The sequence below is a fragment of the Chiloscyllium punctatum genome, chromosome 47 (genome assembly GCF_047496795.1).
Source record: "Chiloscyllium punctatum isolate Juve2018m chromosome 47, sChiPun1.3, whole genome shotgun sequence".
Taxonomy (NCBI): domain Eukaryota; kingdom Metazoa; phylum Chordata; class Chondrichthyes; order Orectolobiformes; family Hemiscylliidae; genus Chiloscyllium; species Chiloscyllium punctatum.
This window is the reverse complement of record NC_092785.1, coordinates 25414200-25486288: the sequence shown is the minus strand read 5'-3', so window position 1 is coordinate 25486288 and position 72089 is coordinate 25414200. Positions and strand designations below refer to the sequence as shown.

General features: G+C 43.0%; 1 protein-coding gene across 3 annotated transcripts; it reads left to right on the top strand.

Annotated features, from left to right (window-relative positions):
- The first annotated feature begins 13256 nt into the window (after positions 1-13256).
- On the top strand, positions 13257-58749 carry LOC140468545 (NACHT, LRR and PYD domains-containing protein 3-like). 3 transcript variants are annotated; one of them, XM_072564632.1, is made up of 12 exons: positions 13257-13330; positions 26353-26466; positions 37538-37632; positions 43541-43707; positions 44803-44974; positions 45069-45134; positions 49478-51269; positions 53365-53451; positions 53668-53838; positions 54006-54176; positions 57316-57483; positions 57870-58749. In XM_072564632.1, the coding sequence occupies exons 3-12, from the start codon at positions 37569-37571 to the stop codon at positions 57892-57894; spliced, it is 2883 nt and encodes a 960-aa protein (XP_072420733.1). In that variant the 5' UTR covers positions 13257-13330; positions 26353-26466; positions 37538-37568; the 3' UTR covers positions 57895-58749. The 3 variants fall into 3 exon arrangements, with proteins under 3 accessions (XP_072420733.1, XP_072420732.1, XP_072420734.1); XM_072564631.1 differs by having other exon boundaries at positions 57595-58749; XM_072564633.1 differs by lacking the exons at positions 13257-13330; positions 26353-26466; positions 37538-37632; positions 43541-43707 and adding an exon at positions 44170-44325 and having other exon boundaries at positions 57595-58749.
- The last annotated feature ends 13340 nt before the right edge of the window (positions 58750-72089 follow it).

The window sequence follows — 72089 nt, the reverse complement described above, 5'->3', positions numbered from 1 at the left end:
GTTTTTCCATTACTTCAGAATAGTTGCTTCATACAACTAAGTAGTGTGTTCAGCTACTTCAGAGCCAGTTAACAATCCCTACATTGCTGTGTCTCTAGAATTCCCTGCAGAATATTCTGTGACAGGAATAAGTCTGGCTTTACCTTGCACTGTGTGCCAATGAATGCTGCGAGTCTTGAGTTTGGGCTAATAGGACCCCCATCTGGAACCGGGTTGTAGAGATCAGTGGGACTAACAGGGTTTCACAAGGCAGCTATCAGTGTCACTGATGGCCTAGTGGTATTATCGCTAGACTGTTAATCCAGAGATCCTGAATAATGTCCTGGCTATCTGGGTTTGAATGCCACAATGGCAGTTTTCAGTGTTTGAATTCAATAAAAATTTGGAATTAAGAGTCTTAACGGTCACCATGAAACATCATCATTTATACAGTCATTCAGTATGGAAACATCCTTTGGTCTAACTAGTCCATGACGGACATAATCCCAAACTTAACTAGTCCCCATCTGCCTGTTCCTGGCCCATGTCCCTCCAATTCATGTACCTAACCAAATGTCTTTTAAATGTTGTGTTTGTACCGACATCCACCACTTCATCAGGAAGTTCATTCCACACGCAAACCACCTTCTGGATAAAATAAATTATCATAAAGACCCATCTGGTTCCTTGATGTCCTTCCGGGAAGGGAACTGCTATCCTCACCTGGTATGGTCGACATATGGGCCCTGACCCACAGTAATGTGGTTGAATCTTGACTGCCATGTGGGTAATTAGGAATGGTCTAGCCAATGATGCCCACATAGTGTGGTGAATACAAAAATAATCTGTTCTGGAGAGTTCATCACAAATGATTTATTGACAGGGAAAGGAGGGAATGCTGTCCTGTTTAAAAAGGCATTGTTTTCCTCACTGCAATATTCTCTGTCTACCCCTTCTATTGATATATATTTATTCCAGGATCTGGGAACATCTGTCACCAGCATTGCTGAAAAAGAAGATCCAACATCTCACAAAGTGTTACAATGGACTCGGGTAGATTCACCAGCTGCTGTAACAAGAACCTGTAGCACAGACTGGAAAGAGGGAACGAGATGGGCAGTGCAGCAAGAGAGAAGTGAGAAACCACCTTTCATCTTCACTCTGGAAAAGGAGAACATAGTTCCGGAATTCAAGGAAAGGGACTGTGAGGAACTTGCAGAGATTGACCTAGGAGATGGGGTAGTGTTGGAGGTTGTGTCAGGCCTACAGACTGACAAATCCCCTGGACTGGATGAATTGCATCCCAGGTTGTGGGAGGCAAGGCAGGAAATTGCAGGGGTTCTGACACAAATTTTAAAATTCTGTCTAGTCATGGGGGAAGTATCAGAGGACTGGAGGATTGCTAATGTGGTTCCACTTTTCAAGAAGGCTGGTAGAGGGAAATCAGGAAATTACGCGCTGTTGTCAGTGATAGGAAACTATTGGAGAAAATTCTGAAGGACAGAACTAATATCCACTTGGAAAGGCAAGGGTTAATTTGGGATTGTCAGCATGGCTTTGACAGAGGGAGGTCATACCTAACAAATCTGCTAGAAGTTTTGGAAAATGTGATGGTGTGTGTGGATGAGGGAAGTTCAGTTGATGTGGTTTATCTGGATTTTAGCAAGGCTTTTGACTGAGTAAGAAGGTTAAAGCACACTGAATTGAGGGAAACCTGGTGAGATGCATCAGAAACTGGCTTAATAATAGGACACTAAAGGGTAGTGGGAGAAAACTGTTTGAGTGACTGGAGGCTGGTGTCCAGCGGTGTACCTCAAGGATTAGTATGGGGACCCTTACTGTCTTATTATATACATAAATGATTCAGATGAAATGTGGGGAAATGTTTCGCAAATTTGCAGACGACACAAAAATTGGTAGAGTGATTAATAGTGAAGAAAATGGTTGTAGGTTGCAGGAAGATATAGATGGGTTTGTCAGAGCAGTGGCAGATGGTAAGTGCAAGCTGATGCACTTTGGAAGAAACAACAAGGTAAGGGAGTATTTAATGAATGCCAAGACACTGATTAGCTTAAAGGAAGAGAGGGATCCTGGGATAATTATTCAGAGTTCCCTGAAATTGGCATTTCAAAATAACAACACTTGAGTTAGACATATTTGGGTTTGCCCTTCTTCTAGAGGGCACTTTCTGATTAAAGTGAATTGGAACACTTTTTTTTAAAAAGTTCATTCACAGGATGTGTGAGTTTCTAGCCTGGCCAGCATTTATTGCCCAGCCCTATTTTCCCAGAGGATAATTAATTGCTGTCGGTCGGTAGTCACATGCAGACAAACAAAGGTAAAGATGACAACGTTCCTTCCCTATTCCACATGATCTAACCTTGTTAGATGTGCATATGAATAGGAAGGATTTAGAGGGATAAGGGCCAGATGCTGGCAAATGGGACTAAATTAGTTTAGGGATATCTGGTCGGCATGGATGAGTTGGACCAGAGAGTCTGCTTCTGTGCTGCACATCTCTATGACTCTGACGTAAGCGAACCAGATGTGTTTATTTTTCCATGAGAATGGATTCATGGTGGTCATTAGTCTCTTTAATTCCAAGTTCTTTATTGAATTCAAATTCCAACATCTGCCACAAGTCCCCAGAGTATGAGTTTCTGGATTAATAGTTGAGCAATCATACCATGAGGTCATTGTCTCCCCGAACTGACATTTGGTCTGTACTCTGGAGGTTGGCCGTTTGGCTCAAATGTTCTTTGCATAACCTCTCATCTGTATTTCTGCAACCCTTCTGTTTGTTTAGCCAGCTTTCATCCATCTATCCATCTGACCAATTCATTTCAAAGTGAGGATCACATTCTAAATCTCTCTGGGGTAATGTGGTCACCAGTCAAACTCCTGGGTTGATTGGTGAGGGCTGGTCACTAGCACTGAACATCCAGGGAGCAGCTTGTGTTGGATTAAACTGTACACAATGTCAGACGCTTCACACCAGCATTCGGGATCAGTGCACATGAACTGAGGTTCTGTATCTCTCCGATTGCCAGAAACGTTAATACTGTCATGTTGCGGCCGTACAGGGCATTGGTTAGGCCGCTGTTGGAATGTTGCATGCAATTCTGGTCTCCCTCCTATCGGAGAGATGTTGTGAAACTTGAAAGGGTTCAGAAAAGATTTACAAGGATGTTGCCAGGGTTGGAGAGTCTGAGCTACAGGGAGAGGCTGAACATGCTGGGGCTGTTTTCCCTGGAGCGTCGGAGGCTGAGGGGTGACCTTATAGAGGTTTATAAAATTATGAGGGGCATGGAGAGGGTAAATAGACAAAGTCTTTTCCCTGGGGTGGGGGGAGTCCAGAACTAGAGGGGCATAGGTTTAGGGTGAGAGGGGAAAGATATAAAAGAGACCTAAGGGGCAACATTTTCAACCAGAGGGTGGTACGTGTATGGAATGAGCTGCCAGAGGATGTGGTGGAGGCTGGTACAATGACAACATTTAAGAGGCATTTGGATGGGGATATGGATAGGAAGGGTTTGGGGGGATATGGGCCGGGTGCTGGCAGGTGGGACTAGATTGGGTTGGGATATCTGGTTGGCATGGACAGGTTGGACCGAAGGGTCTGTTTCCATGCTGCACATCTCTATGAGTCTTAATCATCAAAACAATTACATATGAAGAGCAAACCCTCTGGGTTCTTCCAGAGCTCTCTCAGAACATTCTCAAAGTAAGGATACTGATCCAGTATCATATTCCTCAGGCTCACTCTACAGTTAATAGTGTTTAAATCCTGGAATTTAAAACCGAATCCAAATTGAAATTCTGGATATATTTTCTCTGTGGGCCAATCATAAACAATCATTTGCACCATTACTGTTTTACCAATCCCTGGGATTCCGCTCACTGCTGCTCCCAGAGTTGGATTTTCTGGAAGAAAAGCTGCTGGAGAATAATTGATCAGTTCGGATTTTTTCCAGTTCACGACCGAAATGTTTCTCTCTCTACTCTTCGCCGCTTCGGCCTTTTGCCATCAGCTCATATTCTACAAGTGTCTGATCTCGAACGTGTGGAAATAACTGTTAGCTGGAAAATCTTCACCTGCCCCTTTATGAGGATAGTGTTCACTCTCAGTGTTTCAGTTTGGACACGGTGTGTCTCCTTGTGTTTCTGCTGAACCCCTTCAATTTGAACAGATGGAAAGTAGTCCCCAATGTCGCTTATATTAACATCAAAGAAAACTAGAGTCTTAATTTGTTTTCACTTGTCAGTGAAAATTTGCATTTACTGCACAGATTCAGTATCGGCATATGTAGAAATTAAACCTCCGTTCATGTAAATTTCACTTGAAAGTGGAGGACGGTTGAGAAAACAATAAATTATTTTAGTTTTTTGTTATTACCAAATATGGAGATTTCTACAAAACTGATATATTAACCATTAGAGGGACATTATGATTAAATTGAAAAAGAATTACACTACAGTACAGTTCTCATTTCCACATAATAAGCACGAAACAGATATGGTTCAAACACATTGTAACAGAAGTGGTAAGTCATCTTCATCAAGAGTGTGATTAATGGACAGTACATAGAAAGTGGAGGGAAGTGGAGATTTTCATTTGGAAATGAAGATGGTCACCAAATTACCACTGATTTTCACTGCTTTTCACGGTCCTATTATTCATGGTCTAGTCCTTAATAGCCTTCTGCACCACTTACTATATAACCACACACCGATTTTCCAAGTATTGTTCCATTTGCCATTGCTCTGCAGAGCTGACCGATCTTTTGATACTCTCATCCAGTTTACACTCTCCTCCTCCCTACTGACCGCCTGATCAATTTTCACGTCACATGCAAACTTCTTGATCATATCACCGGCATTTGTTTGGAAAATCCTGAAAACGCAACATATATAGTGAAGATCTGAACCCTCCCTAAAGGATCTGACCCCCTTAGATTTTGCCTTGGGTTCATACACATTGTTCATAGGCAGACATGGAGCATGACCACTTGGTAATAACCAATGGAATAACATAATACATTTGTTCATACCATCTCGTCCTATCACGATTTCTTGTAAACAACCTGTTCTTAGAATCGTGTCTTGTGGATGGGGTTAAACCATTACTTCTGTATTTTTATCACGTTTGATCAGTCTGTGGAATCTTGTTTCTGTCTGCTTCAGTGCAATCTAATTTAGCATTTTGTGCAGTTCCTTTAGCCATTTTGTCCCAAATGCTCACATCCTCAATCCCCCCACTTTGATCGCACTGCAGCGATCTGGGGCAAGTCTATATCATAAGCTCATAAGCTTAGCAATTAAACACTTAACAATAGCAATACCAACAAACAGACAGAGGAGAGAATGATTCCGATATCCATTGCTAAATTAATAAGCCAATTGTACCAAGAGTCCAATCCCTAGTTTCCCAACTGGTCGCTTCAGTCATTCTGTCAAGAAACACCTGGATCTTGTCTTGTATCTGAGTAATATTGCCAGTGCGATCGGGAATGCACATAATGTATTTATCTTGGACAATCGGACAGACCCTGCCTTCCCACGCATATATACTCTAAGGCAAACCCAGATTCTGCAGATCTGATATTCTCAGTTAATCTGCTCCAGGGCCTCTTTGGTCTTATTTCCTAGAATGGTAAGGTGCAAATGAGGTAATTGCGGTTCTTTTGACTTATTAACCCTACCAATCCTCCCAAATTCAGGATACTCAGGATTACCCAGCATATTGAATGTCCTGTATTGCCACCCAGTCCCTTGGGATCCTTCCAATTGGAGCAAAAGTCGGCTGAGACCAACCGCTGCACCCTCCTCAGATAGAGGTTCCATCGACTTGTCCATTGGCCATGAAAAGGTACTGTTGTGGGAACAAGGGCTTCGATAGCAACCTTATGGGGAACATCTTTACCATCAAGGACAAGAAAATCGATCGCTTTAACTTGGCTGAACAAATAACAGCCTGATTTGGTAGATATGAGGGAGGGTTTGTTAAAATAGGTTACTGAAATGTTACAGCAGGGGTTCTGGTCAGGTCTACAGGAGTAAAGGGCCAACATTGTGTCATGTGAGCACCATAAAAAGTGGGCAAAGTGACTGTTGAGTGCTTGCACTGTATGGTGGACAATGGTCCTCAGAATTCTGTTGCCATTAGGCTCTCCCTTAGCTCTATTGCACACAGTCTTGGCAACAGTATCGGATTTTGAGAAGAGAAAAGACCTATAAATGTGCAATCTCCCCCAGCCAGTGGAATTCAAGCTGTTTGTATGCATGGGCAGGAGGTATCAGGCCCCTTTGTCTTACATGAGTGGGTGAGACAAGTCTCAAATAGGCAGGAGATGTTATGTGGAGCATGAACAATTCCACACCCATAACCGGTTTCATTAAAGCCATTCTCATATGACCCTGCAGTAGAGTCAAAAGACATCAGCAAACTTGTGGCAGGAGGGCCAACATGGTTTTGGAAAGTGATATTTCTCTTCGGAGGGTTGGCAGTCGGAAGTCTGATGAACAGACTGGGATCAGGGACTGGGAATGGGGCAAGTAAGTCACCTACTGATAGGAGTAACATCCTACTGACTCTGGGGTGAAGAGTGTCCTGTGGGCCTGTACAAATAATTTGTTAGGGGATTGAAGAGTTTCCCCTATTAGGCTTCTCTTTTCTTGAATAGACTTGTCCTGCAAAAAGGCATGATGCTCCCAGACTTCCTTAAAACATGTACCATAGTAATGGGATTAATAATTTCTATCCTCACTAGGCTTAGGTCTGTAGATAAAATCAAAAAGACAGGTTTGGTACCGACATGGTAATTTCCACTGATTTCTACTGTCCATATGGACCATATGGTCTTTCTGATGTAAGAGTCCATTGCAATAATCAATCTTAGTCAGGTTTCACATGTTGAAGGAATCTGGTCTGGTGCACTGGACGACATCTCCTCAACATAGGTGGTAGATAATCTCGGATCGTTCCGGATCACATCGATTTTTTTGTGGCTTTCCCATCAGGATGTCGTATGTGATCAAACAGGTCAGTAAGTAGGCAAATCCCCACATGTCTCTCCTCTTAGTTCAAGTATCTGCAATAAGAATAGCATTAAAACAACAGCAGAATTCAAAAACCCAAATGAACAGGATCTCAGCTTCCTAGGATTCCAGTATTCTCTCCTCCTCTTCCTCCTTTTGATTGATGTGGTCAATCAACTTACAATGGTGCAGGTGGACCCACGCCAAGTGAACAACCACTTTGGCCACCATAGGGGTGGTAAGTAAAACCTGGAAGGGGCCGTCCCAACGGGGTTGGAGACCTTTGCGAGTCCAGTTCTTGACAAGCACAAACGAACCAGGCTCCACCTGCGAGGAGACTGAGAGGGAGGAAACATCGCCATAGGCCGCACGCACGCGGAAATGAAAATCACGCATGACGTTAGACGGAGCGAGAACAGAAACAATCATCTCTTCGATCATGTGGTGGTGGAAATGGACTGAAGAGGGAACCCATTCATTCCAAGGAGTATGGACCGGGCAACTGTTAGAGAATCTCAGCTGGAGACAGTCGTGTTTTGCCCGCAGGCATGGATTGCATCTAGAATAAGGCCAAAGAGAGCAGCATAACCCAGGAGAGGACATCTCAGCCATTATTTTGGCAAGTTTAGTCTTAAGAGTCGAGTTAAAAACATTCAACAAGGCCGCTGCCCGAGGACGATACGCACAATGCAGTGCCAATGAATAGAAAGCTGGGAACAGAGTTCTTCATGAATATAACCCATAAATTACAGTCCATTGTCCAAGCTAATGCAAGCAGGTATACCAAAGCAGGGAATAATTTCCTGAAGCAAAATTTTCTCCACGGTCTCAGCAGTAGTGTTAGTAGGGTAGGCTTCGATCCACTTAGAAAAGACAACAATAACAAAAACATATTTATAACACTGGCATTTAATCAACTCAATGTAGTCCAGTTGGAGTATCTCAAAAGGGCTGCCAGGCAAAGGGTATATACCCTTGCCCACAGGGAACGCCTTTGCCAGGGTTTGCTCCAGACAGATCAAGTAACAGTCACTAACCCTCCTGCCTCAGGTGACTGACTGTGTGGAGTTTGCAAGTTCTCCCCGTGTCTGCGTGAGTTTCCTCTGGGTGCTCCAGTTTCCTTCCACAGTCCAAAGATATGCAGGTTAGGGTGAATTGGCCATCCTAAATTACCTGTAGTGTTAGGTAAGGGGTAGATGTAGGGGTATGGGTAGGTTGCGCTTCAGCGGGGCGGTGTGGACTTGTTGGGCCGAAGGGCCTGTTTCCACACCGAAAATAATCTAATCTAATCTAATCTAAAAACCCTCTGAGCCAACAAAAGTTGTTCACAAGTAAGTCACTGATCGCTCCAGTGCCACCATGAGTTGCACAATGAACGCATTCGATCACCCATAGAACAAAATCATCAGACATATAAATTTGACTCACAGGAATAGTCCAGAGTTGAGCATCAGGGTCATGCACACAGCCCAACTCTGACCATAACAGCTTCTCAGTATCAGGGGCCTTCCTCTGAGGTTTAACAATATCTGGGATGGTTGGCATTAATTCATCTGAAATAGTTTGGTTTTTGTTAGAATTTGTAGGCTGCCTCATCATTCTGCCCACAATCGTAAGATCCCCTTTAGAGGTTGCTTTTGCTGCCACATCTGCCAAATGGTTGCCAATGTCAAACTCAACCTTCGCTATTACTATGGGCGGTACATTTAATAAATTTGTCAGCTGTAAGATTTGCTTGAGAACCTCTTGATCTGTCTTCCTTTTCCCTTGTTATTTTGTAACATTCTATTTTGGTCCCCCAAAAGTCTCCTAACTCATCCGCACTCTCAAAACTGCAAGACTACTATTCCAAAATTCATTGTTGAGTGAGCCACAATTTCTTCAGATCAAACTTTGGAAATTTAAAGCCATTATCCACTGTCAGGCTGTAGTTTTTATTTTGGTATTCGGTGGATTTTGAACTGAAACCCCAGCTTCACATTCTTTCTATCAGAGGTTGTTTAATTGCACCTCTGCATCTTTCTCAGTAATTTGTCACTGAAACTGCTGCACATTGTACTGTTGTCACTTCCAGACTTGACCTCAGCAGTGAGTACGAGTTGACTATCAACAGTATCCACGCTGAGTTATATTGTCTTTTGGTTTAAATGGAATTTGATGGGACCTTCCATGAAGAATAGCAATGCCTCAGCACCAAGGTCTGTGCAATCCAATCAGAAAGAATCTCAAGGAACATGCTGTCAGAGGAAGTGGTGGAGACAGGTACCATTCTGACACTTAGAAAGCACCTGGATGGATGCATGAATAGGAAAGGTTGTGAGGGATATGGGCCAAAAGCTGGCAAATGGGAAGAGATCAGTTTAGGATATCTAACCAGCATGGATGAGTTGGACCAATGGGTCTATTTCTATGCTGTATATCTCCAAGTCACAGAAACGCCTCTCCACCTTCTCCCTCTATCCTGCCTTTCATTCAATTTTGTATCCAATGTGCCGGTTTGCTTTGCATCCCATGGGCTTTTACTGGACCAGTCTTCAATGAGGAACAAACTAGGGAGAGAACACAAGGGGGCTGCTGGGAAAGAGCGAACTGATGTATTTGGGCAGCGGCTGAACCAGAGACAGTACACGTGTAGTCTCTCCCACCCGTCCTCCTCCTCTAACCAAAACAAATCTTGGATTTGGATTCTATAGCATGAACAAATCAAAAGCATCTCTTCCTTGTGTAAAATCAGATTTACATACATTTGAGGTACCCGGAGGGTCCGATGACTGAATGGACCCCCGTTTAACTCAGCACAAAGACCTCAGACAGTGGGTCTTTCTGCACTGCTCTTTGGCGGCAGCTGCCCCAAGCTTTCATGTGTCCCTCAGCACACAGTCCTGCACTTTGGAATGGGTTAGTCTGCAACACTCAGTCAAGGTCGACTCTTTGTTCTGGAATACCAACATAATTCGAGCCGACCAAAGAGCACCTTTCACTGAATTGATGGTTCTTCAGGTGCAGTTGATGTTTATCTCAGTGTGCATCCCAGGGAACGGTCTGTAAAGCACAGAATCCTGCGTCACGGAGCTGCTCGTGGCGGACTCTCTATAAAAACCTTTCTCCAGACCTCCTTTGCAATGGCACGTGCCACAAGGTTGTGGGTCGGCCTCAACCCTCCCACAGCTGCTTCGCAGGCAGCATGTGGTGGTGCATGCAGTCACTTTGTACAAGATGGATCGCCACAGGTAGTGCCCTATTTACCTCCAGTCAAGCAATGTCTTGGTATTTGTTGGAAAGTTCTGGTGATGAGGTATTCTGCCAAATGACATTGACAGTTTGCTCAGGGAACCGCGTGACAGGACTCACTGTCTTTTCCTGCAGGGTCTTGTGGATGCGATATGCTGACCACGTCCTGATGGACATATGGTCAAAGGTGTTTTTCTTTTCAAATTTCTACACAAACAACAGCTGATGTGGAATAGTCCAACTACTTGGAGCATTCAGTGGCAATGAGCCCAGTGCCATCTTGGCAATAGTGGGGACAGGTAGTACCTCAGTACATAGTGACACTTGGTATTTGCATACCGATACTAAGTGGCTATTAATTGGAGGGTGGTATTGAGTATGTTCTTCCCCCTCTTATCCAGAGTTTTGCACATGGGGTCCCTGTGGACCTGGTCCAACTTAGACCTTCAGTGAAAGTGGAAGATGGCTCAGAAGATTGCAATGATGCAGGTCGTGGGATGCGGCCAACCTGCGTTACCTACAACAACAGTGAGAGTACCTCGCACCTGATGACCCATTGAGAGGGACTGCTGCTCCCAAATGTCCAGTTTCTGTCTCTCCTTGCTGGTGTACTTCCCCCAAGAGTTTGTGCACGCCCCGGCCCCTCTGATCCACATTGCCAGCACCTCAGGTAATCTGTTCTGATGGTGAATGGGACAAAGATCAATCAATCCAGTTCCCAATGGACACGGCCTTGCTCTTGCCTTGATTTACCTTGACTCCTCAGGCCAGTTTGAACTGGTTGCAGATGCCCATGAGTCTGCGCACTGACAGCGGGATATGATGTTATGGAGTACGCCAGACCACTCAAAACATTCTTAAGCAGGCAACCCTTCCGTAACTTTGAAATTTGTTTCGGTAAGTGAACAGTGAAGGTTACCCGGAGTGAGGTAGCTAGGTTGACTACTAGATGTTAAAACAGACAGAAATGTATTCATTTTTAACTCTTCAAACGCCTGATTAGAAGTCAACACACACAAATACAGTATATAAACATGCACAACCACAAGCAATTCAGGCCATGGTACACCCACTACCGAACATCTCCGTATCTCATTCCAGTCTCAGTAATGCATGGGTAATCACATTTTCGCGACCTGCCATGTGCACAATTGTCAAATTGAATGGCTGCAACAGCAAGTTCCATCTAACCAGTCTGACATTATTGTCCTTAAATTTTTTCACAAATGTCAATGTTGTGATCAGTGTATATAACTGTCTCAGATGCATTGCTGGTAATATAAACACTGAACTGTTGTGATGCCAACACCAAGCTTAAAGTCTCTTTCTCCACCATTGAAAATTTCTGTTGATGAACATTCAACTTCCTGGAAAAACACCCGATGGGTTTTTTCTATTCCCTCATCATCCTCCTATTTTAAAATAATTCATAGAGATCTGTATCTCATCTTGAAGGTGTATAAAGCAACACACTGTTTTCAAACATTCTAACATAGCAAAGAAAAAGACCAATTGAAACAAGTGCCGATAAAGTGTTTAGAAAGAGTTAGTCAGCAACAAATGCTTGACCAAAGCATGCAAGTGAGAACGTTAGACATTATCCTATTTCCGAACAGAAGTGAAAAGGCCTTCAAAATGGGCCAAGAAACAGAGCGTCGACTTACTCGCTAAGCTGAACCAGTACACGTGAGCTGGAGAACACCCATAAAGTTGCTGCTCTATTTTAATAGGTGTTAATTATAATCCCAATAATGCGCCCTGTGTTACTGCACCGGACTATCTCCTGCTGTCTATTACATTAGAGATTCAAATGAACAAATTAATATTGTGATTTGAGTTTAAATTTTATAAGACCTGTTGAAACTTACAAACTGCTTTAGCAGAGATCAAATGAATGTAGCATAGTAGGGAGAAGGTGGTGGTGGTTGTGGTGCTTACCCTGACAGAATGCTTATTAGCTTTCTTCATGCACTGACGGGCATTCCTCCATCGCAGAGAGGTACCACTGATCCAGGTGCTGACTTCAGAGCAGTCTGGCAGATTTTGGTGCTGTGGCCTCTTTGGCCAGTCCCGAGGGAAAAGGATCTCTCTCCTCCAGCATGTTCCTGTCCACCAGGACCTCCAGGTCCCTGCTTTTAAAGTAAGATATAACTTCCCCTTGTCTGCCACAGGCAGCAGCTCTGGTCTGCGAGCACTTGACTGATGACAACAACAATCTTTTTAAATACGTTCCCGATGTCAAATATCCTGAAATTTCTTGGCGGTATCAAGTACATTTGGCTACAGCGAGTGGGAGAATTGAGGTAGCATTGGACAAGATGCATGCCTCAGGGTGTAGTAAGTAGTTAATGAAGCAGTTTTGGGATGAACACACTGGAAAACCTGCCTGATGGAGTAAGGCCCTCGATGAAGATGACACTTAGCCGTTTCTGGCGAGATTCACTCTGAGGATTTTAAGGTATCCACATTGTTCAGCAGAGTAAATGATTGGTGTGTTTACCTTTTGGGGGTGTTGAGACATCAGGTACTGATTGTGAGAACCAAAAAGCCCAAGCATCAGGGAACTGGTGGCGTGTTTCATGCAGTTTCAGATAGCAAGGTAAAAAAATACATTTCCACAATTGTTTTCAATTGAATTGACCATAAAACAGTATTTAAATAAATGTAAATAGCTTTGATCATAGTTGATTGAGTTGTTAAGCTGGGGGATGGGGTGGGGGTGGTGGTGGTTTATATCTATTTTAAAGTTGTAAAAAATGCAAAGTTGTCAGAGGATAAAGACATGATACAAATCTCAAATTGCAAGCAGAACAGAGAGCTGGAGAAGCACAGCAAGTCTGACAGCATTCTCACTGTTTTCTCGCTACAGATGCTGTCCGACTTGCTCAGTTTCTCCAGCAGTCTGTTTCTGTTTTAGATTTTCAGCATCAGCAGTGCGTTGTGTTTATTTTAGTTTCAAGTTACAAGGATCAGCTCCAATTACCAAACTCTGATTTGCTGGCTGAAAACCAAGGACAACTTCGGCTTGGTGACAGTGATTTTATGTCGATTGAAATTGGAAACGGAGAATCTGCATTACAAGGTAAGTTTCATATCATGTCCCAGCCTATATTCTGTATTTAACTTTAATCTTCCTTTTCAAGGCCATTTTTTCATGTTGGGGTTGTGTTGCATTGGCTGTTATAACCATTGCTTTATCGTACGGCAATGGCATTTGCTCAGAGTGCCCTCAGACAGTGTCTGGGCTGATCTTTTTCACAGGGAGGTAGCAAGATCAAACCACTCCGACTCTGTCTCCTACTTTTATTTTTAACGGGCATTTTGAGTGAGGTGAATCAGTGTGTTGTCCTGGACTACTGTGATGGAGATGGTATCTCATCCTCTGTGGTTATTTACCACAACACGTATCATGTGTCTTTTTGTGAAAGTTTTCAATTTTGAAATTGTTGAGAACAAGGTTCAGGAACTCTGACAGTTCTCAATCGGCAGGGTTTAACTCGTCCTACTCCTTGACACCTGAAATTCAGAAAACTCCCTTTAGAGTTTGGCTGAAACTCAATCATCAATTAATCGGTTTGCTCCAGATCAAAATACCTATCAATAATGTCGCAACAAATCAGGACATTATAAGGATATATTTTTCAGATTTTTATAGCTGAACTGAGTGAAGACTTATCAAGCCTGTTCAATTTGGTTTTACCAGGAATGGTGTCCTTTTTCTAAATAAAGACTTATTAAAGTCAAGGTTAATTTCATCAATGGGTGGAACTAAGATCAGACAAAGTAAACGACAAAGAGAGATCAGCTGAAATGATCAGACGCAGAACATATAGCAGAAAGTATGCAGTGATAGAAAATGCAATAGGATTGAAGTGATTATACCTTCTTAACCCTATCTGAGTCTCTCTGCATTTGGTTCTTTTTGCTTCCTATTGCGTCTTCTGTCTCAAATTCTCCTCTTTGTGGCTATAGCTGTCGATTATAGTGCCAGACATGAGCTAAAATGGTCAGTTCGACACTGGAAGATCTGATTCAACCTGCTCATGTTCACCACTATCACTCTGAACTTTTCGGAGGGATCGACCGTTTCTCATGGAGAGTGTTTAATCGTTGCTTCGTCTGAATTGAATTCTAATCAGCTTACAACAGAGGTCATGTGACTATGCAAGGCGCAAGTGTATAGTGTACTTACAAACACATTTCTCCAAACAACCCCCCCTTTTCACAAATAAAATGAAGAAAAAAGTGCTTGCGGTGTCATTCACAGGTACAACTAATCTAATGTATATGATCAATAAAGAAAATGATTCCTCATGTACAAAAACTGTACATTCATACCAGCCAGATCTACTTTCATCACAGAGTCATACAGTGAGGAAACAGACCTTCGGTCCAACAAACCCATGCTGACCAGTCCCAAACTAAACTAGTTCCACTTGCCTGAGCTTGGCCCATATCCCTACAAATGTTTCTTATTCATTTACTTATCCAAATGTCTTTTAAATGTTGTAACTGTACCTGCATCCACCACATCCCCTGGAAGTTCATTCCACATTACACTCTATGTAAAAAGATAGCCCCCATGTCTTTTTAAAATATTTCTTCCCCAAACTTAAAAATATACCCCCCGCGTCTTGAAATGTCCCACTCCAGGGGAAAGGCACTTACTGTTCACCTTATTTAAACCCTTCATGATTTTATAAACCTCTATAACATCATGCTGCGATCTCCTCGGCTCCAGTGAAAAAAAGTCCCAACCTAACCAACCTCTACCGCATAACTCAAGCCCTCCATTCCTGGCAGCATCCTAGTTAATCTCTTCTGAACCCTCGCCAGCTTAATAATATCTGTCTGATAACGGGGAGGCCAAAACTGGGCACCAGAAGAGGACTCATCAATGTCTTGTATGATGTTAACATAATATCCCAAATTCTATTTTCAAAAGTGCAAGCAACAAGGGCAAGCATGCTATATGTGGTGCAAACTTCAAAGGATTATTTACCCTGGGTCTCTCTGATCAATTCAACCCCGTTGAAGGTCCTCCTTCCAACTGTTTCACTCATGCCCTTATTTGTTTTACCAAAATGCAATCCTTATTGTTTCTCCAAATTAAGCTGTATCTGCTAATCTGCCAGCTCACTGAGTCCCTGCACATGCATTTCCTTCATAATTTTAAAATCCATTCAGGTTTTTAAAGGCATCCATGAGAGTTATTATTGATTAGTGTGAAAAATATTTCTTGTCCTGTGCCCCAATATCCCACGGCACGACCTTAGTAATAAGCTTGGGTACAGGTTCATATGAAGATGAAGACAAATTAGCCAAGAACCTTTTTCGATAGCTCATAGATCTAAAGTTTTTATATCTATTGGTCACTGCATCCCAGGATCTAAACAAAGATCTTTTGCTGATGATTTTTGTGCTTGGTTTCAGGCATTGATCATTGCACTTATTCTTGTTCAGCTTCAGCTTCTTCTACTCCTGTCATTGTATTAACTATTACCTCTGGGTTGAACAGTTGTACTGGATTCAAATCATGGTCTGCAAATGGCTTCTCTTCTCATATCTCCACATCCATGGACTAGGAGATCATTCACGAAACCTTCGACTCGTGAAAGATCACTGACTATTTCAGACTCTGTGTGTGATATCCCATTCACAAAGCCATGCTGATTGCTCTTGATCAAACCTTCTCTTTCCAAATACATGTTTCCCTTTGCTCTCTGAATCTTTTCAAGTAATTTATCCACCACAGATGTTAGATTTACTGGCCTGTAGTTCCCAGGTTTTTCTTTGCAGCCCTTCCTGAATAACACGCCATCTGCTACCCTCCAGTCTTCTGGGTCCTCACCCATGGATACAAATGATGCAAAAATATCAGCTAGGGTCCCCACAATTTCTTTAGAACCCCCAAACATGTTCTAGAGCAGAATCCATAATTCTGTTTAGATCGAAGATCCTGTTTAACCCAGTGTTGTTTATATATTGGACTGTTACTCAGTTAACATTACTGACTGTATCATATTTGATTATGGAGCTGCTAAAGCTGATAAAAGTCCAATGAGAGTTGCTGCTTGTGAAATGTAAGGATGCAGCACCAACCTTTTGGAAAGTCTAGGTGCAGGTTTGAGAATTTTGGTCCTTAATAGTGCAGAAATGTGACTTTTGAGTGGGGTAGCAGATTCATAGAAAGGTTTTAACTGTGTCTCTCACTCGCAGATTGGACACGATTTTACATGCCGTAACTGGATGTGGTCTTGGCAGAGTCAAATGTAAAGTGATCCAGGCGCACACCCCACCACCTTCTCATTCACTGCGACACACCCCATAATGCACTAGTATACACCCATTAAAATAAAGATCCCGTCTGCCATGTTTTAAACAAATGACTCAGGGGCAAATGGGATTGTTGCCAAGTCAATTGTTCTCTAACATACACTGTTGATCATCATAATGCAGTTTCTGGCAAGTTGTATTCATCCAGCCTTTTTTATGAATAATTTTTAAAGTGTGGGAGATAAGGGTTTATAATATTTGTGGGGCTGTCCTTCACATGCTAGGTTACCCTCTTGAAGATAGTAATTCTCTTTTCTCCTACTCTCCATAACCCACTTTCCTCACTTACGCCCTGATAATTTGAGTTGGTCCATACATTTTTTTTCCCATCACTCCATAAGCAAGAAAGGACAAAAGATGGGAATCTGTAAGGACGGAAAGTAGCCGGGGTAAAGAAAAGGGAGATAGGAATGCCTCAAACTCTCTCCTTGAAGCCAAAAAGGAAATTTTGAAGATAAAAATCAAAAGTGGGACATCTTCATTCAGAATGAAGTTGCAAAGGAAGCCCATGGGCCATATTGAGGTTCGCAAGTGGGAATGCGACATGAGAATTCCAAGATAAAATGCCAAGATCAAATTATAGCTCGGAAACTGGACGTAGGAGCTGCTATGAAAGCTTGGAGTTGAATAAAATAGATGAGAAGTATAAAGGGTGTTTGTCAAAATGCAACATTATCCTTTTTTCTTCCAACATGACTTCCCTCTAATCTTCTCCCTGGCTGCATGGGCTGCCTTGGTTAATGCGCTAATATTATGCATAGAACATTGGAGCGCAGGTTAGAATGAACGTTGCATACCACTGCAACCATAACTGCATTAATGTATCAAAAAGCTACTCAAAACTGGTATTCCTACCCGAGAATGCAGAGAAAACCAAAATGCCGAGAAACGATTGAGTGGAGAATATATCCCATTTCCAATGTGCTGAAAGCAAAATTAGAATGATTTGTTACGTGGAACAGTAGTGATAGAAGTTGTTAAGAAATTATCAGTGGATGGAATAGACTTACTCCTGGTTAATGATTAGGCGAGAGTGAAAGTTATAGTTTTAGCCTTGATCATGAAACATGACAAGGAACTCATAAGGGGCAGAACAGTTACAATAACAACTTGCACACAAGGGGGAATATGCAGAAGAATGGCAAAACAAAGTCCATCACCAAAGGTCACAGTAACTTCACAGGGAAACGTTAGAGTGGCCAAAGTTCTATTTAAAATGAGGATGATTCTAAATAGATGTTCACGGAGTCTTTGTTATTTGAGGGTCAGGAACCAGATCCAAAATTAAGTAAGTTAGCACAGACTGAAGCAAAGGCTATTAAAAGCTGGGTTTTATGAGAAAGTGAAGACTCCATCACAGACCTGTGGATCGAGAAAGGATGATTGTCTATCAGACAATAGAACTACCCAGATCTTGTAAGTATATATTGCAAGTGACAAATGAAATACCTATGGTTGGACATACAGAAAACTCAAGCCTCAAAAAAACAGGCATTTTACAAGGCCAAGATTTTATAAAGATATAGTGCAGCACTCTGTATGTTACCAAAACAGACCCTTCAGTCCAACTGATGCATGCTGAGCAAAGTTTCCCAAACTAAACCGGTCCCACGTGCCTGCATTTGGCCCTTATTTCTATAAAACTTTCCGATTCAGAAGGTATCAAAATGTCTTTTAAAGGTTATTACTGTATCTGCAATCTGCATCTAACACTTCCTCTGGCAGTTCATTCCTGACACAAAACTGTATGAAAAAGTTGCCTCTCAGGTCCCTTTTACATCTTTTTCATCTCACCTTGAACCTATGGCCCTGTAGTTTTGAATTCCCCCACCCTAGGGAAAAGACCTTTGCTATTCACTTTATCTGTGTTCCTCATATTTTTATAAACTGTGTAATGTCACATCTCAACATCCTCTGTTCCAGTGAAAAATGTCCCCCTAGCCTATTGAAGCTCTCCTTCTAACTCAAACCCTTCAGTCTGTGTTATGACATATACCCCATAATATAATCCATTTAAAAATGGTGTTTCATTTCCTTTGAGGGTGCTGGTGTGTAAGAAAACACAGGCAGAATGTTATAACAGTATGAACAATGTGGGCTATGGTGAGTTCAGTGGTAGAATTGTATGGGAGGGGAAGCAAAGGGGCTGGGAGATAAATGGGAGGGGGTGGGGCTGGGGGTTAGATAGCTAGGAATGAGGTAGGTACTTGGAAGTGTGGGGTGATGGTGAAAGGTCAGAGCAGAGTTTGGAGTGGATAAGCACAAAGAAAGATGGACAGGTAGGACAGTTCAAGAGACCCAGGACTTGCATGTCCTTGGCGGAGTTGGGGGTGTAGGGTAAGAGTGGGAGTTGAAGTGGTCGGCCACAGGGCAGTGGGGTTGTTCAGTGCAGGTGTCCTGGAGATGTTCTCTGAAACATTCCGCAAGCTGGTGTCCTGTAACTCCAACGTAGAGGAGACCACATCAAGAGCCACGGACTCAGTAGATGAGGTGTTTGGATGTACAGGAAAATCCCTCCCTGGTGTGGAAGGATCCTTTGGGGCCTTAAATGGAGGTGAAGAGGGAGGCGCGGGCATAGGTTTTACATCTCTTGTGGTGGCAAGGGAAGGTGCTGGGAATGGAGGGTGGGTTGGTGGGGGGAGGGTGGGGCGTGGACCAAATGAGGGATTTGCAGAGGGAATGGCCTTTGCAGATTGTTGAAAGAGCTAGAGAGGGAAATATATCTCTGCTGGTGGGGTCTGACTGTAGATGGCAGAAAAAGTAGAGGATAATGCATTATTTCCGGAGATTGGTTGGGCGGAAGGTAAGGACCAGGGGGGTTCTATCCTTGTTGTGGTTGGAGGTGTGGGGTTCAAGGGTGGAGGTGTGGGAAGTGGAGAAGATGCACTGGAGGGCATCGTTGACCACGTGGGAGGGGAAGTTGCGGTCCTCGAAGTAGGAGGCCATCTGAGATGTTCTGGAGTGGAATTCATCCTCGTGGGAGCAGATGTGGCTGAGGTGGAGGAAATGGGAGTAAGGGATAGCGTTTTTACAGGAGGTGGGATGGGAGTAAATGTCCCTGTTGAGTCAGTCGCCAGAAATGGAGGTGGAAAGGCCCAAGAAAGAGAGGGAGGTGACCGAGATGGACCAGGTCAACTTGAGGTCAGGGTGGAAGGTGTTTGTGAATTGTTCAACTGCCTCATGGGAGCACGAAGTGGTGCTGATATCGTCATCGATGTAATGGAGAAAAAGGCGAGGAATGGTGCTGGTGTAACTGCAGAAAATGGACTATTGCACATACCTGACATCGAGACAGGCATAGCTGGGGCCCACGTGGCTGTCCATGGTGACCCCTTTGTTCTGAAGGAAGTAGGAGGATTCGATGGAGAAATTATTGATGGTGAGGACCAGTTCAGCCAGTTGAATGAGTGCGTCGCTGGAAGAGTACTGGTTGGGTCAGCGGGAGGGGATGAAGTGAAGGGCTTGGAGGCCTTCGTCATGGCTGACAGGGGTGTACAGGGACTGCATGTCCATGGTGATGAGGCATTGGAGACCGAGAAGCAAAGTCATGGAAGAGGTGGAGGACATGGGTGGTGTCCCAAATGTATGTGGGGAGATATCCTGGAGCATGGCAGGGGGAATGGTGCCAAGATATGCAGTGACAAGTTCGGTGGGGTGGGAGCATGATGGGTCAATGGGGGAAGTCAGGGTTTTGAGGTTTGAGTAAGATACAGAAACGGGAGGTATGAGTTTCCCGGACTATGAGGTTGCAGGCTGTGGGTGGGAGATCCTCTGAGGTGATGTGGTTGTGGATAGTCTGGGAGATGATAGCTTTGTGATGGGCGATGAGGTCGTGATTGAGGGGGCAGTAGGAAGGGGTTGGTACCTGGTTTCAGCGGTGTAAAGGTCAATGTAACAAACTACAACTGCGCCCCCCCCTTGTCTGCCGATTTGATGGTGAGGTTGGGGTTGGAGTGGAGGGTTGCGTGTTGTGAGGGTGCGAGGTTGGATTGGGTGAGAGGGCTGGAGAAGTTGAGGTGATCAATGTCGCGGTGGCAGCTGGAGATAGAGAGTTCGAAGGCGGGTAACAGATTGGCACGGGGCATCCAAGTGGATAGGGTATGTTGGAGGCAGGCAAGGGGTCCCCAGAGGGTAGGTAGGAGTTCTGATGGAAAAAGTCAGGGCAGAGACAGCAGATGAAAATTTCGATGACATGATACGTGTTGAATTCGTTGATCTGGGAGTGAAGGGGGATGAAGGTCAGGCTTAAGTGAGGGGAAGGTGTGAGGTTTGGTAAAAACACATTAGAGCTGGGGGGCTAGGACCAGGAAGAACATCACCATGTTCCCCGCTTGGGGACCGTGCAGCCTTCAATATCGAGTTCAATCATTTTCGAACCTGAACACTTTCCTCTACGTCCGTAACCCACTCACAAACCTCAGGCATTGTCATGACACAAGCTGCTTTCAGCACAGCGAACTCACTTTCACCTCCGTGTTGGCCCCATTATCTGCTTCTCTTTCTCCCTGGCTCACCATTATAAATCTCTTTGTATACCTAGCTGCTGTTCTCTGTCTCTGAGCTGCATCTCCAACTACTGCAAACTCCTCTCCCCATCCCCTGTCTTCAGCATATATGACTACCTTCTTGCTACAATGAGTTCTTAGGAAGGGTGACTGGACATGCATTGTGAAGTCTGCTTTCTCGGTCTCTCTTGCTCCCTTTTTTTTCTCTCTCTCTCTCGCTAACGCACACAGACACAGACACACACACACACCCACACGCATGCACACGCACACACACACAGACACAGACACACACACAGACACACACACACACACACACAGACACACACGGGCCATGGAGTCAGTGCTCGTCGCTGCTGTGCCTCTTTCTCTCTCAGTCCTATTGCTCTGCCACTTATTTGTTTGGGACTCCCTCTTTCTGTTCTCTGTTGTGTGCATTTTATGCTCCCCACTGTCTGCACTGTCTTTTTGCCCTTGCTGACTTGCCACCTTTTACACTCCCTAGCAGCACGTTCTGTTCTTATCTTGCAGCCCTGCTGCTACTGGACATGTTCTACTCACAGTCTCTCTTCTTCTGCTCCTCTCTTATCCACCAGGTGGTTTCTGCTTATTGGCACACTATTTCAGTTGCTCTTCGCCTCCCCCCAATTCAGAATCTCCATCGTTTTTACATTCATTGCTGCTATATTCTGCCATTTGAGTTTGACGTTACAGCTTCAGGAAGCATTTGGGTAAATCTTAACTTGGTAGTTGATTTAGATTGCAGCCTCCATTTTAAAACAAGAGAATAAAATGTGTCTGCAATGGTAAGTCGGTTTGTGTGTTGGGGGAGGGGGGGGTGGGGAGGAGGGGTGGGGGTAGGGCGGGGGAGGGGGGAAGTGAAGAAAGCACATGGAATGCCTTACCTTCATTAGACCGGGTGTGGAGTATAGGAGCAGGGAAGTCATATTACAACCTTATTAAACATTGGTTAGGGTACAGATAGTATGGTGACGAGAACTGCAGTATTCTATGAGAAGGACACAATTGCACTGGAGTGGGGGCAGAGGAGATTTACCAGGATGTTCCATAAAATATAGGTGCAGAATGAGGCTATTCAGCCAATAGGTCTGGTCTGCCATTCAATCATGGCTCAGGCCCATCCTCCTGCCTTGTCCCCATAACCCTTGGTCACTTTACTAATCAAGAACTACCTATCTCTGTCTTAAATGCACTCAATGTCTTGGCCTCGATAGTCTTCTGCAGCCATGAGTTCCACACATTCATTACGCTCTGGTTAGAGAAACTCCTCCTCGTCTCTGTTCCAAAGGATCATCCCCAGCAACTCAGTAGAATGCTTTCGCCGGAGCTCATCTGCTTTGTCTATTTCTTTCTTTTTCTTTTCTCTTTGTATTTCTTTTCTTCTTCTTGGCGACATCCTGAACTCGGGGCCTCAGCACTGACCTGGCGAGGCAGCTTCCCAGCCCAGTATGGGTTTCTACCACAGCCTGTGGCGGTCTCTTGGCCCAGGGTGGGAGACTTTTGGCTTGACCCACGGTGGCCTCTCAGTCCAATGTCTCGCTGGCTCATGGTGGTCTCAATGAAATGCCCCTCATCATTCTAAATTACAGACCCAACTGCTTCTCGTATGATATACCCTTCATTGAATTCAATGTCATTTCAGATTGTAAACAAGAGTGATACAGTAGTTGATACATTTGCATCTATATTCACATTGACAAGGAAATGGATCAAAGAAACAGCTAATAATTATATGGAATAGTTATCGTAAATTTCAGTCAAATAGGCTAATCAAATTCAGCGTTAACTGTGCCCTTTGCTGTTTGATTACAGAGAACTTTGGTCCTCACTGTTTCTGTTATTTTATAGTCCAGTCATAAACAGGTTTTGTACTGTGATATAAAATCTGATTAATGACAAGGAGCTAATTTTTTTCACCCAGAATAGTTTCATTTTTGTTCCCCCTGTTGGCTCGTTTAAAACACAGATGGAAGAGCGAGTGGCTGACGGAGTATTTGTGTCATTCTTACTTTCCAGGGGTTCAATGTCACTGGAGACTAGTTCTTGAATGCATCACAAGATTATAGCACAAATGAGAGTCTGTGTAACTTAGATTAAACCTTTATCCAAAGATATCCAAGTTGCAAAAAGCCCAAAGGTCATGTTTATGATGAGGGCGTATGCGGAACACAGTTATTTCACTGGAAGCCTTGTTCCAGAATCAGGAGACACAGCATGAGGTAAGGACCTAGACTATGTTGAACAATATTAGAGACTTCGTTTTTTTTTGTGAACAGGGACAAACTCGTCTCTGTTAATTTGTATAGTTTGTCAGTACTATTATTAAGTTGTGGCATTCATAAAGTACCAGGCCACAAACGGTGTTTTGTCCAGAAATTAACTTCCGACAGGAACACTTGAAAAAATCCAACTACTAAGGCTAAAATGCTAAAATTATACTTTTGTAAATGATGTGTAAATATATGCACAAGTTATGACATTTTGAGGTGACAGCTAGTAGTACTATCACTGCACTGTTAACCCAGAGACCCATGTAAGGTTCTGGGGGCTTGGGTTCAGAACCTGCATGACAGATGGCCAAATTTGAATTGAACAATAATTTGAAATTAAGAGTCTGTTGAAACTATTGCTGATTGTTGGAAAAACTCATCTGGTTCATTCATGCCCGACAGGGAAGGAAATCTGCTGTCTTTACCTCGTCTGGCCTACATTTGACTCCAGGTCCACAGCAATGCAGTTGACTCTAACAACTGTTTGGGCAATTAGAGATTGGCATTAAATGCTGGCCTAATTAGCAATGCCGAAATCTCATGAATGAACTTAAAAAAAATATAATCACAGAATTAAGACCCTTGACTGTTTGTTTGGCATAATGTCTAATCATTATCACGATCCAAATTTTCCCATGAAGGTGGTAGATGACGGAAATATTTGTTAAAGTGGATTGGGAGTTCTCATAGGGAAAGTGTGTGTGCACACAAAGTGACCACACTCTGTTCAGTAATAGAGTCAGGAAGCTCAAGGTGTTCTGTACCACAGTATGTTGAATGCCATGCTTTGGCCACGAACCCCACTTCCCATTACTGAATTCTCTGTTTGAATTTCTGATCATGGAATATCAGCTAATATTCAGTACTGTTCACTGGAGCTACCTTGAATACACATTGTCGCATTTGCTCTTCTGTAAGCATGACATTGTGTTTTATTTTCACACTTTGCATTTATTTATTTCTTCACCTCACGTCTATTTCTTTCTCAAAACATTTCAAAACTGTGCCGTCTCTTTCTCGATTCATTTATGCAAGGAAAATGGTCCCGACTTCTCCAACCTTTCCACCTCACTGTCTCATCTGTCGAACCATTTCTGCAAACCTCTCTGACACTGTCTAACCCATCCCTATCCTTTGTGGTGCCCAGAACTGCACACAGTACTTCCCCTGATGTTTGACTAGTTTCTTATCTAAATGCAGTCTCCCTGCTGTTGTACTCAGTGCCTCTATTAACGAAGCCTAGATTCTTAATAACGTCTCTCTCTACCTTTCCTGCCACATTTATAGACCAAGGCTCATATTGGCCATGGTCTTTCTGCTCTTGTAAATATTTTTAGAATCATACCCTTTATTTTATATGGCCTCTCCACCTCCTTTGCATCAAACTGTATCATTCACATTAATTTCATCTGCTGTATATTTGCCCACTTCACCAATGTCTCATGGACCGAAATAGTTTTACACCGTCTTCCTCAAATTTCACAATTCCCCGAAGGTTTGTGCCATCTGCAGACTTTGAAATTATCCCGCGTTGTAAAATCTTGATCATTGAGAGACAATAGGAAAAGCAAGGACCAGAGTAGTGACCCCTTTTCAATTCCATTACAAACCTCCCTCCAGCTGAAAAGTACTCATTAACTATTGATATCCATTTTCCAACTCTCAAACATGCTCTCCTTTATCCCAATGCCAATCATTTTTTCCTAAGTCTTTCATAGCACTGTATTCCCTGCTTTTTGAAAGGCATGCCCACCACATTAACAGCCTTGACTTATCAGCCAACTCCAATGCACCAGGAGAGACTAGGACCCAAGGGGCACAGCCTCAGAGTGAAGGGACAGCCCTTTAGAACAAAGATGAGGAGGAATTTCTTCAGACAGAGAATGGTGAATCCATGGAACGTATTGCTGCGGAAAGCTGTGCAGGATAAAGCAATGAGAATATTTAACACAGGGATAGATAGGTGCTTGATTGGTGAGGGGTGAAATGTTCCAGGGCGAATGGGTTTGAGAAACATGGACTTTTGTGGAAATAGCAGAGAATAATTGCCTGGTGCCTGGTGAGGTGGAAGGAACCAAAGGAAACTATACCATTGTCTTGGAAGGAAGGACGCAATTGTTCAAAATAGAAAAATCAGATGCATGCAAAATGTGGACGAGTCAAATTTGATGTAAGAGGGAGGAAATTATGTCTCACCATTTACAGGATCTTTTTATAAGATCACGAGATAAAGGAGCAGAATTAGGCCATTCGGTCCATTGAGCCTGCTCTGCCACTTGCTAAGATCATGACTGATCTGATAATCCTTCAGTCCACCTGCCTTCTTTCCCCAATACATTTTGATTCCCTTACTGAGGAATCACCATGGAAAAACTGGCACTGTGTAAAGATGTTAAAGGCGTGGCTTGACTTTTGATGTTGGAGAATTGCGTTTCCATTCATGCAAATGGGTCAGGCTTCACATGAGCTGACCTGGAACCAGTCTCCTGGCAAGTTGAATAACTCGGGCTGTAAGCCGATTTAAACAAACGAGAAGGAGTAAAGGAGAAAGTGAGGACTGCAGGTGCTGGAGATCAGAGCTTAAAAATGTGTTGCTGGAAAAGCGCAGCAGGTCAGGCAGCATCCGAGGAGCAGGAGAATCGACGTTTCGGGCATGAGCCCTTCTTCAGGAATCCTGAAGGATTCTCCTGCTCCTCGGATGCTGCCTGACCTGCTGCGCTTTAGAAGGAGTAAGGGTTTGGGAGACGGAATCGCTGATTTTCAAAGTCAATGGTGGCGTTGAAGGGCGGCTCCTTAGGTAATGATATCAAGAGCGGAACAGGAAGGAAAAGCAAATAGGGCCTAAAGGGAAAAATGGTAGAAAAAGGCAGAAATCATGGCTGTTGACTTAAATGCTTGTAGTATTCAGAGAAAAGTATAAATGAATTAACAGGTCAAAAAATGTTCATGGATTTTGTTTTATTTGTTCACAGGATAAGGGTGTCACTGGCTAGGCCAGCATTGAATGCCTACCCCTAATTGTCCAGAGGACAGTTAAGAATCAACCATATTGCAGAGGGTCTGGAGTCACCCGAAGGCCAAACCAGGTAAGGATAGCAGTTTCCTTCCTAAAAGGATATTAGTGAACCTGATGGGTTTTACCTGACAATGGATTGGTGGTCATTGCTAGACTATTAATTCTCAATTTTTAAAAATTGGATTCAATTCCACTATCTGCGAGGGTGGGTTTTGAACCTGGTTCCCCTGAACGTTACCTGTGTTTCTGGATTAACAGTCCAGCAGTTGTGGAGGTATGGCCCCGACGAGATCAAAGCTGGCAACTAAAAGATATGTGAAAGGGCATGCAAGAAATGAAGGGTGGTGAGGCAGCTTTCATGGTATGGGATTAAATAAGTAAGATAGAAGAGATGGTTTTGGATCAAAAGATGTTGAACCTATATCCTTGGAGCTAAGAAATAATAAGTGTAATATGACACTGCTGGGAGCAATCTGTTCGATTCAATTACTTACAGTGTGGAAACAGACCCTTCAGCCCAACAAGTCCACACCCCTACATCGAAGGCTATGGGCAAGTTAACATAGCCAATTCACCTAATCTGCACATTTTTGGACTGTGGGAGAAACCCGCACAGACTCAGGGAGAATGTACAAGCTCCACCTGAGGCAGGAATTGAACCCGGGTCTCTGGTGCTGTGAGGTAGCAGTGTTAACCACTGTGCCACCATGCCACTAGGATCCTCTAGCAGTAATGTTTTTTAGAACAGAGCATAACATTAAATAATGTGGACATGTAAAAAGGCAATGCATTAATCAGAGGTGACTTTAATCTTTCCGTAAAATGGGAATGTCAAATTGGCAAAGAGTACAAATTCGTAGGGTATTCTGGGCAATTTCAGTGAACAATATGTTGTGGATCAACGCCAAGATATGTAGGAGCTAGTAATATGTAATAAGGCAGTTTTAATAAATGCTTCTAGAATGAAAGATTCTCTGGGGAACAGTGAGTATAATTTGGCAGAAGTTAGATTTCTGTTTGAGAGTAAGAAACTTGGATCAGAAACAAATACAGAGTCACAGTGATACACAGCCCCAAAACTGACCCTTTAACTCGTCTGCAATGACCAAATATCACAGGTAAATCTCGTCCCATTTGCCAGCACTTGGGCCATGTATCTTTAAACTGCTCCTATTCATATACCCATCCATATGCTTTCTAAATATTATAATTGTGCCAGCCTCCACCACTTCCTCTGGCAGCTCATTCCATACATACACAACTCTGTGCATCAAAGGTTATGCCTTAGGTCCCTTTTAAAGCTTGCCCCCTCACCCTAAACCTGCGTCCTCTAAGTTTGGACTCTGCCACCCCAGGAGGAAGACCTTGTCTATTTACCCTATCCATGTCCCTCATGATTTTACAAACTTCTGTAAAGTTACCTCTCAGCTCCAGAGAAAACAGCCCCAGCCTGTTCAGCCTCTCCCTGTAGCTCAAACCCTCCAACCCTGGCAACATCCTTGTAAATCTTTTCTGAACCCTTTCAAGTTTCACAACATCCTACATCAGTGAGGTCACACTTGCATGCAGCATTCCAACAGAGACCTAACCAAAGTCCTGTACAGCTGCAACATGAGCTCCAAACTCCTATCCTCAATGTGTTGACCAATAAAGGCAAGCATTCCAAACTACCTCTTCAATATTCTATCTACCTGTGAGTCTGCTTTCATGTGCTGAACTTAAATTATGATTTGGAGATGCCGGTGTTGGACTGGGGTGTACAAAGTTAAAAATCACTCAACACCAGGTTATAGTCCAGCAGGTTTAACTGGAAGCACACTAGCTTTCGGAGCGACGCTCCTTCATCGGGTGATAGTGGAGGGCTCGATCGTAACACAGATTTTATAGCAAATATTTACAGTGTGATGTAACTGAAATTATACATTGAGAAATTGATTGTCAGTTAAGCCTTTCATCTGTTAGAATACAGTGATAGTTTCACTTCTTTCATGTGTAAATCACAAAACCTTTTTTTTAAAAACGTTGCATTCTCGGGTTAGCTGTTAACAATGGTGATAGCTAGACAATATGGTGAAGGTGTTGGCCCCCTGTGTTCTCTGTCTATGCCGTAACGTTTAGATTGATTCTAATCTAAAAAGTGAGATAACAGAGTTTTACATAAGTTCATGCAGTTTTTGAGCTCAGAGTTCTACATGAATGCATGCAGTTTTTGAGCAAAGTACAATGTAACTCTGCAAGTACAAATTCACCCCACAAAATATATGTGTGCATGTGGGTCTTTGTCTGTCTGTGTGTGTGTGTGTCTGTCTGGGTTGGGGGTTGTGAGTGTGAGAAAGTGTATGTGTGTGTGTGTAGTGAGTGCAGAGTGTCTTAAGTCTGTGAGGGGGTGCATGTGTGAGTGTGGGAGTGTGTGTGTCTGTAAGGGTGTGTGTGGGTGTCTGTGTGCGCGTCTGTGTGTACCTGTGTCCGTGTGTATGCGAGAGTGTGTGTGTGTGTAGGAGGATCTGTGTATGTGTAGTGCAATGGTGATCACCTGTAATGTGACATGAACCCAAGGTCCCTGTTGAGGCCCTCCCTCTGGGTACCGAACTTAGCTATCAGCCTCTGCTCGGCCACTTTCCTCTGCTGCCTGTCCCGAAGTCCACCTTGGAGGATGGTCACCTGAAGGTCCGAGGCTGAATGTCCTGGAATACTGAAGTGTTCCCCAACTGGGAGGGAACCCTCCTGTCTGTTGATTGTTGTGCGGTGCCCATTCATCCGTTGTCGTAGCCTTTGCTCGGTTTCCCCAATGTACCATGCCTCCGGGCATCCTTCCTGCAACGTATAAGATAGACAACGTTGGCTGAGTCACATGAGTACCTGCCATGTACAAGGTGGGAGGTGTTCCCACACGTAATAGTGGTATCCATATCCATACTCTGACACGTCTTGCAGCGTCCACTGTGACAACGCTGTCACAGTGGACGCTGCAAGACGTGTCAGAGTATGGACAACCCTGTCATGGTGGACGCTGCAAGATGTGTCAGAGTATGGACAACCCTGTCATGGTGGACGCTGCAAGATGTGTCAGAGTATGGACAACCCTGTCATGGTGGACGCTGCAAGACCTGTCAGAGTATGGATATAGATACCACTATTACGTGTGGGAACACCTCCCACCTTGTACATGGCAGGTACTCATGTGACTCAGCCAACGTTGGCTATCTTATACGTTGCAGGAAGGATGCCCGGAGGCATGGTACATTGGGGAAACCGAGCAAAGGCTACGACAACGGATGAATGGGCACCGCAGAACAATCAACAGACAGGAGGGTTCCCTCCCAGTTGGGGAACACTTCAGTATTCCAGGACATTCAGCCTCGGACCTTCAGGTGACCATCCTCCAAGGTGGACTTCGGGACAGGCAGCAGAGAAAAGTGGCCGAGCAGAGGCTGATAGCTAAGTTCGGTACCCAGAGGGAGGGCCTCAGCCGGGACCTTGGGTTCATGTCACATTACAGGTGACCACCATTGCACTACACACACAGATACTCCTACACACACACTCTTTTGCATACACACGGGCACAGGTACACACAGACGTGCACAGACAGACAGACACACAGACAGACAAAGACCCACATGCACACATATATTTTGAGGTGAATTTGTACTTGCAGAGTTACATTGTACTTTGCTCAAAAACTGCATGCATTCATGTAGAACTCTGAGCTCAAAAACTGCATGAATTTATGTAAAACTCTGTTAACTCACTTTTTAGATTAGAATCAATCTAAACATTACGGCATAGACAGAGAACACAGGGGGCCAACACCTTCAACATATTGTCTAGCTATCACCAATGTTAACAGCTAACCCGAGAATGCAACTTTAAAAAAAAAGGTTTTGTGATTTACACATGAAAGAAGTGAAACTATCACTGTATTCTAACAGATGAAAGGCTTAACAGATAATCAATTTTTCAATGTATAATTTCAGTTACATCACACTGTAAATTTCTGCTATAAATTCTGTGTGTTACGATCGAGCCCTCCACTATCATCTGATGAAGGAGCGTCGCTCCGAAAGCTAGTGTGCTTCCAATTAAACCTGTTGGACCATAACCTGGTGTTGTGTGATTTTTAATTTTGAACTTAAATTAGATTACCTACTTGGGTAAACGTATTTGGAATGTTTTTGAAGTCAAAAATACGATTAAAAAAGTGATGATAATGAAGGAGAAAACTGATAAGTCAAACTAACAAGCAACATAAAAATAGAAATTAAAAAGTTCTTTAAATATCTCAGCAAAAGTAAAAGAGGAAACAGTGAAGATAGACAACTTATTGACAGGCGATGAAAAAATAATAAGGAATCTGAAAATAACAGAAGAGTTGCAAAAATACATTAAATCATGATAAAGGATACTAATAACATTCCAAAGATAGTAAATATTCAAAGAGCTGAAATGGTGGAGCATGGGGAAATAAACACTAAAATAAACAGAATGAAACAAATTGTTCCGAGTGCTGAAAATCTGAAAAACAATAACTATCGCTATTATTTTCAAATTTGCAGATGAAGAAAATATGAATGGTTAAGTAGTGTAAAAGTCTCAGAGAGATTGCAGGGGCTTATCGGCAGGTGAGGTCAGTGGGGTAAAATTTGGCGGATGGGACATATCTAGAAAAACATGCGTTTAAGCAATATGTATTTGAGCAGTTTGGCAGAGTTGAAGCTGTATATTATTTAAATGTGGAGACATTGCAGAAAACCACAGGATAGTGGGATTTTAAGGTCCTTGGACATCACTCTCAAAGGCTATGGTCCAGATTCAGCAAAGTAGGGGGTGCAAATGGACTCACTGTTGACCTTTTTTAACAAAAAGAATGGAGTATAAGAAAATAAACAGGAAGTCTTACATGAAACTACAAAACTGACTAGTCAGTTCAATCTGAGAATACACTGAACAGTTTGATCCTTTATCTCAGGACATTGTGTTGGCATTTAGGCAGTTTCTTCTTTTGATACTAAGTTGATTCCACATATAGAGGGGATTTCGTTCGTATATGAGGATATGTTGAGTAGGTTGAGTTGATTCTCATTGCAGCTTCGAAGAAATACAGGAAACCTTACTGACAATTTTAGGGGTCGTGACAGGGTAGATACAAAGAAGTTGTTTCCCACTGGGGGCGATTTGAAACCCAGAAGGCATTAACTCAAAATAAGAGGTTGCACATTTTAAGACTGACATGAGGAAGAATTTCCAGTTTTAGAGGATAGTGGGCGGCACGGTGGCACAGTGGTTAGCACTGCTGCCTCACAGCGCCTGAGACCCGGGTTCAATTCCCGCCTCAGGCGACTGACTGTGTGGAGTTTGCACGTTCTCCCCGTGTCTGCGTGGGTTTCCTCCGGGTGCTCCGGTTTCCTCCCACAGTCCAAAGATGTGCAGGCCAGGTGAATTGGCCATGCTAAATTGCCCGTAGTGTTAGGTAAGGGGTAAATGTAGATGTAGGGGTATGGGTGGGTTACGCTTCGGCGGGGCGGTGTGGACTTGTTGGGCCGAAGGGCCTGTTTCCACACTGTAAGTAATCTAATCTAATCTAATCTAATCTGAATGTGTGGGATTTCTTACCTTACCTACCTTGAGGAACAGTCAAGCTTCTGCAATTAAGAGTGTTCAAGTCTTGAGATAGGAACATTTTTAATCAGTAAGGAATCGAGGTTTTAGAAGGAAGCTGGAAATGGTGTTGATAATCATCAGATCTGCCATGATCTCATTGACTAGTGGAACAGACTTGATGGGCTGAATGAGTTATATGTCCCTCTACATCTTATGGTATTAAAACATTGTGATTCCTATGAGGGACGTGCACATTTGTGCATGAAATATGCTCACTTTGTCTTGCTTCATTATCATTATTTCCAACAGATCTCACATCTTCATAATTCTGCTTAATAATTCCATGTCAATGGGAGATATGAGGATTCCATTTATAATGTTGATTGCCTCAGATCTCTTGTATTCTATTTGTCAATTTCTTCTTCATTTGCCCAATCAATTTATTTGACCTCGACTTAACATGGAATAAAACACTACGCAAATTCAGCATCCAGTTGGTTGTTGGTTCATTATAACTTCTGCTTCCCTTGACTTTTGAGAGGTCCTGGATTTTGTTCCCTTATCCTTTGTTCCTGTTGGAAAAGCTTTAGCAGGTATCCTAAAGAGTTAATTCAGAACGGTCACCTATAGTTAGTTCAATTATTTAATTCCTGCTGATTTTTGGTTCAGTTTCACACTGGCTTGACCTCTCATACCAACAATGTTTGTTCAAACCAGCACCTTATGAAGCGGCTCTCTTAATAAACTGACAAAAATTGTCTACCTCAAATTGCAGAGACTTACTGTATTATCACAATGCCAGAGTCGTCAGTTGAGGATGCAAGTGATAAGGCTGTGCCGAGTTTTATTTTAACACATGCTGCATTAGTATTTAAGGGATTTATGTAAAGTATAAAAGTGATGTGTATACCCGCTACGTGTTTTTTAAAAATTATTTTTATTATTTGGACATATTGAATGTTTGATCAGTTGGTACATTCCTGGTCCAGTAGGTATGGTTAATCAAATGTTTGCTGTGACCCATCTACCACTTATGATTGTTGTCCTTTCCATACTGAGAGACACAGTCATCTGTTCAAAAGGACCGTATGGTTTAGCTTGGAAAGCCTTCTCTAATCTCACTAAGAATGAATCAACTGGTTCATAGGGATGTTGCATTTTTTGAGAAGAAATGAATGGTGTTTAGGGATCCTCCAGAGATTTATATATCCCAATATATTCAAGTGCCTTGTACAATTCAATCTCACCTTTCCATACCAATACCCAACAGACTTCTGACGAGCAGCACTTTTACCTGTTAGTGTTCTAAGAATGACCAAACTCGTGCCACACCAATTTTTTTTTGTAGACACACAAAAGCATACAGAGCTATGTTACAGGAAGAAGGATCTTTGACCTACTGAGTCTGCATCAGTCAAAAACAAGCAGCTAACTATTCAAATCTCATATTCTGCTCACATAGCCCAGTATGCATATACACTCGCAAATGATCAATTATATAAAAATCACAAATATTTTGTCAATGACTCACATTAATCAGTTCTATGATTGCCTCCCAGTGACTCCCTACCCATCCTGACCTTTTACTGTTTATCAATTAATGTACCCCCTCCCTATGTCATGCTGTTGTTGAGTTGAAAAGCTCCATTCACATAGTAACCCTTTTAATTCTTATCAATGACCTCCCCAAAGCTGAACTGTCATAGAGTCATAGAGATCTACGGTACGGAAACAGACCGTTCAGGCCAACTTGTCCATGCCGACCAGATAACTTAACCTAATCTAGTCCCATTTGCCAGCACCTGGCCCGACCTCTCAAAAGTCTTCCTATTCATATACCCATCAAGATGCCTTTTAAATGTTGTAATGGTACTAGCCTCCACCACTTCCTCTGGCAGCTCATTCCATACACGCACCACCCTCTGTGTGAAAAAGATGCCCCTTTTAAATTTTTCCCCTCTCATCCTAAACCTATGTCCTATAGTTCTGGACTCCCCCACTCTAGGAAAAAGGCCTTGTCTAATTATGTTAGCCATGCCTCTCATGATTTTATAAACCTCTGTCAGGTCATCCCTCAGCTCCAGGGAAAATAGCCCCAGCCTAGTCAGCCTCTCCCTATAATTCAAATCCTCAAAACCTAGCAATATCCTTGTAAATCTTCTCTGAACTCATTAAAGTTTCACAACATCCTTCCGATAAGAGGGAGACCAGAATTGCACAAAATATTCCAAAAGTGGCCTAACGAATGTACTGTACAGCTGCAAAATGACCTCTCAACTCAAATACTCAATGCTCTGACCAATGAAGGAAAGCGTACCAAACATCATCTTCACTATCCTATCTACCTGCAACTCTACTTTCAAGGAACTATAAACCTGCACTCCAAGGTCTCTTTGTTCAGCAACATTCCCCAGGATCTTACCATTAAGTGTATAAGTCCTGCTCTGATTTGCCTCTCCAAAATGCAGCACCTCACATTTATCTTAAATGAACTCCATCTGCTATCCCTAAGCTCATTGGCCCATCTGATCAATATCCTGTTGTACTCTGAGGTCACCTTCTTCGCTGTCCACTACACCTCCAATTTTAGTGTCTTCTGCAAACTTGTTTACTCTATCTCCTGCGAACACATCCAAATCATTTAAATAAATGACGAAAAGCAGTAGACCCAGCCCCGATCCTTGTGGCACACCACTGGTCACAGGCCTCCAATCTGAAAAGCAATCTTCTTTCACCACCTTCAAGCCAGTTCTGTATCCAAATGGCTAGTTCTCCCTGTATTCCGTGAGATCTAACCTTGCTAACCAATCTCCCATGGGGACCTTGTCAAACGCCTTACTGAAGTCCGTAGAGATCACATTCACTGTCCTGTCCTCATCAATCCTCTTTGTTATTTCTTCAAAAAATTCAAGCAAATTCGTGAGATATGTTTTCCCATGCAAAAAGCCATGTTGACTATCCCTAATCAGTCCTTGCCTTTCCAAATGCACGTAAATCCTGTCCCTCAGGATTCCCTCCAACAACTTGCCCACCACAGTTGTCAGGCTCACCGGTCTATAGATCCCTGGCTTTTCCTTACTGCCTTTCTTAAATAGTGGTGCCACGTTAGCCAGTTTTCTGACTATCGACAATACAAATATCCCAGTAAGAGACCCAGCAATCATTTCCCTAGCTTCCTCCAGAGTTCTAGGGTACACCTGATCAGGTCCTGGGGATTTAAGACATCCAGCACCACCACCTCTGTAAGGTGGACATTTTTCAAGATGTCACCATCTATTTACCCGCATCCTATATCTTCCATGTCCTTCTCCACAATAAACACTGATACAAAACACATTTTTAGTATCTCCCCCATTCCCTGTAGTTCCACACATCTGCCTTGCTGATTCTTGAGGGGCCATGTTATCTCCCTAGTTGCTCTTTTGTCCTTAGTATATTTATAAAATCCATTTGGATTCTCCTGAACCCTATTTGCCAAAGCTACCTCATGTCCCCGTTTTGCCCTCCTGATTTCTCTTCTAAGTATACTTCTACTGCCTTTATACTCTTCTAAGGATTCACTCGATCTCTGCTGTCTATACCTGACATATGCTTCCTCTCTCTTCTGAACTAAAACCTCAATTTCCCTAGTCATCCAGCATTCTCTCTACCGACCAGCCTTGCCTTTCACCCGAACAGGAATGTACTGTCTCTAGACTCGTGTTATCTCATTTTTGCAGACTTCCCATTTTCCAGCTGTCCCTTTACCTGCGAACATTTGCCCCCCCCCGTCAGCCTTTGAAAGTTCTTGCCTAATACCATCAAAATTGGCCTTTCTTCAATTTAGTACTTCAACTTTTAGATGTGGTCTATCCTTTTCCATCACTATTTTAAATCTAATAGAATCATGGATGCTGCCTCCAAAGTGCTCCCCCATTGATACCTCAGTCACCTGCACTTTTTTTCACCCAAAAGTTGGTCACGTTTTGCAGCTTCTCTAATAGGTGCATCCACATATTGAATCAGAAAATTTTCTTGTACACACTTAACAAATTCCACTCCATCTAAACCCTTAACACGACTGGCAGTTCTAGTCTATGTTTGGAAAGTTAAAATCCCTGACCAACATCGCACCATTATACTTAGAAATAACTGAGATCTCCTTACAATTTTTTTTTCTCTCAATTTCCCGCTGACTATTGGGAAGTCTATAATATAATCCCAATAAGGAAATCATCCCTTTGCTGTTTCTCAGTTCGACCCAAGCAATTCCCCTGAATGTGGTCCCAGGAATATCCGCCCGAAGTACAGCTGTAAGTCTATCCCTTAGCAACCCCAGTCCCCCTCCTCTCTTGCTCCCCTTTCCATCTTTCCTCCAGCATTTGTGGTCTGTAGCATTGACCTTCCAGTCCAGTCCATCCTGAGCCATTTCTCTGTGACTGCTGTGATATCCTAGTCCCATGTTCCTAACCAAGCCCTGAGTTATTTTGCCTTCCCTGTTAGGCCTCTTGCATTGATATCAATGCAGTTTAATTTATCAGTCCTCCTTGTTCTCTGCTTTGGTCGTGACTGTTTTGATTCGTTCCTTTCCCCATCTGTACCAGTATTTGCCTGGGTCCCCTCCATCACCGCCCCCCCCCCCCCCTCCCCCCGTACTAGTTTAAATCCTCCCAAGCAGCTCGAGCAAATGTCCCAGCCTGTATGTTAGTCCCCTTCAAATTCAGGTGCAATCCGTCCTTCTTGCAAGGTCACTTTTACCCAAGAGATTATTCTAATGATCCACAAATGTGAATCCTTCTCTCCTGCCCCAACTCCTCAGCCACCCATTCATCTGCTCTATCCTCGTGTTCTTTCCCCGACTTGGTCTTGACACCGGAAGGAATCCAGATATAACTACATTGAGGACTTCCTTTTCAAATTCCCGCCTAACTTTCTCTGTCAGTGGTTCTCAACGCAGACTACCTACATTGACTCCTGTAGTTTTTTCCTCCATGGCATCCATTCATATTTCCTTCAGAATATTCAATGTTTCAGAAGGAAAAGGAAGAATTTAGCTGTCCGATGGGAATGAATTGTACTAAACTCTTTCCTTATGAGAAATGTTATCCACCGGGCCCATTGTTGCGGTTTACTTCAGATGAATGGTGGTGGCTCAGTGGGTAGCATTGCTGCCTCACTGAGCTGGGGACCTGGGTTTGATCCTAGATTCAGGTGACCGTCTGTGTGGCGTTTGCATGTTCTCTCCGTGTTTGCGTGGGTTTCCTCCAGGTGATCCAGTTTTCTCCACAGTCCAAAGATGTGCAGGTTAAGTGGATTGGCCCTGGGTAATGCAGGATTAAAGGGATAGGGGGTGGGTCTGGGTCTGGGTGGGATGCTCTTTGGTGGGTGGTATGGACTTGATAAGCGGAATGGCCTTTTCCCACACTGTAGGGATTCTATGATTTATTCAATGGTTCACATCCCATAAATCGTTGTTCGATTGGTGTGGATAGGGAAATGGTTATCCTTCTTATTTTTTGTGGTTCAACTTAACAACCTTGTATCTCTAAAATTTATTTTAGGTCATCAAACCTAACAACATCCATAAAAGCAATGGCTGAAGGCTCAAATCTAAAAGAAAACACAGGATTTTCAGATAGAACAAGAGGAGTCACAGGTAGAGTTATGCAGATCAATTCAAAAATCAATTGAAAATTTCCACCAGCAGGCTACAGGTCAAATGTAGACCTCCAGAGAGTACAGATCTCAGCAGCAGTAAGTAGATTGTGTGCCCGGGTGTGTTTTGTTAAAAGATATAATTATTTCTTTGGATGTGAACATTACTGTCGAAGTCAGCATTTGTTGATCACTCCAAATTGCCCTTGAACTGAATATAGTTACACAGACACAAGGATCAATATCTTTATTTTGGTGCACGAGCAGAAATTGCTGGAAAAACTCAGCAGGTCTGGCAATATATATGGAGAGAAAAAAAATATTAACTGAAGAAGGGTCGATGGACCCAAAATGTTAACACTGCATTCTTTCCAGAGACGCTGTAAGATCTGCCGAGCTTTTCCAGCAATTTCAACTTTTGTTCCTGATTTCCAGCATCCAGAGTTGTTTGGTTTTGTGAATTTGTCGTTATGGTGTGTTTGGAGTCACATGTTGACTGTGACCCACTTTGGTCTATTTATCACAATTGAATATAGTTTCAAGGTGACCATTACTCACCCTGGCGTTCAGACTTCTTATCTTCATCCACACGAATTTCATGTTATCCAATCATTACTCACAAACGTACTAACTCCATATTGTACTAACAAGGCCCCACCACCACCAGTCTTCCCTTCTGAGGTGCTCTCTTGAAAAGTTACATACTCCAAATATTTAGTTTTAAGCTTCAATCTCGTTGTAACCATGTCTCTGTTTCACCGAGAAGATCATTTCTGTTAACTCTCTATGTTGTTAATTGATTTGCTTTCCTCTGAATATTCATGCATTTCAGTAATAAAGCACCATTAATTACATCTTTTTACCTTTTTGTTCCTTCTTCATACTGATTTGCTCTTGCTCTTTGTTCTTTGTTCCTTCCTTTCCCACTCAGTGCCCCAAAGCCAAAATAGTTGCCATCCCCAATTGCAAGCTCACATTTCCCCCTCTAATTCCTGATTCACCAGGGCACTGGTCCCAGCACAGTTCAGGTGAAGCCCATCCCACTGGAACAGCTCCCATCCACCATGAATTGAAACCATTCCTCCCACACCAAGATTTAAGCCAAACATTTGACTCCTTCACTTTATTTCTCCAATTGCCAATTTGCACATAGTCATCCTGAGATGATCACCTTGGAGGTTCTGTGCTCTGGGTTTAGTTGTTAACTTTTCGAATCTTTTATCACAACCCCCTTTGGAGTCCTATCAATGTTGTGAGTACCAATGTGTATGAGGACCACTGGATTCCTCCCATTCTAATCCAAAAGTCTATCCAGCTTCGAGGAGACATTCCTAACTCCAGGCAAGCGACAGAGCCGTTGGAACTCATGCTCCCAGAGTCGCAGTGTCTATTTCTCTAATTGTACTGTCCCCCATCATTTCAACGTTCCCATTTTGACTCCCAACATGAAAGACCCCTGTGTTTCAGTGTTATGGTCAGGTTGTTCATCATCCCTACAGTCCCCATTCTAATCCGCATATGTTTCAAACACTTCATTAGGGAATCTCATCTGTAGGGAATCTAATTAGTACAGTGTGGAAACAGGTCATTTGGCCACAACACACATTTGGCCACAACAGGTTCACACCACCCCTTAAAAAAGAGTAACCCACCCAGACACATTTCCCAACATTTACTCCTGACTAATGCACCCAACACTATGGGCGATTTAACGTGGCCAATTCACTGTGGGAGGCAACTGGAGCACCCGGAGGAAACCCACACAGACACTGGGAGAATGTGCCAAACTCTGCACAGACAGTTGCTTGAGAAGGGAATCAGACCCGGGTTCCTGGCACTGTGAGACAGCAGTGCTAACTCATTGAGCCGCCGTGCCACTCTACTGTTGGACAATTGTAGAGACTGATGCTTCTCAAGAGCATCTTAGTGAATCTCTATACTACCCTCACATACCCTGACACCCTTGCGTTAAGTTTTAAGATCTCTTTCAAGGCTGTGTGACTGCCTCCTGATAACGTTCCCCCTTGCCAGCGTGAAGTAAGGTCTGCAGCTCAGATTCCAATCCTTAACTTGGATAGAAAGTTGTTTGAGGGCAAACACTTAACTACTGATGTGTTTGCTGTGGATTACACTGGTATCCAGCAACTCTGGCCTGCTGGAGCTAAAAAAACATCATCAAATTTGTCATATTTACTACATTTAATAAAGTTATTAAAATCAGTCTAGTATCCCTGCGCTTTATACTTCATTGCATCATTTGTCGTTTTTTAAAGACACTGGTATCAATATTACACCATACAAGTGACTTGGTCTTCAAAAAGAGAAAACAAATCATCTGGAGACCTGAACGTAAACTTCAGACTTTACTTGCAGTTTAAAGACTAGAAATACTTAACTGCTCACTGAGACAAAAATCAAGCAAACACATCTGTCCTTCCACTGCTAACCTATTTGAGATGCTTTATTCATGCACTCTATTGCAAGTCACAATCAAGTGCTTAGTTGTGATGGGTGGTTGTTTTTACATGTTCACACCACAATGGGCCTACCTCAGAAGTGAGGATCCACTTTCAGCTTGTTTTTAATTCGGCTGCTCTTATAACGCACCCCTCAAAAATAAGCTTTCTGAAAGTTTGTATTGTAGAATTTAAAATCTGTTGCTTTAGAACATAGAACATAGAACATAGAACAATACAGCACAGAACAGGCCCTTTGGCCCACGATGTTGTGCCGAACTTCTATCCTAGATTAAGCACCCATCCATGTACCTATCCAAATGCCGCTTAAAGGTCGCCAATGAATCTGACTCTACCACTCCCACGGGCAGCGCATTCCATGCCCCCACCACTCTCTGGGTAAAGAACCCACCCCTGACATCTCCCCTATACCTTCCACCCTTCACCTTAAATTTATGTCCCCTTGTAACACTCTGTTGTACCCGGGGAAAAAGTTTCTGACTGTCTACTCTATCTATTCCTCTGATCATCTTATAAACCTCTATCAAGTCACCCCTCATCCTTCGCCGTTCCAACGAGAAAAGGCCGAGAACTCTCAACCTATCCTCGTACGACCTACTTTCCATTCCAGGCAACATCCTGGTAAATCTTCTCTGCACCCTCTCCAAAGCTTCCACATCTTTCCTAAAGTGAGGCGACCAGAACTGCATACAGTACTCCAAATGTGGCCTAACCAAAGTCCTGTACAGCTGCAACATCACCTCACGACTCTTGAATTCAATCCCTCTGCTAATGAACGATAATACTCCATAGGCCTTCTTACAAACTCTATCCACCTGAGTGGCAACCTTCAAAGATCTATGTACATAGACCCCAAGATCCCTCTGTTCCTCCACCTGACCAAGAACCCTACCATTAACCCTGTATTCCGCATTCTTATTTGTCCTTCCAAAATGGACAACCTCACACTTGGCAGGGTTGAACTCCATCTGCCACTCCTCAGCCCAGCTCTGCATCATATCTAAGTCCCTCTGCAGCTGACAACAGCCCTCCTCACTGTCCACAACTCCACCTATCTTTGTATCATCTGCAAATTTACTGACCCACCCTTCGACTCCCTCATCTAAGTCATTAATAAAAATTACAAACAGCAGAGGACCCAGAACTGATCCCTGCGGAACTCCACTTGTAACTGGACTCCATGCTGAATATTTACCATCTACCACCACTCTCTGACTTCGACCGGTTAGCCAGTTTTCTATCCAATTGGCCAAATTTCCCTCTATCCCATGCCTCCTGACTTTCCGCATAAGCCTACCATGGGGAACCTTATCAAATGCCTTACTAAAATCCATGTACACTACATCCACTGCTCTACCCTCATCCACATGCTTGGTCACCTCCTCGAAGAATTCAATAAGACTTGTAAGGCAAGACCTACCCTTCACAAATCCGTGCTGGCTGTCCCTAATCAAGCAGTGTCTTTCCAGATACTCGTAAATCCTATCCCTCAGTACCCTTTCCATTACTTTGCCTACCACAGAAGTAAGACTAACTGGCCTGTAATTCCCGGGGTTATCCCTATTCCCTTTTTTGAACAGGGGCACAACATTCGCTACTCTCCAGTCCCCTGGTACCACCCCAGTTGCCAGTGAAGACGAGAAGATCATTGCCAACGGTACTGCAATTTCCTCTCTTGCTTCCCACATAATCCGAGGATATATCCCGTCAGGCCCGGGGGACTTGTCTATCCTCAAGTTGTTCAAAATGTCCAACACATCTTCCTTCCTAACAGGTATCTCTTCTAGCTTATCAGTCCGTTTCACACTCTCCTCTTCAACAATACGGTCCCTCTCGTTCGTAAATACTGAAGAGAAGTACTTGTTCAAGACCTCTCCTATCTCTTCTGACTCAATACACAGTCTCCCACCACTGTCCTTGATCGGACCTACCCTCGTTCTCGTCATTCTCAGGTTTCTCACATACGCATAGAATGCCTTGGGGTTATCCTTGATCCTATCCGCCAGGGATTTTTCATGCCCTCTCTTAGCTCTCCTAATCCCTTTCTTCAGGTCCCTTCTGGCTATCTTGTATCCCTCCACTGCTCTGTCTGAACCTTGTTTCCTCAACCTTATGTAAGCCTCCTTCTTCCTCTTTACTAGACATTCAACCTCCCTCGTCAACCAAGGCTCCCTCACACGACCATTTCTTTCCTGCCTGATCGGTACATACATATCAAGGACACGTCGTATCTGCTCCTTGAAAAAGTTCCACATTTCCACCACATCCTTCCCTGACAGCCTATGCTCCCAACGTATGCTCCTCAAATCCTGTCTTACAGCATCGTAATTTCCCTTCCCCCAATTGTAAAAACTTCCTTGTTGTGCGCACCTATCTCTCTCCATAACCAAGGTGAAAGTCACAGAATTGTGGTCGCCATCACCAAAATGTTCACCCACTAACAAGCCCACCACTTGTCCCGGTTCATTACCGAGTACCAAATCCAATATGGCCTCCCCTCTGGTTGGACAATCTACATACTGCATTAGAAAAGCTTCCTGGACACACTGCACAAACACCGCCCCATCCAATCTACTTGATCTAAAGAGCTTCCAATCAATATTTGGGAAGTTGAAGTCGCCCATGACTACGACCCTGTGGCTTCTGCACCTTTCCAAAATCTGTTTCCCAATCTGTTTCTCCACATCTCTGCTGCTATTGGGGGGCCTATAATAAACACCCAACAAGGTGACTGCACCTTTCCTATTTCTGACTTCAGCCCATACTACCTCCAGAGGCAGATCCCCCTCAAACTTCCTTTCTGCAGCCGTTATACCATTTCTAATTAGCAATGCCACCCCCCTCCTTTTTTACCACCCTCCCTAATCTTACTGAAACATATGTAACCAGGAACCTCCAACAGCCATTCCTGTCCCTCATCTATCCATGTTTCCGTGATGGCCACAACATCGTAGTCCCAGGTACCGATCCACGCCTTAAGTTCACCCACCTTATTTCTGATACTCCTTGCATTGAAGTATACGCACTTGAGCCCATCTCTGTGTCCGCAAGTAGTCCCTGTCAGTGCTACCTTCTCCACAGCCTCCCTACAGTCTTGGACATCCTGACACACAGCTAGCTTACTTGCTGGACTACAAGTCCGGATCCCATCCCCCTGCCAAATTAGTTTAAACCCCCCCGAGGAGTGCTAGCAAACCTACCCCCCAGGATATTGGTGCCCTTCTGGTTCAGGTGCAACCCGTCCTGTTTATACAGGTCCCACCTTCCCCAGAATGCAGTCCAATTGTCCTTTCTCTTTAAGCAAACCACAATAGCATTCTGAATTGGATTTGCATAAATCGACGATTTGGACACTTTCTTCCTCAGCAAATGCACTCATTCACTCCAAGCTGATTTACCTCCTGAAATACTCAATTATGATTGTGTTCACAGCACCAAACTGCGCTGTCAGTGACATCCTGAAAAAGTGCAATGATTACCAACTGTTACAATTGACAAAATTCTACCAGGACAGACTCGAGCAGGCAGTGGAAGGAGGGGTGGATGGAGTCAGCTCATTGTTGACTTATGAGAACCATTTCAGTGGCCAAGAGCATAAGGTAAGCAAGGTATGGCTAAACAGAGATTGAACATTGTTGGAAAGAGGGACATGTGGCCAAAGCCTTTCCTCCTGCCCACTTGAGATCAAAAGTATAGAGGGCAAAATTTCAAACGATCATAATAATTTATACAGAAAATGCTGGAATAACTCAGGTGTAGTAGCAACTGTGGAGCGTAAAATATCATTAATGTTTCAAGTCCACTGTGAAGAAGAGTTGTGTCAGATTCAAAACATTAAATCAGTTTGTCTCTCCACAGATTAGTTTCTTCAGCATGGCGAAAGTGAGTTCTGCAGATGCTGGAGATTAGAGTCAAGAGTATGATGTTGGAAAAGCACAGCAGGTTAGACAGCATCCGAGGAGCAGGAAAATACCTGATGAAGGGCTTTTGCCCGAAGCGCCGATTCTCCTGCTCCTCTGATATTGCCTGACTTGCTGTGCTTTTCCAACACCATACTCTTGACTCTAATCTCCAGCATGTTCAGATTTCCAGTGTCTGCAGTGTTTCGCTTTTATTGAAGAGGGAGCTGAATGGTTGGTAGGCCGCACCATCGTAAGACTCATCATTGAAAATGCCTGTTGTTGTCTGATGGCAGAAACTACGCAAACTCTGGCCTGGTTAGTACTTGGATGGGAAACCACCTGGGAATAGCAGGTGCGGTAGGCTTTTAACAGGCCAGCACAGACCGAAGGGCCTGTTACATGCTGTACACGTGTATGACCAGTGTCACCACCTCAGCTAATTGGAGTTAATCTGCCAACTAATATGCGTACAATGAAAACAGTGATCCAATTCATTCTACAGTTCAGTAAAATGATCCAGCACCTCAATATATACCAGGTTTTACGGTTACTGCAGTGTGCTTTACAGTACCATCAACATTTTTATGTTTCAGTGAGTTGATCGAATGGCACAGATCAGAGATCTTTGATTTCTGTAATTATTTTAATCTGCAGTGCAGATTGTTGTACGATAGTGTGTTCTACCGACAGAATCATGAAAACGGGGAAACACACAGAGAGATAGGTCATCTCTCCCTCACAGTCAGTATTTATTTTCCCTGTCCTTTATAAATCAATGTTTTTTTTTTAAAGAAAATTACCATGCTTGTGGAGAAGGGTGACAGGGCAGAAAGCTCAAAGTTTCTTCTAAAGATGGTGATGGGGAAAGGGTCTGCGGCCAGAAGGGCAATGTGGAAATCCTTCACAAAAATGCGCCAAGGAGTGCCAAAGTTGGACAAAATACTGAAAGAAATTGAAGAAATGGGTACAGTGACATTACACTGGTTTCATTTTCAGACTTATTCACTGCTATAGTATTGATTGTAACTGATAATGTGCAATGTAATTCATGTTGACAGATTTTGATGCGTTTCAAAAATTAAATATTGCACAAAGTCCATCTGGAGTCCCTGAAGAATTGAAAGGTAAGAGATTGAAATGTCAAACGTTTTATTTACTTCTGGGAATCTAAAGTCTTGAGTCTACCCTTTGTTTTAAGATGGAGCTGATATGTGTTGTGCATATACAAAGACTTGGATCAATACAAGTCGATCTGTATTAAACCAAACATTGCATGCAGATAGAAATCACAGTGCACACCGAGTTTTTGCGATTTATTGTAAATTTGCAGGTTACACAGCTCCACAATACTAATCACAAGGAAAACTCAAAATGGTGTTTGAGGATCCTGATACACCTTGCAATCAAATACATACTTGTCGTCTTTTGAACCATGTTTAGTGAGCATGATGAGATCAGCCAGTTGGATTGCATAGAATATGAGTTCTCTAATTGGGGCAGTTACCCTGGTCCAATCAGGGAGGCTGAGCTGACAGATATAAACAAGAGTGTCAGATGTCCTGTTCACTCTCAGAAGCTGGCTGTGATACAGCTAGATCAGTATCAACTTACCATGTGTAAATGAAGAGTGACTTGGTGACGAGATACCAATCTCTATAGAGATACTTCAGCAGCAATGAGAATAAAGCATTCTCCTGAAGAAATTCACTCTCAAAGTCTTCGTTTGGTTGGGTAAGTATTTCAAGCATCATGTTGTTATTTGGGAAGCTTGACTCGTCCAACCCTGCCGTCTAAGACTGGGACCTGTATGTGAAAAGAACGTGTTTTTTTCTGGGCAATGATATTGGGGCAGGTGAAAAGCAATGAGTAATTCTCCGGACACTTGTGAAAATGCAGATTTTTCAGTTATTAGGAACTTAATGTTCCCTGAGGCTCTGATGCTAAAACCTTTCAAGAATTGACTGATTTGGTTAAGGAATATTCTGACCACAGGTCTCCTCCAATTCTGAGATGCTGTTGGTTTTACTCAATAATTTGTGAAACAAGGAATCCATATCAGGATTTTTCACCAGGGCAAGTTGACTGGCAGAGGCATGTCAAATCATAGAAACTTCACAGTGTGGAAACAGGCCATTCAGCCCATTGAGTCCGCTCCTTGGTATAGAAAGGATGTTGTTAAACTTAAAAGGGATCAGAAAAGACGCTGCCAGGTTTGGAGGGTTTGAGCTGTTGAGAGAGGCTGAATAGGTTTGGGCAATTTTCCTGGAGCATCGGAGGCTCAAGGGTTAACCTTGTCAAGGTGAGGGGCATGGGCAGGATGAATAGTCAAGGTATTTTCCCCAGAGTAAGGGAGTCCAAAACTAGACAGGGTATTTTAAAGTGTGAAATAAAAGATTTAAAAGGCACCTTAGCAGCAACATTTTCACGCAGAGGGTGGTATGGCTGTGGAACGAACTGCGAGAGGAAGTGGAGGCAGTTACAACGACAGCGTTTCAAAGATACCTGGTTGGGCATATGAATAAGAAGGGCTTGGATGGATAGAGGCCAAATTCTGGCAAATGGGACTAGATTGCTTTCGGACATCTGGTCAGCATGGATGAGTTGGAGAAAGTGAGGACTGCAGATGCTGGAGGTCAGAGCTGAAAATGTGTGGCTGGAAAAGCGCAGCAGGTCAGGCAGCATCCAAGGAGCAGGAGAATCGACATTTCGGGCATGAGCCTCGTTCCTGAAGATGGGCTCATGCCCAAAACGTCGATTCTCCTGCTCCTTGGATGGATGAGTTGCTTCTGTAATCTATGTCTCAATGACTTACCCACCGAAGAGCATACCAGCCAGACCCAGACCCATACCCATACTGTAATCCTGTCAGCCCTAAACCATCAAGCCTGCACATCCCTGGACACTATGGGCTATTTAGAATGAGCAATCCACCCTAACCTGCAGGTCTTTGGACTGTGGGACACCCAGAGGAAAACCATGCAGACACAGGGAAAATGTGCAAAGTCCACACAGTTGCCTGAGAGTGGAATTGAACCTGGGTTCCTGGTGCTGTGAGCCAGCACGTCACCCCTGTTTACAAAACACCTAATTAACAGACAACTTCAATCGAAATCTGGAGCTACATGGGAGAATTTCAACTAACAGGGAGGGAAATAGGCTGGTACAGTTGTGAACAGGAGCAAGCCAAACAATCAAGACAGGTAGGAGCAAAGTCGAGAATGAGGAAGCACTGATAAATTAAACTGCATTTATTTCAGTGCAAGATGTCTGACAGGCAGATGAACTCAAGGCATGGTTGGGAACATGGGACTGGGTTATCAGAGCTATTTCAGAGGTATCGCTCAGTGATGGGAAAGGACTGGCATCCAAATGTTCCAGAGTATTGATGCTATGGGAAGGAGCAAGACAGGAGGGATGTGACGCTTTGATTAGGGATAACATTATGGCTGTACTTGGGAAGACTATTCCTGAAGTATGCTACAGAATTCCTGAAGGGCATAGATAGGGTGAACACCCAAAGTCTTTTCCCCAGGATAGGGGACTCCAAAACTAGAAGGCGTTGGTTTAAGATGAAAGGAGAAAGAATTAAAAGGCACCTAAGAGGCAACTTTCTCATGCAGTATGTGAAGCATATGGGGAATGAGTTGGTCACAGGAAGTGGTGGAGGCTGGAACAATGACAACATTTTAAAAAGCATCTGGATGGGGATATGAATCGGAAGGGTTTAGGGGGGATATGGGCCAAACGCTGGCAAATGGGGCTAGATTAATTAGGATATCTTGTCAGCAGGGACAAGTTGGACGAAAGGGTCTGCTTCCATGCTGTACACCTGTGACTCTAAATGGATTGAGAAGCTCCTTATCTAGAAGTAAAAATATACTGGTCATTCTAAGTATCAGTATTGCTCACTCAACTCATAAAAGAGAAAACAAGCAGTTAAATATATTTCTGGCAGGATCGAACTGAAATGGAGACATCTTGGATAAAGTCACCATAGCTCCAGTGGACCATAGGCTTGCTCTATCATTAGAGAGAAGGACAAGTGGCTTGGCCTGTGAGCTACCCTACCTCCGGTGAGGGGAGAGATTGAAAAGGAGAGCCCTTCATGGTTACCTCAGCTGGTGCAGAAATTGAACCCATACTCTCGGCAGCACTCTGCGTTGTAAACCAGCTATCCTGCTAACTGACCCCTTGATTGAGCAGCGGGTTTGCAATGCTAAGTGACACCAACAGAATGGATTCAGTTCCCACGTCAGAATGTTTACTCGGAAGGATTCGATTTTTCAACCTCTCTCTCCTCGCCTGAGCCATGGTAACCATTAGGTTAAAACACTACCAGTTGTCTCTCTATAATGAGACAGCAGTCCTAAATAAATTTATATTATGGTGGTAAAAGACCATACTTGGAATTGTATGGAGGGTTCTAGTCATAGAACCGGAAATTACATCACCCACCTTAAGAAACCAACACCTATAAATAGGGAGGCGGAACATATCATCAGCACTTCACCAGAGACTCTCACTGATGATGTTACTGAGCCATGGTGATGAAATGCCTGAAAACAAACCTTCCAGCCTGAGCTACAAATCTCAAAAATCGCTTATTCAGTAAAGTTTCTAAAGACAGTGGAGAAAAGCATGAAAATAATTTGAAAGATCAGTGCAGCAAATCCGATTAAATGTTACAGGAAAGGATGAATACATTTCTCTCATTGTTAAAGACGAGAAGGCTGATGGAATTTTAAAATTTAACACCACCCTCTCAAGGGCAGATAGGGACAAACGATAAATTGGTGGTCAACCAGAGACACCCACAACTGAATAAAAATTAATTTTAAAACATTATGTAAAGTTTTGTCCAAATGCAGGCTACCTGCAGAATAGACTACCAAAAGTGGAGCAGGTTTATAAAATCATCATGAAATTTGTTAAGGAATTTGAAGAAGCTTATTTATCTAGAGAGTCATGATCATAGGGAATTTAGTACTGAAGAGACAACTGAAGACTTTAATGTCAGAGCTAGATAAGTGGATAGGAGGAAGGGGACAGATTGATCTACTGCAGGACTTAAACATGAAGCCTGGACTAAAAGGGCATACTGTCTCCGATCCTGTGTAAAATATTCTTGTACTTCTGTCCAAGAAGTATAACAGGGGTGGTTATTTCATTTTTATTAAGTATTCAAAGCATCCCTTATCGAAAATGAAATGGATTTAGTTGAACTGATGTATTATGGAGGCTGAATTCTGTGTTGATCGTTTTGCATCACCATTGAAGTTAAGTTATACCAAACTCCTCAACCAAATTTTGCACTCATTACTTGTTAATGCCCCGCAATCACCTCCTTTCGTAAAATGAATTCTGTCTTCATAGAACGTCACTGGATTAAAATGTCATATTTATGAGTTGCTTCTTTATTTCATAATCAATCCTGAAAAATATTTTTTTTTGTCTGTTCCATTTTAAGACATTCAACGGAAACACAAGGAAACACTCCGGCAACAAACTGAAACACTGAGCGTGAACACTATCCTAATTAAGACAAAGTATAAGACTTTTCAATTGGTTGATCGATACGTTGAGCTAACTATCATTTCTACTGTTCGGGATCGGAAACTGGTCGAACATGAATTGCTGGCAAGAGGTGGAGACCATGGAAAGTGGAGAGAGAAACATCTCCGAAGAGATCTGGAAAAAGTCCGAATTGAGCAATTGTTTCAAAGCAATATTTCCCAGTTTGGAAGCCTGCTGCAGAAAATGAAGCATTTCTTTGGGCTATCGAATTCTGGGATTTCAGCATCAGTGAGTGGGGTCCCAGGGATCGGAAAAACAACAATGGTACAAAAAGTGGTCCATGATTGGGCTACTGGGAAAATGTATCCACAGTTTCAATTTGTTTTCAGTTTTAAATTCTGCGATTTGAACAATATTAACCACAGAATAAACCTGAGGAATCTGATATTGAATCAATATCCTTACTTTGGGAATGCTCTGGGAGAGATCTGGAAGCACCCACAGGGTTTGCTCTTTATATTTGATGGTTTGGATGAATTTAAGGACAGTATCAGTTTTGAAGATAATCAAAGAAGTACAGAACCACATTCCATGTGCACAGATCCCCAATTCCCTTGTGAAGTGTCTGACATTGTATCGAGTTTAATCCAGCACAAGCTGCTCCCAGGATGTTCAGTGCTAGTAACCAGCCGTCCCACTGCATTCCATTTATTGGAAAAGGCTGAGATCAGTGTCTGGGCTGAAATTCTGGGATTTGTTGGTGATGAACGGAAGGAATATTTCCAGAGGTTTTTTGCAGATCCGCGGTTGGCTGCAGCAGTTTTCAAACACGTGGAGGAGAACGAGATCCTGTACACCATGTGCTACAACCCTTCGTACTGCTGGATCCTCAGTCTCTCACTGGGTCCCTTTTTCACACAAAAAGACAGGACACAGCAGCAAGTTCCCAAGACCATCACCCAACTGTATTCCTACTTTATTTATAACATTTTGAAAAACCATAGCCGAGCAATTGAAAATCCCCGCGATGTATTACTGAGGCTTGGTGAGATGGCCTTCAAAGGAGTCTCTGAGAAAAAGGTTGTGTTTAGAATTGGAGATTTGATCCAGTGCAATCTGCAACCCTCCCAGTTCCTGTCTGGATTCCTGATGGAAGTTTTGGAAGGTGACGTTTCTGCCCAGCATGTGGTTTACACGTTCCCACACCTCACCATCCAAGAATTCATCGCTGCACTGACACAATTCTTGACTCCAGATCCTGAGGACATGAGGAAACGTCTCAGCGAAGCCCACAATGAGGAAGATGGGCGATTTGACGTATTTCTGCATTTCGTGACTGGCCTCTGCTCCCCACAGTCATCTCGACCTCTGGAGGAGTTTCTGGGTCTGTTTTCACATAAAGCAACTTGCGAAGTGATCGACTGGGTGAAGGAGAATTTTGTCGCACATGTTGGAAATACAGAGAGTAAAATCGGCAAAAGGAACCTCCTGAGTGCATTGCATTACCTATTTGAGTCTCAGAACACTGCACTGGCTCATAGCACAGTTGGTTCAATAAAAACGCTCAAATTTGGCGATTCAAACCCACATAATGCTTTGCGATTGACCCCTATTGATTGTGCAGTTATATCTTCAGTTATTGGATTGTGTGAGACAATATGTTATCTTGACCTACAAAACTGCTACATTCAGCATGAAGAACTGCAGCACGTGGCACCCCTACTATACAAGTGCCAGCATTTGAGGTGGTTGTTCATTTTTCTTTCTGCTCTTTCAGTTCTGTTGTTAAACTATGACTTTACGTTATTCACGTTTCATTGTAAAGGCAACAAGTCCTTCCACTACAACCAGTGTGAGATAACGTGAAGATAAATTCTTAAAATAAACGTGCAGGAAACATACATCCTTCCATAAGTATCTCAAGAACTAAAAGATCAACAAAGACGAATGTAGGTCCTTTACAATCAGAAATGGGGAAATTATAATGGGGAGTGAAGAAATGGCAGAAGAATTCAACCCAGATTTTGGTTCTGTCTTTCAAAATTCAATAAACTGTGGAATAGTTTGTACAGGTTGGAGATTAGCAAATGTATCACCATGATTTAAAAAGGGCAAAGGAAAAATAAAACAGGATTATAGATTGGTTAGCCTAACATTGGTAGTGGGGAAAATGCCAAAACCTATTAAAGACACATGACAAGAGGTTAAATGAGAACAGCCAAAGACAGTATTGGACATGGATTCCTCAGGGGTTTGAAAATGCTAAAAGGACGTTTCCCCTTGTGGGAGAGTCTAGGATCAGAGGACATAGTCTCTGGATAAAGGGGCTCCAATTTAAGATTTAGATGAGAGGGAGTTTACTCTCTCTGAGATTTGAGTCTTTGGGACTCCTTGCTACAGAGTGCTGTGGGACAGAATTCTTGTGTATATTTAAGACTGAGATGGATAGATTTTTGTAAAATTGAGGAATCCGAGATTATGGGAAAAGTGCATGATCGTGGGTGTAAGGAGCTTTGGATCAGCCAAGATCCTATTGAATGGCAGAGGAGCTGCCTCAAGCTGCTGAACAACCTGTTCTTATTCGTACTACTTATAGTCTTATGGGTTCACAAAAGGGGAATCAGCATGAGTCCAGAATGACTTCTTCAGAAAAGAAAAAGAGTAACACCAGACTCAAAACGTTAACTCGGTTTCTGTGTCCACAGATAATGCCAGGCCTGTTGCGTTGCTCCAACACTGTGTGTGTGTGTTTGTTTCAGATTTCCAGAACCTGCAGCAGTTTGTTTTTTTTTTAAATCAAGGGCACAGGTTACGTTAATACTGAGCAGGTTAGCAACTGCTGGAAATTCACCGTAAGTGAAGGGCCAAAACAGAACCTTATATTGATCTTAAAATTCAGTTGTGTGAGTGAATTGTGCGAGATTTCACTTCTGTCCCCACTCCTGGATTAACCATAGGAATTCCCTTTTAAAGGTCCAGCCCAGGGAAGAGCAGTAACCAGCCTCTTATGTGTGCGAGGAAACATTAGGCGCAAGGTCATAGATAGAGAACTCAGTAAGATTCCATCAAAACAAGTGGTTTTTCAATTTAAAAGTAGTTCAGTAGGAAATCAAGCAAGTGATGCTCACTCACTATCAACTGACTGGACAGGGACTATGAAGACATGAAACTTGACGAAACAAATCTTGTTTCAACATATGCCATCTTGTGCTGTGAATTTGACAGCAAACAGGAACACTGTGGTCCATAGTATAACTTTCCTTGAATTATTTCACCGATTGATAAGGTGCACAAAATTCGAAGTGAAAGAGAGCACTGGTTTGTCCTTTGATTTGGTGGCCAATCTATTCCAATGAATTCGCAACAGATATTATGGAAATATCCGTAACCATGATATGTCTTGGTCACTTGGCTTACAGAAGGGTAATTCTCTTCGGGAAATGACACGAAATGCAAAAATAAATTAATGCTTTCCCGAGCCAATGCAGTCTTTTCTATAATTATGTATTTCTTTTTCAATGTAAATTGGCTTTAACATGCTTGAAGAATTTAGACCATTATTTGTAGAATGCGATCCTTCCTTACCTGTGTTTGATAGAACATGCTTCCGACCCCATTAGTTTAAATGGCGCTGCTACTGTGTGACTTTCCTAGAACGTGAGATTGCAAGAGAAATTGTGCATTAAATCAGAACTGACTGTACTTCATTAAATTGAATGACACAACAGAAAAGTTGCAGAGTGAATTCTTTCCTTATTTTCCAATATCTGCGACAGTGAAGGTGTATGTTAACTGATAATTAAGTGACCTTTCTTCCTCATTTTGTCTTCCTGTGTTTAGGCTAAGCAATAATGAACTAGGAGGCTCAGGACTGAAATTACTGTGTTCAGCTTTGCGGAATTGTGATTGTAAAATACAGAAACTGGAGTGAGTATCAGATCATGTGAAATTCGGTTTGGAATAATCTGTTGTCCACCACTGAGTATATTGTTAATTATGCCAATTCCAATTTTTAAGTACTGCATGTTAATATATCAGCAAATGTTCTAATATATACTGCATTCTTATCACCATCGATGACTGTATATTAATTGCTCAATTTTCCTCCCATTTCTCTTATTTTTCCAATGCTCTGATCACCAGGTTGCAATCTGTTGCTGTCACTGAATCTTGTGTTGTGGATTTCGCCTCTGCTCTCTGTACAAACCGATCATTAACTGATCTGAACCTGAGTATTAATAAACTGGGAGATGTTGGAATCAAGCGTCTGTCTGTTGCTTTAAGGCACTTGGAATGTAAAATACAAAATTTGCAGTAAGTAACAATCTTTGACGATTGTGTTGCAAATCTACTAATCATATATTTGTCACTGCTCATTATTGACAGTATTATCAAAATAAGGAAATGCTGCCACTTCACCGATCCTTTTCTGTCTCCCTGCCTCTCCCTCCCTTTCTCAACCCTCTCTTTCTGCTATCCAGGTTGACAGTGGTTGATCTCACGGACTCTTGTGCCTTGGATCTCTCTTCTGCTCTCAACGTAAACACGTCAGTGAGAATTCTGAACCTGAGTTACAACAAACTGCAGGATTCAGGACTAAGAACATTTTCTGCATTTCTGAAGAACCCAGAATGTAAATTACAGGAGCTAAGGTAACTATGAGATGATAGTACTTTTGTGTTTCATAACTGGATATGATAGGATACATAGTTCTTAGGATCAATAATTTTAATAATAATTACGACATATGATCGTTTTAGGCAGCTAATATCTCCTGAGTGATTCAGCCGCCTGAGGTAGGTGCAACAATAACAGAGATGTGGGTATTATTTCGGACAGGTCAGGCAGCATCCAAGGAGCAGGAGAATCGACGTTTCGGGCATGAGCCCTTCTTCAGGAAACTTCTTCTTCCTGAAGAAGGGCTCATGCCCGAAACGTCGATTCTCCTGCTCCTTGGATGCTGCCTGACCTGCTGCGCTTTTCCAGCAGCACATTTTTCAGCTCTGATCTCCAGCATCTGCAGTCCTCACTTTCTCCCATTATTTCGGACAGTCATTTTTCTGGCCTCTGACTCAAAAGCCTATGCCCACACTGCACAGTTATTGGGTCACTTTAGCTTGCTTGGCTGGACAGCTGGTTTGTAATGCAGAGCATTACCATCAACGTGGGCTCAATTCCACACCAGCTGAGGTTACCACTAAAGGAATACCCTTCTGGGCTGAGGGTGGTGACTCTCAGTTTAAACCTGAGAGTCTCTCCCTGATGGTTATGGTGACTTTAAATGATTTTCCTCCGCTGTCAATGCCTGAGACAAGGAAATCCATCTTGCTGGGATTCATCTATGTGAGACGATTGTCCCTTCAGGCAGAGTTATTGCAAATAACTCTTTTTGGATATTGGGAGTCAGGGATCTGGGATTTGCAAGATGGCATTCATTACCACAGCAAACTTACATCGAGGCAACTCAGCCGTATTGATCATTTTCCTATTGACCTGCAATAGTAATGTCAACCAGCTGAACTCTGAATGACCAAAACATATGCTGCAGGGATAACACTAAAAGCTGCTGTTCTCATAGGACAGCAGACCAGGAATAGGTGAATCCATTACTGCTTAACCCAATAATTACCCTTGCAGAGTATAGGGATCAGATGAAATCTCTGAGTAATGAAGACAGGCTGGATGAGCTCATCTTGTCTTCTTTGGAGCAGAGAGGTTTGAGGTGTGTCCTGACTGAGGTATATATGTTTATGAAGAGCATGGACAAGGTGTATAGCAAACCCTGAATCAAAGACTCGGTAACAAGGGAGCATAATTTCAAATTGAAACGCAGGAGGTTCAGAAAGGATTTGAGGAAAAATATTTTCAGGCAGAGGATGGTGGAGTGCACTGTGGAGGGCAGTAGAGGTGGGAAACCTCCCAAGTTGGATGAGCACTTGAAGTGTCATAATATTCAAGACTATGGACCTGGTGCTGGAAAGTGGGACTAGCGTTGATCGTCGTATATAGATGGTGATACAGTCTTTATGGGCCAAAAAGCCTGTGTGGTTCCACAATTGTCCACACGAAGCAAACGCAAAAGTGGCTGTGTTCCAAATCGGAAAGGAAAAAGTCAAAAGGTGTTTGATAAAGTTTCATGCAAATGTTAGAGCTGCTCCAGAATGAGTATTCTTGCCAGGATGGATTATTTCCAAGCTCTGATGCCCAGGCCAAAAATCTGCAAATGGGGCTGGTTGCAGCACACTGCAAACTAACATGTGAGTCATTCCAGTGAAGGGTTAGACGTGCCCCATGGGAGGATACAAGTGTATGCTGATAAGGAAGCTCTTCCATCCTATCACAAAGCCTTGGCATCTGAATATGGGTTTTCCTACCGAGTAAAATTTTCAGATGGAGTAATTGAGACATGGAAATGTCAAGCAAGGAAACAGACCCTTCAATCATGCTCGTCCATGCTGACCAGACATCCGAAAGTAATTGAGCCCTATTTGCCAGCATATCCCTCTAAACTCTTCCTATTCACATAACCATCCGGGTGCCTTTTAAGTGTTGTAACTATACCCACCTTCTCCACTTCCTGTCACAGCTCATTCCTTACATACGCCACTCTCTGTGTGAAAAAGTTGCTCCCGAGGTCCCTTTTAAATCATTCCTTTTTCACCCCTTAGAAAAATGCCGTCTGGTTTTGGACTGTTCCTCTCTGGGATGTCACCATCCATCACTTAGCTCAAAAGAGCATTGTGGTTCAAAACACTTGAAGAAGCTGTTTGGTGACTCGCGAATGGCGCAGGGGCTACTAATCCCGGGGAGTGTCCTGACTGAAGTGAAATCTGTCGATTCAGATCTGAAAGGGGATGTAAAGGCATGAATTGTGCATTGAAACAGAGCCAGGAATGGTGGAGAACAGTGCACCTATTCACTAATTTTGTGAAATGAACTGTTAAGTCAGCTAGGGTGGACTTTGAAAGTGCTACCTGGATTTTTGAGGTTCAGCACTCTTCTCCATCTACTTTATACAGCATGGAGCACTCAGAGGTGATTTCCCTAACAATAGTGATGTTAACACATCGAGCTACTGTCATTGCTCAGCCTTGCTGATAGAGTGTACGGATTTTTAAAGTTGCTGTTGAAATATACTTAGGGCTTCTTTAAAACTCGGTTGTGCAATGTGGGTGTTGGTGGCTGGGCCAGCATTTACTGCCCATCTTTAGTTGCCCTGGGGAAGGCGGTGACAAACTTCCTTCTCGAACCACTGCAGTCCGTGTTTTAGGTTTACAATGCTGTTAAGGAAGGAATTTTGACTCAACACTCAATAAACAGCAAAATATTGCCAGGTCAGAATGGTGAGTGACTTGGAGGGGGTGATGTTCCCATGGATCTTCTGCTGTTATCCATCTAGATGAAAATGATCGATGGTTGGGAGGTGCTGGCGAAGGATGTTTAGTGAATGTTTGTAGTGTCTCTTGCAGATAGCGTACAGAGCTGCTACTGAGTGGAAGGAGTGGCTGCTTGTGCATGTGGTGCCAGTCAGGTTACTGGCTTGGTTCTGGATGTTTCCATGCTTGTTGAGTGTTGTTGGAGATCCAGGCAAGTGGGAGTTATTGGATCATACTCCTGAGTTGTTCCTTGTGAATGCTCAATGGTGGCGGTGGAATCGATCAATGCAACTTGTTAAATGGCCCATTCTACTGTCAGTGTGCAGCCTTTGTGAAGTGAATGGACTCTTAATGTGGTGGATGGCATGTCAATCACTTGTAATGATTCATGTTCTTTCTCTTCCTTGGATCCAAGCTTGGATGAAAACTGTCTTACGGATGACTGTGCAAAAGATTTCACCTCAGCACTCAGTACAAACCGGTCTCTGGTTGTTCTGTCCCTTGAATCAAACTTCTTCACAGACCAATCTGTCCCTTCATTCCGCCATCTCATACTGACCTGCAGGAGTCTGGTGCATGTTAGGTGAGTTAATATTTTATGTGCCATCTTGCTAATTGGGGTAGTATTGGCAACATTGCTGAAGCATTGACTCAGCGTCCATGTTACTCAGTCTGCTCACTTCCTGTTTTCCAGGCTGTGGGGAAATAAATTCAGCAGAAGGGGACAGAGAGACCTGAAATCACTGGTGGAATCCAGACCTGGATTAACGCTGGGGATAGATACGTTCATTTCATAAAAAAACTAACAATTTAATTGTCTGCATATTGCAGCCAAACTTCAGTCCTGTATGTTCATGCTCCACCTTCATGTCCTATAAGGGGCATCTCAGCTCCATCTGTGCGAGTCTTATCTTCCAATGTGACGTCAGATGCCCAATATCAATGTCATGTGACTCTGCTTCATTCCAGAAACAGCGTCAGGAGGAACATATAAACAAGAAACGAGAATAAGCCATTTTGCCATTCAAACTTGCTGTGCCATTCAATAAGGTCATGGTTGACCTGATTTTAACCTCAACTTTACATTCCTGTATATCCCCGAACAATCTTTCATCTGTTGGGACCCTCACTACTTTTATTTCTCTCATTCTAGCTTTAGAACTGTGAGTCAAAATTGAGAATTGAACCTTGAACTTTGAACAGCAGCTTTTAACGAAAAAAAACAATGAACAAAAGACTGTTTGCTGCTGGGAACTAGTCTGGAAAGGCAATGCAGGTTAATTACAGCTCTCAGGACACTGTAGACAGTTTGGCACTGCGATGTTATGCTGCGGGACTGGAAGCTGGTTGGATATTGTATTTGTCAATCACAGGAGGAACCCAGTGCTGGCAAGCCAATCACTATGAAGACAACAGGAAGGAGGGAACAGATTCTTACTGCAAAAGACAGTTTCTCCTTTGGAAGCTTCTGGACTAGGTTCTCTCTAGTTATACTCCAGTTATCAACTTGTTGGAAATTCTGAGAATAAAATTGGTCAGAATCATTGTGTAAGAAATATGAAAAAGTCTCCAGAGAGCTGCACTGATTGGTGACTTTAGAATTTTCAAGCAAGTTTTACAGTCCAACATACGTGTAATAGAACCAATCATTCAAGTATTTGATTAAGACCTGATATTCATCATTAAAATAGTTATTGGAACTGGTAAATTACAATGATTTGATTTTCTTTTCTAATTTATACCTTAACTGTGTCGGTTTGTCAGTGTGTCAGTGGGAGGTTAGGAGCACAGAAGATTGGACTTATATTGTAGATAATAATTTGTTTGCCTTTATGTTTTTCTGGTTCTGCTGCAGTTAAACTAAAATTATTGACTATCAATTGTTAATTTAAGTTGTAAACTTGGTGTCCAAGATCTGTTATTTATAAGGTCTGAGTCGGAACAATTGAGCAAGTTTGAGGGTTGTTTAATGTTGTGATTCGAGATACAATGAGATTGGTTTGGTTTAGATTCCTATCCATATGTTGTAACGCATCCCCTTGGTCACCAAGAATCTATCTATGTCAACCTTATACATATCGCAGGATTCCACATCCACAGAATTTGAGGAAGGGAATGCCAACAACTCTCAACCCTTTGAGAAAAAAGAAACGTTTCCTCTTCTCTGTCCTAAATGTCCTCCTTATTTTTGTGACTCTTAGTTCTAGATACTTCCATAAGAGGATTGATTCTTCTTTCATCATTCATCCAGTCAAAATCTCTTTATGTTTCAATTACATCACCTCTGACCCTTCTGAGTTCCAGAGGATACAGGTTTAGCTTTTCCTTATAAGGCAACAGAATAAACCACACATACCAGCCGGGAACTTTCACTTGCTGTGCCACCTTTAGCAGTGTTTAGTTACTTATATATCTGGTTTCATCTTAACAGTCCCTCTGCCTGTGATTATGCTTTGACTGCTTCAGTAAATAGTCTACTTCATGTACCATAGAATCCCTACAGTGTGGAAACAGGCCATTTGGCCCAACAAATCCACCCCGAACCTTTGAAGAGTGTGCCACCCATACCCCTAGCCGATTACTCTACATCTCCCCTGACTAATGCCCCTAACCTACACATCCCTGCACACCCTGGGCAATTTAGCATGGCTAGTTCACCTAACATACACATTTTTGGACTGTGGGAGGGAACTGACGCACCCGGAGGAAACCCACACAGACGTGTGGAGGATGTGCAAATTCCACACAAACCATAGCTCGAGGTTGGAATCAAATCCAGGTCCCTGGCACAGTGAGGCAGCGGTGCTAACTACGATACCACCGTACTGCTCTTACTGAAAGACATATATTGTGATAGCGTATGCTTACTATTCTGTCTAATAAACTTCACTGTTATTTGTAATCATTCTACGAGTAATGAAGCCTCACATTACTAACATTGCATGAGTTTATAGAGTTAATTGAGAAAGCTGTTCACCAACATATCTAATATTCTATTTTCATGTCAATTCCGCACAATTCAGCCACTCTGGAGTCAAGGGCTTAGCTAGTTCTTATTCTCATTGTGATTCTGGAGCTGTCTCTCACTGACAGTGTATATCAAGTGTTCAGTTGTAAAGCTTGGAATAAGTCCTGATGGTGTTTCTACGCAGCACTGAATACAACTAACACTTTGGAACAGTAAAGTGGAACATCCTTGGAACTATCTGTCTCTTGGATTTTTCACATTTAAACTCTGCTGGGCTAGCCATGTGTCCCTGATGCCTGAGTTCCGATTGCCAAAGCAACTCATCTTTGCCCAGCCTACAAAAGACACTCAAACGAGAGGGGGACAAAGCAAGCATTGCAAAAGCTCCCTGAAGGCTTCTCTTGAGAAATGCAACACTGATGGTCAATGTGGGGAGATGCTCGTTCAGAAGAATCTAACTTGGATGAAGCTCCTGTATGAAGCGCCACAATTTTGTGAGAACACCGTTGGCAAGAGAAAGTACAGAAAATGAACTGGAGAAAAGAATGCCAGTGATCTCGAGGCCAAGGAGCAATTTCACCTCCTGGAAGCACCTGCCAAATGTGTGGTCAGAGGTGCGACCCTAAGATCAGGGTCATCGACTACAAAATAGAGCATAGAACATTACAGCGCAGTATAGGCCCTTTGGCCCGCGATATTGCACTGAGCTGTGAAACCAATCTGAAACCCATTTAACCTACACAATCCCAATTTCATCCATACGATTATCCAATGACCATTTAAATACCCTTAAATGTGGCAAGTCTACTACTGTTGCCGGCAGTGTATTCCACGCCTCTACTACTCTCTGAGTAAAGAAACTACCTCTGACGTCTGTCCTATATCTATCACCCCTCTATTTAAAGCTATGCCCCCTCATGCTAGCCATCACCATCCGAGGAAAAAATGCTTTCGCCGTCTATCCTATCCAACCCTCTGATTTTCTTTATATATCTCAATTAAGTTACCTCTCAACCTTCTCCTCTCCAACGAAAGCAGCTTCAAGTCTCTCAGCCTTTCTTCGTAAGACCTTCCCTCCATACCAGGCAACATCCTAGTAAATCTCCTCTGAAACCCTTTCCAAAGATTCCACATCCTTCATATAATGGGGTGCTCAGAATTGTGCGCAATACTCCAAGTATGACCACACCAGAATGTTGTGCAGCTGCAACAGGATCTCATGGTTCTGAAGCTCAATCCCTCTATTAATAAAAGCTAACACACCGTATGCCTTGTTAACAACCCTATCAATCTGGGTGGTAACTTTCAGGGATCTATGTACATGGACACAGGGATCTCTTTGCTCATCTGCACTACCAAGAATCTTACCATTAGCCTAGTACTCTGCATTCCTGTTGCTCCTTTCAAAGTGAATCACCTCACACTTTTCCACATTAACTTCATTTGCCATCTCTCGGCCCAGCTCTACAGCTTATCAATGTCTCTCTGTAACCTATAACATCCTTCTGCATTATCCACAACTCCAGCGACCTTAGTGTCATCTGCAAATTTACTAACCCATCCTTCTGCGTTCTCATCCAGGTCATTTATAAAGATGACAAACAGCAGTGGCCCCAAAACAGATCCTTGTGGTAACCCACTGGTAACTCCGGGGTGAACATTTCTCATTAACCACCACCCTCTCTCTTCTTTCAGCGAGCCAATGTCTGATCCAAACTGCTAAATCACCCTCAATTCCATGCTTCTGTATTTTGTGCATTAGACTACCGTGGGGAGCCTAAAAGGACCGACTGAACCCATGATCAGTGATAGACTTTTTGAGGTGGTCAATCTCTGGGTGAGTGATTGCCTACAGGCGACCATTTTGTCCAGAATGCTGGTTTGCAGACAAGCTGCACAAAATGAAAGAAGGCCTCATCGTTACTGCATTGCAATGCTGAATATAAACGAGGCAAATGTTTCGTAAAAGACTTAACCTGAGGATCACTCAAAACGAATCCCTAATCTCCTATTCTGTGTGTATCTTATCTCACTGAAGACCTGCTATCATGGTGTGGCTGAGGACAAGTCTTCAGTAGGATCATGTACTTTTACAGTGGCAGAAGTTCTGCACAGTTCTTTCAGAATTGCATGGTATAGAACAAAAACAACATTTTACACGAGTTACCATGGCAACTAACCGCATCTGCGTCCTGGGTTGTGAGCTTTGCCTCTGCAACAAAGAGATGATCGCTTTACTGGAATTGATCCGTACGCCACCATTAGTCAATGGCAAATTTGTAAGATCATCACTGGGATAATATGCAGAAACAACAAGACTGGGATCCCTTAACCACGGGAGCCTGTGGCCGAACCTCTCAAACAAATGCACAAAGCAATTATTTAGCTTTGCTGCTGCTTGGCATGTTTTAATGGACATTTTATTTTTAATTATTTAACAATGTATTTTTGTGAAAAAGTAATTAGGATGCTGTTTCAAAAAGATGCATGTTCTTGTTGCTCCTCGTCCCCGTTTCTCTGAAATCTCTATGTCCCTTGCATGGAGAGAAACACTGAAATGTACAATGTGCGATCAGGCCGGAGATGCCAGCACTACCCCTGGCCTGTTACCATAGCAACAAGCTGCTTCATGGATACAAATCTGAATGGCAACGAGAAAATTTTGGATTGACTGATTAATTGTAATTCTTGATGGATTAATTTGGGTAAAGCAATATTTGAGCACATTCTCTAGTTGCTGTATGAATTTAGCTGAAAATGTGTTGCTGGAAAAGCGCAGCAGGTCAGGCAGCATCCAAGGAGCAGGAGAATCGACGTTTCGGGCATGAGCCCTTCTGCAGGAAAGGGCTTCAGCTGAAGAAGGGCTGATGCCCGAAACGTCGATTCTCCTGCTCCTTGGATGCTGCCTGACCTGCTGCGCTTTTCCAGCAACACATTTTCAGCTCTGATCTCCAGCATCTGCAGTCCTCACTTTCTCCTCGCTGTATGACTTTAGTCTGGGTCACAACCTAAATTGTGGTGTTTGCAGAGCAACTGAGAAGCTTCAGCATGGAAGTCCAATTCCTGCAAAATGTCAGGCAGATAAATCGGCCGAACCCAGAAATGCAACATTCGGTTCCACACTCAACATTACCATAGACATTGATCCAAACAAGATGAAATTAGTTTAGACCCATTCCCCGGATGATTGGCTGATCGATGAGGTGTAGGATTGATCATTAAATTGCATGATGTAATGGTAAAGTCCTGGGGAGTGTTGCTAAACAAAGAGATCCTGGAGCGCAGGTTCATAGTTCCTTGAAAGTGGAGTCGGAGATAGATAGGATAGTGAAGATGTCATTTGACGTGTTTACCTTTATTGGTCAGAGCATCGAGTACAGGAATTGCAAGATCATGTTGCGGTTGGACAGCACTCTATTTGGAGATGCCGGTGTCAGACTGGGGTGTACAAAGTTCAAAATCACACAACACCAGGTTATAGTCCAACAGATTCATTTGGAAGCACTAGCTTTTGGAGCGCTGCTCCTTCATCAGGTGGTTGTGGAGCATAAGGTCGTAAACCATTAAATTCTGTGTCGTACGATCTTATATTCCGCAATCACCTGATGAAGGAGCAGCACTCCGAAAGCTAGTGCTTCCAAGTAAACCTGTTGCACTATAACCTGGTACAGGACAATAGTTATGATACTTTTGGGATATTGTATGCAATGCTGGTTTCTCTCTGCTTAGAAGGATGCTGTGAAACTTGAAAGGGCTCAGAAAATATTTGCAAAGATGTTGTCAGGTTTGGAGGGTATGAGCTATAGGGGAGAGGCTGAATCAGCTGGGATGTCAGAGGTTGAGGGGTGACCTTATAGAGGGGCATGGATATCATAAATCGACAAGATCATTCCCCGGGTTGGGTGAGTCTAGAACTAAAGTGTATAGGTTGAGGGTGAGGGGAGGAAATTTAAAAGGGATCTTAAGGTGCAACCTTTTCACGAAGAGGGTGGTGTGTGTATGGAATGAGCTGCCAGAGGATGTGGTAGAGGCTGGTACAGTTACAGAGTTTAAAAGGCAACTGGATGGGTATATGAATAGGAAGGGTTTAGGGTGAGAGGGACTAGGTTAGTTTAGGATACCTGGTCAGCATTGACGAGTTGGATTGAAGGGCCTGTTTCCACACTGTACATTTCTATGACCCTGTCACTTTGTGATTCATGAGACTGACATTGTGCAACTTTAAAGACAAGAGAGACAGAATTGGAGACTTTTATTCATTACATTTGAATTGATTTAAATTATGTCCCATTGAAGGCAGAACTGTTGTTTCTCTCTCTCTCTCTCTCTCTCTCTCTCTCACACACACACACACACACACATGCACACGCACACATATGCACACACACAGAAATAAATGTTTAGAGATAGGCTGACAGACATTCTGAACATGATGCAAGCCCTCACACTCTTGGCTTAACCCTATTGTATTTCCACCTCCCTTCATTTCTGATGCAAAGACATCAGCTGGAACCGGTCATTCTGTTGGTTTGCACCAACTCCCTCTGAAGTATAGTCAATATTAGTATGGTCATTGACACATAGTGTTCCCTGAGAGGTTTATGAAATTGCCAATCAGTGAAGCATTACTTTAAAGAGCAGACAAACTGGGTATCCTTTACCTGGCAAATGTGATGAACGGGGAATGTGTTTTCAATGGTCATTGTGCACACCTTTGTCTCTCTTGAGCAGTTTACTCCCTGTGGGACATTCGAACCAGTTTGAGGAAAACATGTTGAATGGTAACCGCACCAACATGCAGTCAGAGATGTACTATGGAAACAACCCTTCAGTCCAACTCGTCCAAGCTAATCAGATATCCTCAACCAATCTAGGCCCATTTGCCAGCATTGGGCCCAAAACCATCCAAACCTTTGCTGTTCATATACATATGCAGATGCTTTTTAATCATTATAGTTGTACCCGCCTCTACCAATACCTCTGGCAGCTCATTCCAGACATGGACTATCCTCTGCATCTGAACGATACCCTTTCACTCACTTTGGTTTTTTTTTGTCTTTCCTCTCTCACTTTAAACTTCTGTCCTCTAGTTTTTCATTCCCCCCATCCCGGGGAAAAGACCTCATTTCTTCACCATGGCCCTCGTGTTTTTATAACCTTCTCTAAGGATACGCAGCAGCTTCTGACACCTCCAGGAAAAGAAAAGCAGCCCCGCCCAATTCAGCCTCTCCTTACAACGCAATCTCTCTCACCTTGTAAAGCTTTTCTGAAACCCTTCAAGTTTCAGAACTTCATTCCTCTAACACGGACAGCAGAACTGCATGCAGTATTCCAAAAGTGGCCTACCCAATGTCCTGTAAAGCTGCAACATGATCTCCCAACCTCTATATTTAATGCACTGACCAATGCAGGAAAGTATACCGAACGCCGCCTTCACTATCCTATTTATCTGTCCCATCCACTTTCAAGGAACTATGAAATTGCACCCCAATGTCTCTTTGATCAGTAACACTCTCAGGACCTTACCATTAAGTGTATTGGTCCTGTGCTGATTTGCCTTTCCAATGTGCAGCACCTCACAATCATCTAAATTAAACTCCATCTGATCAGAATCCTGTGGTGCTCTGAGCTAACATTCTTTGCTGTCGACTGCACCTTGAACTTTGGTGTACTCCTCAGCTCATTTTCAAATTCATAACTCTGTTGAAAAACCTTGTCTAATCGCTATAATTTATTCAGCTCATCTTTATTTTCTAAAACGTTTCCTATTAGCCACCTGTCTATGTGCGTTCTCTCCTGCAGAAAGAGCTTAAATAAAATGGAATTGTGCTGAAATAAAGTACGCCTGATCAGCTGGCATTGTGTCGACAGAAACAGAGTTAACGTTTCGAGTCCATCAACTGAATTATTTTCGTAACTGGATATTTCACGGCATCCTTCAACTGGTCTCTGAAATTTCTCTGTGTCACCACGTAAATGAATGCGTTTGTGCAGCAATTTAAGTCCCGCAGCATATATCCGACTTGTTGAAAGAGAGAAGCAGCAGCAGACTTCAAGGAATAAGCAACGTTAAAAAAACTTAAGACAAAAACCAACCAGAGAAGTATGAAGCTGGCACATATGGCAAAGAGTAAAACTACAGAGTTCTGTCTGCTCTCTACCTCTGGGTCATTGTCTATTTTTCTCTGACCTCTCAGTCCTTTACGCATCTTAATAGCCTCGAAGATGTGCCTGACGGTCAGAGTGTTAATAAAGAGAATAAACATGAATGGGAGAAATGGCGTTAAAAATTGTTCAAAATATTGAAAGCTTTTCCACCGAGGATCATGATAATAACTGGACCTGATATAACAGTACCATGGAACGCTGTCGCTGACCATTCCAGGTTTAAATCGGAAATAGTTGGGAATGTTTTTTAAAGCAAAGAAAATGCAGATTGTTGCTAGAACTCTCATCGAGGTTTTCTCCGTGCAATACTTAGTCTTCATCTGATGAAAACAAATGGCGACGAATCGATCAAAAGAAAAGGCAACAGTGAACCACACAGAACAATCAATGGTCAAACAGTTCAGGACATACATCAAACTACAAACAGGAGTAATGTCCAGGAAACACGGTGCGTAATAATAACGTGGAAATTTGTAGAGTACGAACTGAATAACAATGAACAGTAGATCAGACACTGCCATGGCCACCAGATAGTGAGTGCTGCACTTTGAAAGACCACACCTGCCCCGAGCCAGGAATACAATTAGTATTAGAGTAACTGGAAGGAAAAGAAAGGAAAAAAGAGACTTGAAGTTACTGATCAAACATTATTCCTTCCTGAGCCCAGACCGTGAGCAATGAAGCAAATATATTTTTTGTTCCATGTCATATGAAATTGAAAGCATATGAACCACACCAACAAACACTCTCTAAATAAATTACTTACAGTTTTTAAAAAAAAGATGGAAGGAACATGAGTTCTCAAAGAAACACAGTAATTTACTCAATGTTGGTTTAAGGTCGGCGTTGGATGAATTCAGCTGCTTTTTCAGTTACTCAGACTGGCTGGAGTTTCGCATAAGACCATAACATCCACACAATGATAACTGATATTAGTAAAACAAAGAATGGGAGAGACCTAGCACGGACACTGATTACAACATTTCTGTATTTGGTTTCGGTGTCTCAGTAGCTCAGATTGCTTCCAGTATAATATAATCATGCTGTATGAACTATAGCAGAGGAATTGAATCAGTCCACGGTGTCTCAGAATGGATGCCCTACACAATATGGATGAACGAATGATCGGGCATTGAATGTGTGTGGCACGGTGGCACAGTGGTAGGCACTGCTGCCTCACAGCGCCAGAGACCCGGGTTCAATTCCCGCCTCAGGCGACTGTCTGTGTGGAGTTTGCATGTTCTCCCCGTGTCTGTGTGGATTTCCTCCCACAGTCCAAAGATGTGCAGGTCAGGTGAATTGGCCATGCTAAATTGTCCGTAGTGTTAGGTAACGGGTAAATGTAGGGGTATGGGTGGTTTGCGCTTCGGTGGGTTGGTGTTGGGCCGAAGGGCCTGTTTTCACACTGTAAAGTAATCTAATCTAATGGCTCCATCGTGTACAGGTTTAAACATCCTTACGATCTGTGGATGCCCATCACAATCATAAGAATGTGAATATTTGGCAGCTGTCCAAGATTGTATCCAATAGCTCCCAAACAAATAAAACCTGAATTAGCCATTGCTGCTTTCTGTTTAAGAATCCGACATTTTATCTGAGATTAAGTAAAATTTCCTGCGCAGGATCGTGCACCAAGTTTCTCTCCTCGGCTTTCACATTGTGAATAGAGATCTCCCTCCCAGATTTGGAGCACACACTGGAGCTGGAAAACCCCATGGTTTAACCAGCAATCACCATGGAGATCACCAGGATTGTACAGAGCAGAAAAAGTCCATGTGGGCCATTGAGTCTGGAATGAACGTCCGAAGTGCATCCCACAAGCACTACCTAACCTCGTGGATGTGTTTTGATTTCAGCAATGTTCAAACTCTGCACGGCCAGTCACCTAAGAGTGAAAATGTAACCGGGTCTCTGGTGCTGTGAGGCAGGAATGCTAATCGCTGTGTTACAGCGCCACACTTAAATCGCTATGATTGAGGCCAATGCTAAAGATTAGGGGAGACAATGGCCTAGTGGCCTTTTCACTTTTCTGTTAATTCAAAGACTTAGGTACTTTTCTGGGAAGCTGGAGTCGGCATTCACCATGGCAGATGGTGGAATTTCATTTCAATAAAAGTCTGGACTTAAGAGTGTCATTGTCAGAAAAAAAAGTCATTAAAATCCTTTCGGGATGGTAATCTGCTGTCCTTACCTGTTCTGGCCTACACATGACTCCAGACTCAGATCAACCTGGTGGGGCGATTAGGGAAGGCTGCGAAGGGTCTGCTAAGCCAGTGATAGCCACAACTCTTCAATGAATAAATGAAAATGCAGTTTCCCAAGCACAGCCAACTTCCCAGTGCAAATGAATGCTATCTTTTTAGACCATGCCCTGGGATTGGATATCTCTGCACTGAGTCCATTGTCACAAATTTAAACTAACTCATTTATTCGATTTTCAAAGATAAGGTTCCTTCCCCCATGTAGTCACCTGGAGGAGGGAACACAAACGCCTCAACCAGTACCCAACACAGACAAATAAGGCAAAAGGACCTGTCTCCTGGCATTGAGACCAGCAGGAGTTGGGAAGTTCATTGGACTCAACAAAATAAAGAGTGAGACGGATTATCCACTGGGGGAGCTGATGCCCAGAATTCGCAGAACCTCAGCACCAAGCATCCAGCCTTTCTCCTTAAACACTTCTTCTGCTGTCTGTTTTATGAGGCATTCTCATGGACACAATCCACTGTCTGCATTCAGAGGTAACCTCTTGGAGATTAGGGAATGGTGATTATTTTTAAATGTGCACATGGAATGTGAGATTTAGTGGTGAGGGTAGTGTCCAATATCCTTTCATATGTACTCTTTGTTGTGGTGTTGCCTTTGTGAACATCTATCACCTCTGTGGTGCAGGGAAACACACACTGTTTTTGGGGGGAGATTTGCAGAATTTTCTCCCAGCAAGAGTGATGGAACGGAAATGCATTTGACAGTTAGAATGATATCTGGCTTGAAAAGGAACTTGCATGTGATGTCTTTTCGATGTTTCTGCTGCCCTTATGCATCCAGGGGCTGGAGGCCACGGGTTTGCAAGGAGCTGCTGAGACAGACTTGGATGGTAACCATTTTCCATCCTGTGGAAGGTATTTTTTTGCTCATCTCGCATGTTATTGGTAACGGGAGAGAGTACTCATTGTGGTGATGTGCACCGTCAATCAAGCTGCTGTTTGTCCTGCACAAGGTGGAACTTTGTGTGTCTTTGTACTCAGTGTTGCATTTGAGCTGCTCTCAGCTAGACGCAGGGAGAGAATACCAACCCACCCATGATCTATGCTAGCTACATGATGCACAAGGATTGCAGAGGCAGGCAGAGCATTCAGTCATGAGAGTGTTTGATGTATGCCTGTGACCACAGTACTTGCATGCTCTTTGCAAGAGGTCATTCTCTTGACAAGGGTTAACCCAAGCTGTTGATAGTCTTGCATTCAGTGATAGTACTGGCAAAGTAAGCCAATTGAAAACAGATACTCACCTTTGGAGATGTTCATTGCCTGCTGCTTGTGGGAGGTGAATGATACTTGTCAATTACCAGTCCAAGCGAGATTTTGTACATGGACACAGACCTCTTTATTGCCTCACGAGCCATACATGGTGCTGAATATTGTGCAATCATAAGAAATCATCTCTAATTTGAAAATTACGATCCATGAAAGGGCATTCATGAAGCATCTGCAGAATTGGGGCTGAGCTTATGACCCTGAAGAATTACTGCAGAGATATGAGACAACTGACCTCCAGCAGCCATTAACATGCTCACCTCTCGTCAGGATGAAAACGAGCAGAGCTTTTTTTTAGATTAGAATACTTACAGTGTGGAAACAGGCCCTTCGGCCCAACAAGTCCACACCGACCCGCCGAAGCGTAACCCACCCAAACCCCCACATCTACATCTAGCCTTACCTAACACTATGGGCAATTTAGCATGGCCAATTCACCTGACCTGCACATCTTTGGACTGTGGGAGGAAACCGGAGCACCCGGAGGAAACCCACGCAGACACAGGGAGAATGTGCACAAGGCCACTGGGGTAAGCTGTTCCTCTCCAGTTGATAATTCCACTTGGAGAGATGTTCCCAATAACACATGAACACTGGGTTAGTTGTTCCCCTTTGGCTATATTCAGTCAGATTCTAATTGAAAGATGCTCACTGAATCACATTATCACTGGAATTGGCTTTCACATGATTGGCCCACAGTCAGTCGCCTGAGGCGGGAATTGAACCCGGGTCTCTGGCGCTGTGAGAACCCGGGTCTCACTGTGCCGCCCGTGTAATCTCATTGACACCAGTGCTTCTTAGGGCTCCTTTTTGAAAACAGAACACATCTATCTGGCATTTTATTGAAATAATATTGTTGCTCTTACATTCTCACTTTATTAAATATATCCCATCTACTTAACTCTACTAGGACATTTCACTTTGTAAACTGAGGACCAAACATTTACAACCAACTTCAAAGGTTTTCCCATTTGCAATCTAGTGTACATTTACAAACTACATTAACAGCTCAGTCAGTGGACAGAATAGAAACAAGGAATGTAATATAAAAGAAACACCACATGTTTCATACTGTCATGGTCTTTGTTACCACTGTGAACAGATATTCCATTTATATTCAGTTCCCCACAGGCAGGTCAATTCTTGAGACAGCAATACTGCTCCAAGCACAAGGCCACTGGGGTAAGCTGTTCCTCTCCAGTTGATAATTCCACTTGGAGAGATGTTCCCAATAACACATGAACACTGGGTTAGTTGTTCCCCTTTGGCTATATTCAGTCAGATTCTAATTGAAAGATGCTCACTGAATCACATTATCACTGGAATTGGCTTTCACATGATTGGCCCACATGCAGGATAGTTCTACAGTGAAAGGAACTCCCAGTAAACCTTCCAATTGAAGTTACAGGTATTCTCCTGCTAGTACTCCACACTTACTGTAATGCTTTACAGATACCAGCAGACAAGCAGGAATAGTGGGTTAGCAGTTCTATTCGAGCAGTCACCCGCACTCAGTAGAACGGCTGTAATGGTATGTCTCCCAGAAGCATGAGGCCACAGTAATCAGAGGATCCAGGCTGATATTCGTCGACAATTCCGCAATCAGGAATACCTTCACTCATAGTGATTTCTGGAGATCTGAATCAACAGTACAGACATTCCAGTCAATAACTGCATAATGCCGAATGTCTTTGACCTACAGATTAAGATCTTTCATTATTCTGAGTTGATGAATTTCAACATAGAGTTAGTTTGGAAATGTCAAATGCGTACATTGATATCATACAATCAGCAACTCGTTCTGTCCAATTCCAGTGCTCAGTAAATCAGGGGTTAAATGCACAGTACTGGGTTAGCATTCAGGCAGAACCCTCCATCAGGGAGTAGACCATCTGGAGAAGTAAAGACTGAATGCTGATAGAAGAGTAAATAAAATTCTCCAAGAGATGCCATCACAGAATGCTAGTGCTGAGAATATTGAGGCTTCTGTTTTGTGTTAATCTCTGTAGGTATGGCAATAACGCGTCTTCTCTGAATCTTACAAAGCCTTATTGGATACCAAATGAAATTACTTTGATATCTTTCCATCGAACATTCCAGCAATGACATTTTCCATCAAGTAAACCATTTTGGACTGAAACAAATGAAACACTATTGTATCAAAGAGTTTATCCACCTTGTTTCTCTCCTGATGTAAAACACTGAGCCAGATATAGCCACAGTCAGCTGTGTTGATGCCCTAATGTTTACAATGAAAGTTCAACTGGGTGTTATTGTGACTACAAAAAGTAGTAAACTTCTAAGGGCTAGTTGGCAATAATAAGTTGCTTTAATAATATCTTATACCCATCCTCAACAAACCTACCACTCTTCAATGTCCACAAAAGAGTCTGGGTTTACTGACCTCCAATAAACCACCTTTCGTTGATACCGTGATTTGACTAACATGAAAAATGTCATCCGAACAGAAGGAGTTGAAAATATTGGACTGTCCTGTATGGGGTCAGTTCCCTGATG

Coding starts and splice junctions, on each gene's coding strand:
- LOC140468545 (XM_072564631.1), top strand. CDS start 37,569: ATGGCTGAAGGCTCAAATCTAAAAGAAAACACAGGATTTTCAGATAGA. Junction 51,270..53,364: donor TACAAGTGCCAGCATTTGAG/GTGGTTGTTCAT, acceptor TCCTGTGTTTAG/GCTAAGCAATAATGAACTAG. Junction 53,452..53,667: donor TGTAAAATACAGAAACTGGA/GTGAGTATCAGA, acceptor TCTGATCACCAG/GTTGCAATCTGTTGCTGTCA.